The sequence below is a fragment of the Pleurodeles waltl genome, chromosome 8 (genome assembly GCF_031143425.1).
Source record: "Pleurodeles waltl isolate 20211129_DDA chromosome 8, aPleWal1.hap1.20221129, whole genome shotgun sequence".
NCBI classification, from domain to species: Eukaryota; Metazoa; Chordata; class Amphibia; order Caudata; family Salamandridae; genus Pleurodeles; species Pleurodeles waltl.
Window position 1 is genome coordinate 1,517,544,651 of NC_090447.1, and position 72,089 is coordinate 1,517,616,739.

Consider the following 72,089-nt stretch of genomic DNA (forward strand, 5'->3'; position numbering starts at 1 on the left):
CCATTTGAGAGGTCTGTGGTCAGTTTGAACTAGGAAGTGAGTCCCAAAGAGGTATGGTCTCAGCTTCTTCAGGGACCAAACCACAGCAAAGGCCTCCCTCTCAATGGCACTCCAACGCTGCTCCCTGGGGAGTAACCTCCTGCTAATGAAAGCAACAGGCTGGTCAAGGCCATCATCATTTGTTTGGGACAAAACTGCCCCTATCCCATGTTCAGAGGCATCAGTCTGCACAATGAACTGCTTAGAATAATCTGGAGCTTTGAGAACTGGTGCTGAGCACATTGCCTGTTTCAGGGTGTCAAAGGCCTGTTGGCATTCCACAGTCCAGGTTACTTTCTTGGGCATTTTCTTGGAGGTGAGTTCAGTGAGGGCTGTCACAATGGATCCATATCCCTTCACAAACCTCCTGTAATACCCAGTCAAGCCAAGGAATGCCCTGACTTGAGTCTGGGTTTTTGGAGCTACCCAGTCCAGAATAGTCTGGATCTTGGGTTGGAGTGGCTGAACTTGGCCTCCACCTACAAGGTGTCCCAAGTAAACCACAGTTCCCTGCCCTATCTGGCATTTGGATGCCTTGATAGAGAGGCCTGCAGATTGCAGAGCCTTCAAAACCTTCCTCAGGTGGACCAGGTGATCCTGCCAGGTGGAGCTAAAGACAGCAATATCATCAAGATAAGCTGTGCTAAAGGACTCCAAGCCAGCAAGGACTTGATTCACCAACCTTTGGAAGGTGGCAGGGGCATTCTTTAAACCAAAGGGCATAACAGTAAACTGATAATGCCCATCAGGTGTGGAGAATGCTGTCTTTTCTTTTGCTCCAGGTGCCATTTTTATTTGCCAGTACCCTGCTGTCAAGTCAAAGGTACTTAGGAATTTGGCAGCACCTAATTTGTCTATGAGCTCATCAGCTCTTGGAATTGGATGAGCATCTGTCTTGGTGACAGAATTGAGCCCTCTGTAGTCCACACAAAACCTCATCTCTTTCTTTCCATCTTTGGTGTGAGGTTTGGGGACTAAGACCACTGGGCTAGCCCAGGGGCTGTCAGAGCGCTCAATTACTCCCAATTCCAGCATCTTGTGGACTTCCACCTTGATGCTTTCCTTAACATGGTCAGACTGTCTAAAGATTTTGTTCTTGACAGGCATGCTGTCTCCTGTGTCCACATCATGGGTACACAGGTGTGTCTGACCAGGGGTTAAGGAGAAGAGTTCAGGAAACTGTTGTAGGACTCTCCTACAATCAGCTTGCTGTTGGCCAGAGAGGGTGTCTGAGTAGATCACTCCATCTACTGTGCCATCTTTTGGGTCTGATGACAGAAGATCAGGGAGAGGTTCACTCTCTGCCTCCTGATCCTCATCTGTTACCATCAACAGATTGACATCAGCCCTGTCATGGAAGAGCTTAAGGCGGTTCACATGGATCACCCTCTTGGGGCTCCTGCTTGTGCCCAGGTCCACCAGGTAGGTGACCTGACTCTTCCTTTCTAGTACTGGGTAAGGGCCACTCCATTTGTCCTGGAGTGCCCTGGGAGCCACAGGCTCCAGAACCCAGACTTTCTGCCCTGGTTGGAACTCAACCAGTGCAGCCTTTTGGTCATACCAAAACTTCTGGAGCTGTTGGCTGGCCTCAAGGTTTTTGGTTGCCTTTTCCATGTACTCTGCCATTCTAGAGCGAAGGCCAAGTACATAGTCCACTATGTCCTGTTTAGGCTCATGGAGAGGTCTCTCCCAGCCTTCTTTAACAAGGGCAAGTGGTCCCCTTACAGGATGACCAAACAGAAGTTCAAAGGGTGAGAATCCTACTCCCTTCTGTGGCACTTCTCTGTAAGCGAAAAGCAGACATGGCAAGAGGACATCCCATCTCCTTTTGAGTTTTTCTGGGAGCCCCATGATCATGCCCTTTAATGTCTTGTTGAATCTCTCAACTAAGCCATTAGTTTGTGGATGGTATGGTGTAGTGAATTTATAAGTCACCCCACACTCATTCCACATGTGCTTTAGGTATGCTGACATGAAGTTGGTACCTCTGTCAGACACCACCTCCTTAGGGAAACCCACTCTGGTAAAGATACCAATGAGGGCCTTGGCTACTGCAGGGGCAGTAGTCGACCTAAGGGGAATAGCTTCAGGATACCTGGTAGCATGATCCACTACTACCAGGATATACATATTTCCTGAGGCTGTGGGAGGTTCTAGTGGACCAACTATGTCCACACCCACTCTTTCAAAGGGAACCCCCACCACTGGAAGTGGAATGAGGGGGGCCTTTGGATGCCCACCTGTCTTACCACTGGCTTGACAGGTGGGGCAGGAGAGGCAAAACTCCTTAACCATGTTGGACATATTGGGCCAGTAGAAGTGGTTGACTAACCTCTCCCACGTCTTGGTTTGTCCCAAATGTCCAGCAAGGGGAATGTCATGGGCCAATGTTAGGATGAACTTCCTGAACAGCTGAGGCACTACCACTCTCCTAGTGGCACCAGGTTTGGGGTCTCTGGCCTCAGTGTACAGGAGTCCATCTTCCCAATAGACCCTATGCGTTCCATTTTTCTTGCCTTTGGACTCTTCAGCAGCTTGCTGCCTAAGGCCTTCAAGAGAGGGACAGGTTTCTTGTCCCTTACACAGCTCCTCCCTTGAGGGTCCCCCTGGGCCTAAGAGCTCAACCTGATAAGGTTCAAGCTCCAAAGGCTCAGTTCCCTCAGAGGGCAGAACTTCTTCCTGAGAAGAGAGGTTCCTTTTCTTTTGCTGTGTTGCAGTTGGTTTCCCAACTGACTTTCCTGTTCTCTTGGTAGGCTGGGCCATTCTTCCAGACTCCAGCTCTACTTGTTCACCCTGTGCCTTGTATTGTGCTCTTGTTTTCACACACACCAGTTCAGGGATACCCAGCATTGCTGCATGGGTTTTTAGTTCTACCTCAGCCCATGCTGAGGACTCCAGGTCATTTCCAAGCAGACAGTCCACTGGGATATTTGAGGAGACCACCACCTGTTTCAGGCCATTGACCCCTCCCCATTCTAAAGTAACCATTGCCATGGGATGTACTTTTCTCTGATTGTCAGCGTTGGTGACTGTGTAAGTTTTTCCAGTCAGGTATTGGCCAGGGGAAACCAGTCTCTCTGTCACCATGGTGACACTGGCACCTGTATCCCTCAGGCCCTCTATTCTAGTCCCATTAATTAAGAGTTGCTGTCTGTATTTTTGCATGTTAGGCGGCCAGACAGCTAGTGTGGCTAAATCCACCCCACCCTCAGAAACTAGAGTAGCTTCAGTGTGGACCCTGATTTGCTCTGGGCACACTGTTGATCCCACTTGGAGACTAGCCATACCAGTGTTACCTGGATGGGAGTTTGGAGTGGAACCTTTCTTGGGACAGGCCTTGTCTCCAGTTTGGTGTCCATGCTGTTTACAGCTATGACACCAGGCCTTTTTGGGATCAAAGTTTTTACCCTTGTACCCATTGTTTTGTGAAGAGGCTCTGGGCCCACCCTCCTGTGCAGGTTTTTGGGGGCCTGTAGAAGACTCTTTACTATTTTTAGTTTTGGTTGTCTCATCACCCTTCCCCTGGGGAGCCTTTGTGACCCCTTTCTTTTGGTCACCCCCTGTTGAAGTCTTGGACACCCTTGTCTTGACCCAATGGTCCGCCTTCTTTCCCAATTCTTGGGGAGAAATTGGTCCTAGGTCTACCAGATGCTGTTGCAGTTTATCATTGAAACAATTACTCAATAGGTGTTCTTTCACAAATAAATTGTACAGCCCATCATAATTACTTACACCACTGCCTTGAATCCAACCATCTAGTGTTTTCACTGAGTAGTCTACAAAGTCAACCCAGGTCTGGCTCGAGGATTTTTGAGCCCCCCTGAATCTAATCCTATACTCCTCAGTGGAGAATCCAAAGCCCTCAATCAGGGTACCCTTCATGAGGTCATAAGATTCTGCATCTTGTCCAGAGAGTGTGAGGAGTCTATCCCTACACTTTCCTGTGAACATTTCCCAAAGGAGAGCACCCCAGTGAGATCTGTTCACTTTTCTGGTTACACAAGCCCTCTCAAAAGCTGTGAACCATTTGGTGATGTCATCACCATCTTCATATTTAGTTACAATCCCTTTGGGGATTTTCAACATGTCAGGAGAATCTCTGACCCTATTTATGTTGCTGCCACCATTGATGGGTCCTAGGCCCATCTCTTGTCTTTCCCTCTCTATGGCTAGGATCTGTCTTTCCAAAGCCAATCTTTTGGCCATCCTGGCTAACTGGATGTCCTCTTCACTGGGGCTATCCTCAGTGATTTCAGAGGTGTTGGTCTCTCCTGTGAGGGAACCAGCATCTCTGACTATTATTTTTGGAGTCAGGGTTTGAGGGACCCTGTTCTCCCTAGATAGGATTGGTAGGGGGGAATTGTCCTCCAAGTCACTATCCTCTTCCTCTGAGTTGCCACCCTCAGAGGGGTTGGCCTTTTCAAACTCTGCCAAAAGCTCCTGGAGCTGTATTTTGGTAGGTTTGGGGCCCATTGTTATTTTCTTTATTTTACAGAGTGACCTTAGCTCCCTCATCTTAAGATGGAGGTAAGGTGTGGTGTCGAGTTCCACCACAGTCACATCTGTGCTAGACATTTTGCTTCTAAAAGTTGGAATACTTTTTAAGAATCTACAACTGGTTCTAGAATCTAATTCAAACTTTTACAAACTTTTAAACTCTAAAAAGAAATGCTAAACAGGATCTAACACAAGGCCCTAGCAGGTCTTTTAAGAATTTAGAAAACTTTTCAAATTGCAAAAATCAATTTCTAATGACAATTTTGGAATTTGTCGTGTGATCAGGTATTGGCTGAGTAGTCCAGCAAATGCAAAGTCTTGTACCCCACCGCTGATCCACCAATGTAGGAAGTTGGCTCTGTATGTGCTATTTCAAAGTAAGGAATAGCAGGCACAGAGTCCAAGGGTTCCCCTTAGAGGTAAAATAGTGGTAAAAAGAGATAATACTAATGCTCTATTTTGTGGTAGTGTGGTCGAGCAGTAGGCTTATCCAAGGAGTAGTGTTAAGCATTTGTTGTACATACACATAGACAATAAATGAGGTACACACACTCAGAGACAAATCCAGCCAATAGGTTTTTGTATAGAAAAATATCTTTTCTTAGTTTATTTTAAGAACCACAGGTTCAAATTTAACATGTAATATCTTGTTCGAAAGGTATTGCAGGTAAGTACTTTAGGAACTTCAAATCATAAAAATTGCATGTATACTTTTCAAGTTATTGACAAATAGCTGTTTTAAAAGTGGACACTTAGTGCAATTTTCACAGTTCCTGGGGGAGGTAAGTTTTTGTTAGTTTTACCGGGTAAGTAGGACACTTACAGGGTTCAGTTCTTGGTCCAAGGTAGCCCACCGTTGGGGGTTCAGAGCAACCCCAAAGTCACCACACCAGCAGCTCAGGGCCGGTCAGGTGCAGAGTTCAAAGTGGTGCCCAAAACACATAGGCTAGAATGGAGAGAAGGGGGTGCCCCGGTTCCGGTCTGCTTGCAGGTAAGTACCCGCGTCTTCGGAGGGCAGACCAGGGGGGTTTTGTAGGGCACCGGGGGGGACACAAGTCCACACAGAAATTTCACCCTCAGCGGCGCAGGGGCGGCCGGGTGCAGTGTAGAAACAAGCGTCGGGTTCGCAGTGTTAGTCTATGAGAGATCTCGGGATCTCTTCAGCGCTGCAGGCAGGCAAGGGGGGGGTTCCTCGGGGAAACCTCCACTTGATCAAGGGAGAGGGACTCCTGGGGGTCACTCCTCCAGTGAAAGTCCGGTCCTTCAGGTCCTGGGGGCTGCGGGTGCAGGGTCTCTCCCAGGTGTCGGGACTTTGGATTCAAAGAGTCGCGGTCAGGGGAAGCCTCGGGATTCCCTCTGCAGGCGGCGCTGTGGGGGCTCAGGGGGGACAGGTTTTTGTACTCACAGTCTTAGAGTAGTCCTGGGGTCCCTCCTGAGGTGTTGGATCGCCACCAGCCGAGTCGGGGTCGCCGGGTGCAGTGTTGCAAGTCTCACGCTTCTTGCGGGGAGCTTGCAGGGATCTTTAAAGCTGCTGGAAACAAAGTTGCAGCTTTTCTTGGAGCAGGTCCGCTGTCCTCGGGAGTTTCTTGTCTTTTCGAAGCAGGGGCAGTCCTCAGAGGATGTCGAGGTCGCTGGTCCCTTTGGAAGGCGTCGCTGGAGCAGGATCTTTGGAAGGCAGGAGACAGGCCGGTGAGTTTCTGGAGCCAAGGCAGTTGTCGTCTTCTGGTCTTCCGCTGCAGGGGTTTTCAGCTAGGCAGTCCTTCTTCTTGTAGTTGCAGGAATCTAATTTTCTAGGGTTCAGGGTAGCCCTTAAATACTAAATTTAAGGGCGTGTTTAGGTCTGGGGGGTTAGTAGCCAATGGCTACTAGCCCTGAGGGTGGGTACACCCTCTTTGTGCCTCCTCCCAAGGGGAGGGGGTCACAATCCTAACCCTATTGGGGGAATCCTCCATCTGCAAGATGGAGGATTTCTAAAAGTCAGAGTCACCTCAGCTCAGGACACCTTAGGGGCTGTCCTGACTGGCCAGTGACTCCTCCTTGTTTTTCTCATTATCTTCTCCGGCCTTGCCGCCAAAAGTGGGGCCTGGCCGGAGGGGGCGGGCAACTCCACTAGCTGGAGTGTCCTGCTGGGTTGGCACAAAGGAGGTGAGCCTTTGAGGCTCACCGCCAGGTGTGACAATTCCTGCCTGGGAGAGGTGTTAGCATCTCCACCCAGTGCAGGCTTTGTTACTGGCCTCAGAGTGACAAAGGCACTCTCCCCATGGGGCCAGCAACATGTCTCGGTTTGTGGCAGGCTGCTAAAACTAGTCAGCCTACACAGATAGTCGGTTAAGTTTCAGGGGGCACCTCTAAGGTGCCCTCTGTGGTGTATTTTACAATAAAATGTACACTGGCATCAGTGTGCATTTATTGTGCTGAGAAGTTTGATACCAAACTTCCCAGTTTTCAGTGTAGCCATTATGGTGCTGTGGAGTTCGTGTTTGACAGACTCCCAGACCATATACTCTTATGGCTACCCTGCACTTACAATGTCTAAGGTTTTGTTTAGACACTGTAGGGGTACCATGCTCATGCACTGGTACCCTCACCTATGGTATAGTGCACCCTCCCTTAGGGCTGTAAGGCCTGCTAGAGGGGTGTCTTACCTATACTGCATAGGCAGTGAGAGGCTGGCATGGCACCCTGAGGGGAGTGCCATGTCGACTTACTCGTTTTGTCCTCACTAGCACACACAAGCTGGCAAGCAGTGTGTCTGTGCTGAGTGAGAGGTCTCCAGGGTGGCATAAGACATGCTGCAGCCCTTAGAGACCTTCCTTGGCATCAGGGCCCTTGGTACTAGAAGTACCAGTTACAAGGGACTTATCTGGATGCCAGGGTCTGCCAATTGTGGATACAAAAGTACAGGTTAGGGAAAGAACACTGGTGCTGGGGCCTGGTTAGCAGGCCTCAGCACACTTTTAATTGTAAACATAGCATCAGCAAAGGCAAAAAGTCAGGGGGCAACCATGCCAAGGAGGCATTTCCTTACACACAGAAATGTGTGGCATGAGTAAACAAGCTATTTCATCCGACACTTTGGTTCATGGAAAGATGGAGACTGATGCAGACTGCGGTTTACCTAAAAATCAAGATAGAAACAGTAAATAATGGAAGTCAAAGCTGAAGGCAAGAGAGGTGGAATCCATTTTGAAAGGAAGATAGAAAACAAGTACTGTCTTGTACTGATTGTATGTCAATTAGGTTGATGAAAGGTTTTATCAATTAAATAAAACGTCACCAGAAGCTGAATCCAAGAAAGAAACACGCCTAACAATCTGTCTTCTGGGTCTTTGCCGAAACCTGGGATTGAACCAGGGACCTTTAGATCTTCAGTCTAACGCTCTCCCAACTGAGCTATTTCAGCCAGTTATTTCACAGGTCCCTCCGTTTTCTTCTTAATCATTGTAGACAAGACATACACCTCGAAATCATTCACTTTGAGGGTACAGCTATGTCTTAATCTTCCGGTATCCTTCTGCAGCTAACTGGGTGCATTTACTCATTTACTTTTTTGGTGCGCAACCTAGGTACTTCTTTTATTCCAATCTCTGAATAGGCACACAAATGTGTGGGATGAGTAAGCAAGCTATATCATCTGACAGCTTGGTTCATGGGAAAATAGAAGATGATGCAGCCTAAGCTTTACATTAAAATCAAGATAGAAACTGGAAATAATGGAAGTCAAAGCTGAAGGCAACAGAGGTGGAAGCCATTTTGAAAGGAAGATAGAACGCAAGTGCTGTGCTCTACTGATGGTATGTCGATCAGGTTATTGAAAGGTTTCATCTATGAACTAAAATGTCTACTGAAGCTGACTCCAAGAGAGAACTACACCTAATTAGCTAGGTGCTCAGTCCTTGCCGAAACCCGTGACTGAACCAGGGACCTTTAGATCTTCAGTCTAACGCTCTCCCAACTGAGGTATTTCGGCCAGTTGTCAGAGAATACCTTCCTGATGATTCTTAATCATTGTAGGCAACAAGTGGGCATCTGATCAATCACTAGGAGGGTACATCCATGTGTTAAAGTATGCTGTATCCTTCTGCAGCTAACTGGGCACAATTAGTCAATTTATTTTTTATTGCGCAAGCTAGGTATTTCTTTTTTTCTAAACGCTAAATAGGCTAGCAATCTAATACACAGAAATGTGTGGCATGAGGAAGCAAGCTATATCATCTGACACTTTGGTCCAAGGTTAGATGGAAAATGATGCAGGCTACAGTTTACCCTAAAATCGAGATAGAAACGACAAATAATGGAAGTCAAAGCTGAAGGCAAGAGAGGTGGAATCCATTTTCAAAGGAAGATAGAAAACACGTACTGTCTTGTACTGATGGTATGTCAATTAGGTTGATGAAAGGTTTTATTAATTAAATAAAACGTCACCGGAAGCTGACTCCAAAAAATAAACTTGCCTGACGAACTAGCTCCTCAGTCTTTGACCAAACCAAGGATTTAACCAGGGACCCTTAGATCTAAAGTTTGACGTCCTCGCAACTGAGCTCTTTCAGCCCGTTTTTTCACAGTGCCTTCCTTATTATTGTTAATCATTGTAGACAAGAAATATAAGTCGCAATCATTCACTGTGAGGGTACAGCTATGTGTTACACTTTGCTGTATCCTTCTGTAGCTAACTGGGGGCAATTACTCCTTTACTTTTTTGCTACGCGAGGTAGGTACTTCTTTTTTTCTAAACTCTGAATAGGCGACCACTCTCATAAACAGAAATGTGTGGCATGAGTAAGCAAGCTATTTCATCCGACACTTTGGTTCAAGGGAAGATGGAGACTGATGCAGACTGCGGGTTACCTAAAAATCAAGACAGAAACAGTAAATAATGGAAGTCAAAGCTGAAGGCAAGAGAGGTGGAATCCATTTTGAAAGGAAGATAGAAAACAAGTACTGTCTTGTACTGATGGTATGTCAATTAGGTTGATGAAAGGTTTTATCAATTTAATAAAACGTCACCAGAAGCTGAATCCAAGAAAAAAACACGCCTAACAAGCTGTCTTCTGAGTCTTTGCCTAAACCCGGGATTGAACCAGGGACCTTTAGATCTTCAGTCTAACACTCTCCCAACTGAGCTATTTCAGCCAGTCATTTGACAGGTCCCTCCGTTTTCTTCTTAATCATTGTAGACAAGATATACACCTCGAAATCATTCACTTTGAGGGTACAGCTATGTCTTAAACTTCCGGTATCCTTCTGCAGCTAACTGGGTGAAATTACTCATTTACTTTTTTGGTGCGCAACCTAGGTACTTCTTTTATTCCAAACTCTGAATAGGCACACAAATGTGTGGGATGAGTAAGCAAGCTATATCATCTGACAGCTTGGTTCATGGGAAAATGGAAGATGATGCAGCCTAAGCTTTACATTAAAATCAAGATAGAAACGGGAAATAATGGAAGTCAAAGCTGAAGGCAAGAGAGGTGGAAGCCATTTTGAAAGGAAGATAGAAAATAAGTGCTCTTTTGTACCGATGGCATGTCGATCAGGTTGATGCAAGTTTTTATCAATGAAATAAAATGTCACTTGAGAGTGACTCCAAGAAAGAAACATGCCTAACAAGCTGAGTGCTTGGTCTTTGGCACAACCCAGGATTGAACCAAGGACCTTTTTTATCTTTAGTCTAACATTCTCCCAACTGAGATATTTTACCCAGGTGTCATGAAAAGCTTTCCGTATCATTTTAAATCATTGTAGACAAGACACAGAAGTCTAAATCATTCACTGTGAGGGTACAGCTATGTCTTAAACTTTGCTGTATCCTTCTCCAGTTAACTGGGTGTAATTAGGGAATTCGTTTTTTATTGTGCAAGCTAGGTATTTCTTTTTTTCTAAGCTCTAAATAGGCTAGCAATCTAATGCACAGAAATGTGTGGCATGAGTAAGCAAGCTATTTCATCCGACACTTTGGTTCAAGGGAAGATGGAGACTGATGCAGACTGCGGGTTACCTAAAAATCAAGACAGAAACAGTAAATAATGGAAGTCAAAGCTGAAGGCAAGAGAGGTGGAATCCATTTTGAAAGGAAGATAGAAAACAAGTACTGTCTTGTACTGATGGTATGTCAATTAGGTTGATGAAAGGTTTTATCAATTAAATAAAACGTCACCAGAAGCTGAATCCAAGAAAGAAACACGCCTAACAAGCTGTCTTCTGAGTCTTTGCCAAAACCCGGGATTGAACCAGGGACCTTTAGATCTTCAGTCTAACGCTCTCCCAACTGAGCTATTTCGGCCAGGTATTTCACAGGTCCCTCCGTTTTCTTCTTAATCATTGTAGACAAGACATACACCTCGAAATCATTCACTTTGAGGGTACAGCTATGTCTTAAACTTCCGGTATCCTTCTGCAGCTAACTGGGTGCATTTACTCATTTACTTTTTTGGTGCGCAACCTAGGTACTTCTTTTATTCCAAACTCTGAATAGGCACACAAATGTGTGGGATGAGTAAGCAAGCTATATCATCTGACAGCTTGGTTCATGGGAAAATAGAAGATGATGCAGCCTAAGCTTTACATTAAAATCAAGATAGAAACTGGAAATAATGGAAGTCAAAGCTGAAGGCAAGAGAGGTGGAAGCCATTTTGAAAGGAAGATAGAACGCAAGTGCTGTGCTCTACTGATGGTATGTCGATCAGGTTATTGAAAGGTTTCATCTATGAACTAAAATGTCTACTGAAGCTGACTCCAAGAGAGAACTACACCTAACTAGCTAGGTGCTCAGTCCTTGCCGAAACCCGGGATTGAACCAGGGACCTTTAGATCTTCAGTCTAACGCTATCCCAACTGAGCTATTTCGGCCAGTTCTCAGAGAATACCTTCCTGATGATTCTTAATCATTGTAGGCAACAAGTGGGCACCTGATCAAGCACTAGGAGGGTACATCCATGTGTTAAAGTATGCTGTATCCTTCTGCAGCTAACTGGGCACAATTAGTCAATTTATTTTTTATTGCGCAAGCTAGGTATTTCTTTTTTTCTAAACGCTAAATAGGCTAGCAATCTAATACACAGAAATGTGTGGCATGAGGAAGCAAGCTATATCATTTGACACTTTGGTCCAAGGTTAGATGGAAAATGATGCAGGCTACAGTTTACCCTAAAATCGAGATAGAAACGGCAAATAATGGAAGTCAAAGCTGAAGGCAAGAGAGGTGGAATCCATTTTCAAAGGAAGATAGAAAACACGTACTGTCTTGTACTGATGGTATGTCAATTAGGTTGATGAAAGGTTTTATTAATTAAATAAAACGTCACCGGAAGCTGACTCCAAAAAATAAACTTGCCTGACGAACTAGCTCCTCAGTCTTTGACCAAACCAAGGATTTAACCAGGGACCCTTAGATCTAAAGTTTGACGTCCTCGCAACTGAGCTCTTTCAGCCCGTTTTTTCACAGTGCCTTCCTTATTATTGTTAATCATTGTAGACAAGAAATATAAGTCGCAATCATTCACTGTGAGGGTACAGCTATGTGTTACACTTTGCTGTATCCTTCTGTAGCTAACTGGGGGCAATTACTCCTTTACTTTTTTGCTACGCGAGGTAGGTACTTCTTTTTTTCTAAACTCTGAATAGGCTACCACTCTCATAAACAGAAATGTGTGGCATGAGTAAGCAAGCTATTTCATCCGACACTTTGGTTCAAGGGAAGATGGAGACTGATGCAGACTGCGGGTTACCTAAAAATCAAGACAGAAACAGTAAATAATGGAAGTCAAAGCTGAAGGCAAGAGAGGTGGAATCCATTTTGAAAGGAAGATAGAAAACATGTACTGTCTTGTACTGATGGTATGTCAATTAGGTTGATGAAAGGTTTTATCAATTAAATAAAACGTCACCAGAAGCTGAATCCAAGAAAAAAACACGACTAACAAGCTGTCTTCTGAGTCTTTGCCTAAACCCGGGATTGAACCAGGGACCTTTAGATCTTCAGTCTAACACTCTCCCAACTGAGCTATTTCGGCCAGTCATTTGACAGGTCCCTCCGTTTTCTTCTTAATCATTGTAGAAAAGACATACACCTCAAAATCATTCACTTTGAGGGTACAGCTATGTCTTAAACTTCCGGTAATCTTCTGCAGCTAACTGGGGGCAATTACTCCTTTACTTTTTTGCTACGCGAGGTAGGTACTTCTTTTTTTCTAAACTCTGAATAGGCTACCACTCTCATAAACAGAAATGTGTGGCATGACCAAGCAAGCTATATCATCTGACAGTTTGGCTCATGGGAAAATGGAAGATGACGCCGGCTACGGTTTACATTAAAATCAAGATAGAAACGGAAAATAATGGAAGTCAAAGCTGAAGGCAAGAGAGGTGGAAGCCATTTTGAAAGGAAGATAGAAAATAAGTTCTCTTTTGTACCGATGGCATGTCGATCAGGTTGATGCAAGTTTTTATCAATGAAATAAAATGTCACTTGAGAGTGACTCCAAGAAAGAAACATGCCTAACAAGCTGAGTGCTTGGTCTTTGGCACAACCCAGGATTGAACCAAGGACCTTTTTTATCTTTAGTCTAACATTATCCTAACTGAGATATTTTAGCCAGGGGTCATGAAAAGCTTTCCGTATCTTTTTTAATCATTGTAGACAAGACACAGAAGTCTAAATCATTCACTGTGAGGGTACAGCTATGTCTTAAACTTTGCTGTATCCTTCTCCAGTTAACTGGGTGTAATTAGGGAATTTGTTTTTTATTGTGCAAGCTAGGTATTTCTTTTTTTCTAAACTCTAAATAGGCTAGCAATCTAATGCACAGAAATGTGTGGCATGAGTAAGCAAGCTATTTCATCCGACACTTTGGTTCAAGGGAAGATGGAGACTGATGCAGACTGCGGGTTACCTAAAAATCAAGATAGAAACAGTAAATAATGGAAGTCAAAGCTGAAGGCAAGAGAGGTGGAATCCATTTTGAAAGGAAGATAGAAAACAAGTACTGTCTTGTACTGATGGTATGTCAATTAGGTTGATGAAAGGTTTTATCAATTAAATAAAACGTCACCAGAAGCTGAATCCAAGAAAGAAACACGCCTAAAAAGCTGTCTTCTGAGTCTTTGCCGAAACCCGGGATTGAACCAGGGACCTTTAGATCTTCAGTCTAACGCTCTCCCAACTGAGCTATTTCACAGGTCCCTCCGTTTTCTTCTTAATCATTGTAGACAAGACATACACCTCGAAATCATTCACTTTGATGGTACAGCTATGTCTTAAACTTCCGGTATCCTTCTGCAGCTAACTGGGTGCATTTACTCATTTACTTTTTTGGTGCGCAACCTAGGTACTTCTTTTATTCCAAACTCTGAATAGGCACACAAATGTGTGGGATGAGTAAGCAAGCTATATCATCTGACAGCTTGGTTCATGGGAAAATAGAAGATGATGCAGCCTAAGCTTTACATTAAAATCAAGATAGAAACTGGAAATAATGGAAGTCAAAGCTGAAGGCAAGAGAGGTGGAAGCCATTTTGAAAGGAAGATAGAACGCAAGTGCTGTGCTCTACTGATGGTATGTCGATCAGGTTATTGAAAGGTTTCATCTATGAACTAAAATGTCTACTGAAGCTGACTCCAAGAGAGAACTACACCTAATTAGCTAGGTGCTCAGTCCTTGCCGAAACCCGGGATTCAACCAGGGACCTTTAGATCTTCAGTCTAACGCTCTCCCAACTGAGCTATTTCGGCCAGCTGTCAGAGAATACCTTCCTGATGATTCTTAATCATTGTAGGCAACAAGTGGGCATCTGATCAATCACTAGGAGGGTACATCTATGTGTTAAAGTATGCTGTATCCTTCTGCAGCTAACTGGGCACAATTAGTCAATTTATTTTTTATTGCGCAAGCTAGGTATTTCTTTTTTTCTAAACGCTAAATAGGCTAGCAATCTAATACACAGAAATGTGTGGCATGAGGAAGCAAGCTATATCATCTGACACTTTGGTCCAAGGTTAGATGGAAAATGATGCAGGCTACAGTTTACCCTAAAATCGAGATAGAAACGGGAAATAATGGAAGTCAAAGCTGAAGGCAAGAGAGGTGGAATCCATTTTCAAAGGAAGATAGAAAACACGTACTGTCTTGTACTGATGGTATGTCAATTAGGTTGATGAAAGGTTTTATTAATTAAATAAAACGTCACCGGAAGCTGACTCCAAAAAAGAAACTTGCCTGACGAACTAGCTGCTCAGTCTTTGACCAAACCAAGGATTTAACCAGGGACCCTTAGATCTAAAGTTTGACGTCCTCGCAACTGAGCTCTTTCAGCCGTTTTTTTCACAGTGCCTTCCTTATTATTGTTAATCATTGTAGACAAGAAATATAAGTCGCAATCATTCACTGTGAGGGTACAGCTATGTGTTACACTTTTCTGTATCCTTCTGTAGCTAACTGGGGGCAATTACTCCTTTACTTTTTTGCTACGCGAGGTAGGTACTTCTTTTTTTCAAAACTCTGAATAGGCTACCACTCTCATAAACAGAAATGTGTGGCATGACTAAGCAAGCTATATCATCTGACAGTTTGGCTCATGGGAAAATGGAAGATGACGCCGGCTACGGTTTACATCAAAATCAAGATAGAAACGGGAAATAATGGAAGTCAAAGCTGAAGGCAAGAGAGGTGGAAGCCATTTTGAAAGGAAGATAGAAAATAAGTGCTCTTTTGTACCGATGGCATGTCGATCAGGTTGATGCAAGTTTTTATCAATGAAATAAAATGTCACTTGAGAGTGACTCCAAGAAAGAAACATGCCTAACAAGCTGAGTGCTTGGTCTTTGGCACAACCCAGGATTGAACCAAGGACCTTTTTTATCTTTAGTCTAACATTCTCCAAACTGAGATATTTTTGCCAGGTGTCATGAAAAGCTTTCCGTATCATTTTTAATCATTGTAGACAAGACACAGAAGTCTAAATCATTCACTGTGAGGGTACAGCTATGTCTTAAACTTTGCTGTATCCTTCTCCAGTTAACTGGGTGTAATTAGGGAATTCGTTTTTTATTGTGCAAGCTAGGTATTTCTTTTTTTCTAAACTCTAAATAGGCTAGCAATCTAATGCACAGAAATGTGTGGCATGAGTAAGCAAGCTATTTCATCCGACACTTTGGTTCAAGGGAAGATGGAGACTGATGCAGACTGCGGGTTACCTAAAAATCAAGATAGAAACTGTAAATAATGGAAGTCAAAGCTGAAGGCAAGAGAGGTGGAATCCATTTTGAAAGGAAGATAGAAAACAAGTACTGTCTTGTACTGATGGTATGTCAATTAGGTTGATGAAAGGTTTTATCAATTAAATAAAACATCACCAGAAGCTGAATCCAAGAAAGAAACACACCTAACAAGCTGTCTTCTGAGTTTTGCCGAAACCCGGGATTGAACCAGGGACCTTTAGATCTTCAGTCTAATGCTCTCCCAACTGAGCTATTTCGGCCAGTTATTTCACAGGTCCCTCCGTATTCTTCTTAATCATTGTAGACAAGACATACACCTCGAAATCATTCACTTTGAGGGTACAGCTATGTCTTAAACTTCCGGTATCCTTCTGCAGCTAACTGGGTGCATTTACTCATTTACTTTTTTGGTGCGCAACCTAGGTACTTCTTTTATTCCAAACTCTGAATAGGCACACAAATGTGTGGGATGAGTAAGCAAGCTATATCATCTGACAGCTTGGTTCATGGGAAAATAGAAGATGATGCAGCCTAAGCTTTACATTAAAATCAAGATACAAACTGGAAATAATGGAAGTCAAAGCTGAAGGCAACAGAGGTGGAAGCCATTTTGAAAGGAAGATAGAACGCAAGTGCTGTGCTCTACTGATGGTATGTCGATCAGGTTATTGAAAGGTTTCATCTATGAACTAAAATGTCTACTGAAGCTGACTCCAAGAGAGAACTACTCCAAATTAGCTAGGTGCTCAGTCCTTGCCGAAACCCGGGATTGAACCAGGGACCTTTAGATCTTCAGTCTAACGCTCTCCCAACTGAGCTATTTCGGCCAGTTGTCAGAGAATACCTTCCTGATGATTCTTAATCATTGTAGGCAACAAGTGGGCATCTGATCAATCACTAGGAGGGTACATCTATGTGTTAAAGTATGCTGTATCCTTCTGCAGCTAACTGGGCACAATTAGTCAATTTATTTTTTATTGCGCAAGCTAGGTACTTCTTTTTTTCTAAACGCTAAATAGGCTAGCAATCTAATACACAGAAATGTGTGGCATGAGGAAGCAAGCTATATCATCTGACACTTTGGTCCAAGGTTAGATGGAAAATGATGCAGGCTACAGTTTACCCTAAAATCGAGATAGAAACGGCAAATAATGGAAGTCAAAGCTGAAGGCAAGAGAGGTGGAATCCATTTTCAAAGGAAGATAGAAAACACGTACTGTCTTGTACTGATGGTATGTCAATTAGGTTGATGAAAGGTTTTATCAATTAAATAAAACGTCACCAGAAGCTGAATCCAAGAAAGAAACACGCCTAACAAGCTGCCTTCTGAGTCTTTGCCGAAACCCGGGATTGAACCAGGGACCTTTAGATCTTCAGTCTAACACTCTCCCAACTGAGCTATTTCAGCCAGTTATTTCACAGGTCCCTCCGTTTTCTTCTTAATCATTGTAGAAAAGACATACACCTCAAAATCATTCACTTTGAGGGTACAGCTATGTCTTAAACTTCCGGTATCCTTCTGCAGCTAACTGGGTGCATTTACTCATTTACTTTTTTGCTGCGCAACCTAGGTACTTCTTTTATTCCAAACTCTGAATAGGCACACAAATGTGTGGGATGAGTAAGCAAGCTATATCATCTGACAGCTTGGTTCATTGGAAAATAGAAGATGATGCAGCCTAAGCTTTACATTAAAATCAAGATAGAAACTGGAAATAATGGAAGTCAAAGCTGAAGGCAAGAGAGGTGGAAGCCATTTTGAAAGGAAGATAGAACGCAAGTGCTGTGCTCTACTGATGGTATGTCGATCAGGTTATTGAAAGGTTTCATCTATGAACTAAAATGTCTACTGAAGCTGACTCCAAGAGAGAACTACACCCAATTAGCTAGGTGCTCAGTCCTTGCCGAAACCCGGGATTGAACCAGGGACCTTTAGATCTTCAGTCTAACGCTCTCCCAACTGAGCTATTTCGGCCAGTTGTCAAAGAATACCTTCCGGATGATTCTTAATCATTGTAGGCAACAAGTGGGCATCTGATCAATCACTAGGAGGGTACATCTATGTGTTAAAGTATGCTGTATCCTTCTGCAGCTAACTGGGCACAATTAGTCAATTTATTTTTTATTGCGCAAGCTAGGTATTTCTTTTTTTCTAAACGCTAAATAGGCTAGCAATCTAATACACAGAAATGTGTGGCATGAGGAAGCAAGCTATATCATCTGACACTTTGGTCCAAGGTTAGATGGAAAATGATGCAGGCTACAGTTTACCCTAAAATCGAGATAGAAACGGGAAATAATGGAAGTCAAAGCTGAAGGCAAGAGAGGTGGAATCCATTTTCAAAGGAAGATAGAAAACACGTACTGTCTTGTACTGATGGTATGTCAATTAGGTTGATGAAAGGTTTTATTAATTAAATAAAACGTCACCGGAAGCTGACTCCAAAAAAGAAACTTGCCTGACGAACTAGCTGCTCAGTCTTTGACCAAACCAAGGATTTAACCAGGGACCCTTAGATCTAAAGTTTGACGTCCTCGCAACTGAGCTCTTTCAGCCCCTTTTTTCACAGTGCCTTCCTTATTATTATTAATCATTGTAGACAAGAAATATAAGTCGCAATCATTCACTGTGAGGGTACAGCTATGTGTTACACTTTGCTGTATCCTTCTGTAGCTAACTGGGGGCAATTACTCCTTTACTTTTTTGCTACGCGAGCTAGGTACTTCTTTTTTTCTAAACTCTGAATAGGCTACCATTCTAATAAACAGAAATGTGTGGCATGACTAAGCAAGCTATATCATCTGACAGTTTGGCTCATGGGAAAATGGAAGATGACGCCGCCTACGGTTTACATCAAAATCAAGATAGAAACGGGAAATAATGGAAGTCAAAGCTGAAGGCAAGAGAGGTGGAAGCCATTTTGAAAGGAAGATAGAAAATAAGTGCTCTTTTGAACCGATGGCATGTCGATCAGGTTGATGCAAGTTTTTATCAATGAAATAAAATGTCCCTTGAGAGTGACTCCAAGAAAGAAACATGCCTAACAAGCTGAGTGCTTGGTCTTTGGCACAACCCAGGATTGAACCAAGGACCTTTTTTATCTTTAGTCTAACATTCTCCCAACTGAGATATTTAAACCAGGTGTCATGAAAAGATTTCCGTATCATTTTTAATCATTGTAGACAAGACACAGAAGTCTAAATCATTCACTGTGAGGGTACAGCTATGTCTTAAACTTTGCTGTATCCTTCTCCAGTTAACTGGGTGTAATTAGGGAATTCGTTTTTTATTGTGCAAGCTAGGTATTTCTTTTTTTCTAAACTCTAAATAGGCTAGCAATCTAATGCACAGAAATGTGTGGCATGAGTAAGCAAGCTATTTCATCCGACACTTTGGTTCAAGGGAAGATGGAGACTGATGCAGACTGCGGGTTACCTAAAAATCAAGACAGAAACAGTAAATAATGGAAGTCAAAGCTGAAGGCAAGAGAGGTGGAATCCATTTTGAAAGGAAGATAGAAAACAAGTACTGTCTTGTACTGATGGTATGTCAATTAGGTTGATGAAAGGTTTTATCAATTAAATAAAACGTCACCAGAAGCTGAATCCAAGAAAGAAACACGCCTAACAAGCTGTCTTCTGAGTCTTTGCCAAAACCCAGGATTGAACCAGGGACCTTTAGATCTTCAGTCTAACGCTCTCCCAACTGAGCTATTTCGGCCAGTTATTTCACAGGTCCTCCGTTTTCTTCTTAATCATTGTAGACAAGACATACACCTCGAAATCACTCACTTTGAGGGTACAGCTATGTCCTAAACTTCCGGTATCCTTCTGCAGCTAACTGGGTGCATTTACTCATTTACTTTTTTGGTGCACAACCTAGGTACTTCTTTTATTCCAAACTCTGAATAGGCACACAAATGTGTGGGATGAGTAAGCAAGCTATATCATCTGACAGCTTGGTTCATGGGAAAATGGAAGATGATGCAGCCTAAGCTTTACATTAAAATCAAGATAGAATCTGGAAATAATGGAAGTCAAAGCTGATGGCAAGAGAGGTGGAAGCCATTTTGAAAGGAAGATAGAAGGCAAGTGCTGTGCTCTACTGATGGTATGTCGATCAGGTTATTGAAAGGTTTCATCTATGAACTAAAATGTCTACTGAAGCTGACTCCAAGAGAGAACTACACCTAATTAGCTAGGTGCTCAGTCCTTGCTGAAACGCGGGTTTGAACCCGGGATCTTTAGACCTTCAGTCTAACGCTCTCCCAACTGAGCTATTTCGGCCAATTGTCAGAGAATACCTTCCTGATGATTCTTAATCATTGTAGGCAAAAAGTGGGCATCTGATCAATCACTAGGAGGGAACATCTATGTGTTAAAGTATGCTGTATCCTTCTGCAGCTAACTGGGCACAATTAGTCAATTTATTTTTTATTGCGCAAGCTAGGTATTTCTTTTTTTCTAAACGCTAAATAGGCTAGCAATCTAATACACAGAAATGTGTGGCATGAGGAAGCAAGCTATATCATCTGACACTTTGGTCCAAGGTTAGATGGAAAATGATGCAGGCTACAGTTTACCCTAAAATCGAGATAGAAACGGCAAATAATGGAAGTCAAAGCTGAAGGCAAAAGAGGTGGAATCCATTTTCAAAGGAAGATAGAAAACACGTACTGTCTTGTACTGATGGTATGTCAATTAGGTTGATGAAAGGTTTTATTAATTAAATAAAACGTCACCGGAAGCTGACTCCAAAAAAGAAACTTGCCTGACGAACTAGCTCCTCAGTCTTTGACCAAACCAAGGATTTAACCAGGGACCCTTAGATCTAAAGTTTGACGTCCTCGCAACTGAGCTCTTTCAGCCCGTTTTTTCACAGTGCCTTCCTTATTATTGTTAATCATTGTAGACAAGAAATATAAGTCGCAATCATTCACTGTGAGGGTACAGCTATGTGTTACACTTTGCTGTATCCTTCTGTAGCTAACTGGGGGCAATTACTCCTTTACTTTTTTGCTACGCGAGGTAGGTACTTCTTTTTTTCTAAACTCTGAATAGGCTACCACTCTCATAAACAGAAATGTGTGGCATGAGTAAGCAAGCTATTTCATCCGACACTTTGGTTCAAGGGAAGATGGAGACTGATTCAGACTGCGGGTTACCTAAAAATCAAGACAGAAACAGTAAATAATGGAAGTCAAAGCTGAAGGCAAGAGAGGTGGAATCCATTTTGAAAGGAAGATAGAAAACAAGTACTGTCTTGTACTGATGGTATGTCAATTAGGCTGATGAAAGGTTTTATCAATTAAATAAAACGTCACCAGAAGCTGAATCCAAGAAAAAAACACACCTAACAAGCTGTCTTCTGAGTCTTTGCCGAAACCCGGGATTGAACCAGGGACCTTTAGATCTTCAGTCTAACACTCTCCCAACTGAGCTATTTCGGCAAGTCATTTCACAGCTCCCTCCGTTTTCTTCTTAATCATTGTAGACAAGACATACACCTCGAAATCATTCACTTTGAGGGTACAGCTATGTCTTAAACTTCCGGTATCCTTCTGCAGCTAACTGGGTGCATTTACTCATTTACTTTTTTGGTGCGCAACCTAGGTACTTCTTTTATTCCAAACTCTGAATAGGCACACAAATGTGTGGGATGAGTAAGCAAGCTATATCATCTGACAGCTTGGTTCATGGGAAAATGGAAGATGATGCAGCCTAAGCTTTACATTAAAATCAAGATAGAAACGGGAAATAATGGAAGTCAAAGCTGAAGGCAAGAGAGGTGGAAGCCATTTTGAAAGGAAGATAGAAAATAAGTGCTCGTTTGTACCGATGGCATGTCGATCAGGTTGATGCAAGTTTTTATCAATGAAATAAAATGTCACTTGAGAGTGACTCCAAGAAAGAAATATGCCTAACAAACTGAGTGCTTGGTCTTTGGCACAACCCAGGATTGAACCAAGGACCTTTTTTATCTTTAGTCTAACATTCTCTCAATTGAGATATTTTAGCCAGGTGTCACGAAAAGCTTTCCGTATCATTTTTAATCATTGTAGACAAGACACAGAAGTCTAAATCATTCACTGTGAGGGTACAGCTATGTCTTAAACTTTGCTGTATCCTTCTGCAGTTAAATGGGTGTAATTAGGGAATTTGTTTTTTATTGTGCAAGCTAGGTATTTCTTTTTTTCTAAACTCTAAATAGGCTAGCAATCTAATGCACAGAAATGTGTGGCATGAGTAAGCAAGCTATTTCATTCGACACTTTGGTTCAAGGGAAGATGGAGACTGATGCAGACTGCGGTTTACCTAAAAATCAAGATAGAAACAGTAAATAATGTAAGTCAAAGCTGAAGGCAAGAGAGGTGGAATCCATTTTGAAAGGAAGATAGAAAACAAGTACTGTCTTGTACTGATGGTATGTCAATTAGGTTGATGAAAGGTTTTATCAATTAAATAAAACGTCATCAGAAGCTGAATCCAAGAAAGAAACACACCTAACAAGCTGTCTTCTGAGTCTTTGCCAAAACCCGGGATTGAACCAGGGACCTTTAGATCTTCAGTCTAACGCTCTCCAAACTGAGCTATTTCGGCCACTTTTTTCACAGGTCCCTCCGTATTCTTCTTAATCATTGTAGACAAGACATACACCCCGGAATCATTCACTTTGAGGGTACAGCTATGTCTTAAACTTCCGGTATCCTTCTGCAGCTGACTGGGTGCAATTACTCATTTACTTTTTTGGTGCGCAACCTAGGTACTTCTTTTATTCCAAACTCTGAATAGGCACACACATGTGTGGGATGAGTAAGCAAGCTATATCATCTGACAGCTTGGTTCATGGGAAAATGGAAGATGATGCAGCCTAAGCTTTACATTAAAATCAAGATAGAAACTGGAAATAATGGAAGTCAAAGCTGAAGGCAAGAGAGGTGGAAGCCATTTTGAAAGGAAGATAGAACGCAAGTGCTGTGCTCTACTGATGGTATGTCGATCAGGTTATTAAAAGGTTTCATCTATGAACTAAAATGTCTACTGAAGCTGACTCCAACAGAGAACTACACCTAATTAGCTAGGTGCTCAGTCCTTGCCAAAAACCAGCATTGAACCAGGGACCTTTAGATCTTCAGTCGAATGCTCTCCTAACTGAGCTATTTGGGCCACTTATTTCACAGGTCCCTCCGTATTCTTCTTAATCATTGTAGACAAGACATACACCTCGAAATCATTCACTTTGAGGGTACAGCTATGTCTTAAACTTCCGGTATCCTTCTGCAGCTAACTGGGTGCAATTACTCATTTACTTGTTTGGTGCGCAACGTAGGTACTTCTTTTATTCCAAACTCTGAATAGGCACACAAATGTGTGGGATGAGTAAGCAAGCTATATCATCTGACAGCTTGGTTCATGGGAAAATAGAAGATGATGCAGCCTAAGCTTTACATGAAAATCAAGATAGAAACTGGAAATAATGGAAGTCAAAGCTGAAGGCAAGAGAGGTGGAAGCCATTTTGAAAGGAAGATAGAACGCAAGTGCTGTGCTCTACTGATGGTATGTCGATCAGGTTATTAAAAGGTTTCATCTATGAACTAAAATGTCTACTGAAGCTGACTCCAAGAGAGAACTACACCTAATTAGCTAGGTGCTCAGTCCTTGCCGAAACCCAGGATTGAACCAAGGACCTTTAGATCTTCAGTCTAACACTCTCCCAACTGAGCTATTTCGGCCAGTTGTCAGAGAATACCTTCCTGATGATTCTTAATCATTGTAGGTGATAGAGCGTTCCGTACTAATAATTTACCTGTACTTGGACGCTCTTTCGGCCGATGAATCTTTTGGCTAAGTGGGACTCTCTTCACCCGAGATCAGTCAATTTAATCAAATCAATAATCAATAACGAACATAAGCAATGCCCTGATCAACATAACACTTAACAATTAATCCAGAATACATTTCGGCGAACCATGACCTTTCGGTCATGAATAACCACACCAGTTTATTCAAAGTTAATGAATTTATTTTCCTATATTAACAAAGCTAGCACAATATAGATGTGTCTCAACACCAAATGATAAACGTAAATGAACATTAATAGCTGTCCATAACGACGAAACAGGTGCAATCTATGCAGCATTTGAATAACAAGGCATTCAATGATAGCAATGCAAATCACTAAAACTATAATCTGTAATGAGCTAATTGCATACATTTAGTCAGCATAACAAGGTCTCAAATTGCATCGTGCAACAAAAGGAATCCTCATCTAACCTCAAATTAGCATCGGCATGTGGGACTTCATGCAAAAACAATTTAGCAACATTAATTTAGAAAAACTCCTAACTAGGGCTCTTATCAAAAATCAGCAGTTGGTTACCTAAAAGAAACACAATGCAATTGTACAATTTCCTTTCATATTTACCAATTACAATCAGCATTCAAGGAAGTCTTCGTCTCACAGGTACCGTTTCTCGATCAGCATGGAACGGGGCAAAGGGGCAGGGGTGGACGGGGCAATTGCCTCACGGCGGCAAGATAAACTACTACTTCATGTGAAGGGATCAAAGTTAAAGTCTCTAGGGCAAGAATCATTTAAAGTCTCTTTCTCTCGATTAGAGAAAGCATCAAAGTCTCTTTCAAAATGGCGTCGCAGCAAGGTGGGCCATAATAGCTGCAATGTCCTGCAAAATGGCGGGATGTCCAATAATGGCCACTTTCCTCTCGTGCACCTGGTTTAAATAGACAACAGTTCAAATCCAGTAGGGTCTTCCATTGGACTGTTCATAGGTTGGCTTCAAATTGTCCAATCAAAAACAACAGTTCTCAAGCTTTTACTTAAGCATACATTAACCTTGGAGACGGGTACGCAAGTTGCAACATTTTATACCAATTAACTCACTTTCAGAGCTTCCATTGTCCGCACCTGCAGATTGACCTTGGAGCAAAGAGAAAAATGCCAGGCTGGCACGAAACCTTAAGATAAGCATGTGAACGATCTCAGTGGAAAAGTACAGCTTCAAGCAAAAATACACGTTTATTAGCACATTGGAAAAATACGAGCATCTAAATCGTGAGACAAGGCAACTAGGCCGAAGCCTGCACTAAAGTTATGCTAAGCTAAAACATTTCAAACAAGCAAATCATAGCACACGTTTACGATTATGTCGGATTAGTGCACTTCTAATACATCACGTTATATAAAGCACGCTTATAAATGTTGGCAAACTACTCTGAGGGCACATTTTGTCCCCGTACAATCTTTATTAGTTCGATTAAAGTCACACTCGATTATTGCAGCACTACGTTTATGCGCTAATAAATGTAAAACCTTCATTTCTGCGTCATCAATCCCTCCTCTGATGACTACTTGTCATCACACAAACTACTGCCACAAATTTTATTCCATTAAAATTCTGTCAGTTCTCTTTTCCTTTTAGTTCCCCTAGTTTTCGCTTTGTATTCTTCTGCCATCCTTTTCATCATTTTCTCTTCCTTCCTTCTTTTAATTCTTGCCATAATCATTATTATTCCCCTTTTTATTCCCCAAATTCCAAATATACAAATCAGTACTATTAATATTCCCTGTATTATTTTTAGTAATATTCCATTCCAAATGCCACCAAGCCAATTTCCCACTGAAGCAAGTCCTTTTCCAACCTTCTCCCACACTCCTGGTTCTTTCAATTCCTTCAAGTCTGCACTCTCCTTTGTTAGATTAGCAAGCATAGTTTTAATTTTCACACTGTTGTCTGGAATATACGTGCAACAGTGGCGCGCACCAAGCATTTTGCAAACGCCGCCATCCTTTGCTAAAAGAATGTCTAAGGCAAGCCTATTTTGAAGAGTCATAGATCTTTCCGCTGCAAGTTCAGCATCTATCAGGATTATAGCACCTGAAAACTTTGTCAACATGTTATCCACTATAGTAGACAACTTTCTTATTTTGATGGAATTCAACACAACTCCCAATGAAGGAATCATGGCTCCAAATATATCTCCTATCACAGCAGCTGCGGTCTCTCTTTTCTGGATACAATGGGATCCAGATGTCTTTTGAATCATCGATAGGTCATCCAGCTGATAAACCTTTGGGAACACTATACCCAAATAACATCTCCCCCACCATCCCTTTGGAAGACGATAATAGGCATTATACCCACAAATGTAATATACACCTGGAATGACAGGGTCAAGTCCGTTCATCATGAATGTCCATTTGGCCTTAAAGATAAACGTATGTTTACACTCACTCGCTCCTACGAAAATGTTATCATAATAAGATTATGATCTGTATAGAATCAGAGAGCTAGAAGCACCTATAAAGAAACTATTTAGCAATTCAGTTACAAAGCTGAACGAGCGCAATGTTCACACAGTTTTCTTCAAGAGGCCAGTCACTTATCGGTTAGCAGCATTTGTCTCAATTCGGCAATAACTCAGTCTTTTATCAGTTCAGCAAGTGTCTTATCCGGTTTAGCAATGTCTCAGCTGGTTGTATCACGTTAGATTGTAGCAAGCAATATCATTTATTACCCTTTCAATCGACAGAGTCCATAAAACTTTTCTTTTCTATTGGTATCTCTTCTTCTTCGTTCTCGAGGCTAAGAGATACAAATTCGTCAGTCCAATCGTCATTGACTACATATGCCCATTCTGGACCGGAATATCTCCTGTTTGGTATCCTTTTCCTTTTCAATTTTGCTTCTCTTTTCGATTCTGCCTCACTGGTACTTTCCTCTTTGGCCAAGTCTTTTCCTTCACTTGAAGATGGTACCACGACAGACACTTCCTTTCTTTTCTCTTTCACTTTTGGCCTTTCTCTGTCGTTCAAATTTTCTCTATCTCTTAGTTTTATTGGTGATATACTTAGTCTCCTCTTTGCACCGTGTCCATTTGATGGACCTGCGATCTTTTCTGTGGAAGCTTGAACTGTTTCGTTCTGTTCTGCCTTGTCCCCTCCTTCTGGGGAATCAATCACGTTCTCTTTTTCTTTTTCTGTATCGTCTGCTTCTGGGAAAGCCCTCCTCTGATCAGGCTCTCCTGCTTTTTCACCTCTTTCGAGCCCTTCGTCACCGTTACTTTCGTCAGGCTCTTTATCACTTTCAGATGCTTCAGGTTCTTTGTCACCTTCAGCTGCTTCAGGTTCTTTGTCACCTTCCGCTGCTTCGTCGCTGTCTGAGGTTTCTCCTTGGTCTTCCCCAAGTGAGTCGGTTGCTTCGTCCTCAGAGAATATTTCTCTTTCTCCTGTTTCTGCCTGTTCGCTTTCAGTTCGGTTTTGCTCTGTCTCAGCGCTTAGCACTGTTTTATCAGGCACTGGCAGTTTCAGCGCTTCAACTTCCTCATCTGTGGGACACAACACTTTTTTTGTGTGACTGGGGTGAAACCAGTTGGGAACTCCCGCACACTTCACAGCGGTAGTTGTCGTCAGGATCACTTGGAAAGGGCCTTTCCAACGGGGTTCCAGACACGACTTCCTCACATGCTTCTTTATCACGACCCAGTCACCTGCTTTCAGTGTGTGTCCTGGACCTTGGATCGGTGGCAAGGTGGTCGCTTCCACCTGGTGAGAGAAAGAGCGAACCACGTCAGCCAGACCTTTGCAGTAGTCTAACATCATATCATCTGTAATATTCAAAAGCGCGTTTGCGGGAACTGCAGGAAGTCTCATGGCCCTGCCCATGAGAATTTTGTGCGGGGACAATCCAGTCTTTCTGTCAGGGGTGTTTCTCATTGACATTAACACCAAAGGCAATGCGTCAGGCCATTTCAAATTTGTCGATGCACATATTTTCGCCATTCTTGATTTCAGTGTACCATTCATCTGCTCCACCAGTCCTGAAGCTTCTGGGCGATAGCTACAATGCAGTTTTTGCTCAATGTTCAGCGCTGCGCAAAGTAACTTTATCACCTCGTTATTGAAGTGACTTCCTCTATCTGATTCTAAAGAGATCGGGAATCCGAAACGTGGTATTAGCTCCCTCAACAATAGTTTTGCAACTGTAAGGCTGTCATTTCTACGTGTGGGGTATGCTTCAATCCAGTGACTAAAAATGCACACAGTCACCAACACATACTTCAGACCTCCATGCACAGGCATCTCAATGAAGTCCATCTGCATTCTGCTGAACGGGCCACTCGCCCTACCAATGTGGCTCGCGTTCACAACCGTTCCCTTCCCTGGGTTCATCTGCTGACAAATGACACATCGATGGCAAACTGCTTCTGCAGCTTGACGAAATCTGGGGTTAAGCCAATCAGTTTTGAACAATCTTATCATGGCATCTCTCCCGAGGTGAGCCTGCCCATGATAGAACCGCACAAGCTGTGATAAGAGACTATTTGGCAAAACAAATTTTCCCTCATTTGAAACCCATAACTCATCTGGTCTTTTTATACATTGTGATTTAATCCAGGAATCTCTTTCATCCTCCCTGACGTTATTCTGTAATGCTTTTAGTTCATCTATTGTATCTACGACCTTCAAGGCAAATGCTTCAGCTGGTTCGAGTTCTGGTTCACTTATCGAATTCCATTCATCCCTGAGTAATATACAGTTCAAGGCACAAAATCTTGCGACTTGATCCGCATATGCATTTCCCAGAGAAACATAGTCCTGTCCTTTTGTATGAGCACTACACTTTACCACTGCAACTTCGGCTGGCATTTGAATGGCGTGTAACAATTCCCTTATTCTCTCCCCGTTTTTCACTGGGGATCCTGAAGAAGTCAGGAAACCTCTCTGTGACCATAGTTGTCCAAAGTCGTGCACAATTCCAAACCCGTACTGACTATCAGTGTAAATGGTGACTTTCATCAATGCAGACAGTTGACATGCTCTTGTAAGGGCTACAAGTTCTGCTACTTGTGCGGAATAGACTCCTTGGAGCCAGGATGCTTCCAAGACACCTGTTACAGTACATACAGCATATCCTGCTTTCAAAATTCCCATCCCATCTCTTAGACATGAACCATCAACGAAAACAATTTGGTCATTTTCATCAAGCTTAGTATCCTTAATGTCAGGTCGAGGTTTTGTGCAAAATTCAGTCACCTGAAGGCAGTCATGCTCGACGTCTTCAGCGTTCTCAATTTCAGCATTTTCACCAGGAAGCAAGGTTGCTGGATTCAACGTAGTGCACCTTTTCAGCTGCACGTTCGGTGAGCCCAGAATTACCGTTTCATACCTTGTGAGTCTTGCTCCAGTCATGTGTTGCGTTCGGGAGCGGGTCAAAAGTATCTCAACTGAGTGAGGGACCATGACTGTTACTGGGTGTCCCATCACTATTCCTTCACTCTGAGTGAGGCTGATACCAACTGCTGCTACGGCGCGCAAACACCCTGGAAGTGCTGCTGCGACCGGATCCAAAGTAGCTGAAAAATACGCTACTGGTCTGTTTATGCCACCATGGGCTTGAGTCAAGACAGACAAAGAACATGCATCACGTTCATGACAAAACAGTGTGAAAGGTTTTGTGTAATCAGGCATACCTAAAGCTGGAGCCCTGCACATGCATTCCTTTAATTCAATAAAAGCATCCATCTCATCTCCTTTCAGCTCAATCTGATCCAAGGCATCCTTCTGGGTCAGTTTCAGTAAAGGCTTTGCTAGAGTTGAAAAGTTGGGAATCCACTGACAACAGTAGCTTACCATTCCCAAAAACTTCCTCACCTCCCTCCTCGTCTTTGGTGGACTCATTTGAAGTACACTTGTTATTCTTTCCTTCATTATTCTCCGTGACCCTTTCTCTATCTGGTGACCCAAGTATTTCACTTTCTTCTGACAGAACTGCAACTTGGAAGGAGGCACCTTGTGTCCATTCCTTCCCAAATGGTTCAACAGAGCAATGGTGTCGGCTGTGCAGCCACTTTCTGTCTTTGATGCAATCAGTAAGTCATCGATGTACTGTACTAGGGTTGACTCGAATGGCAATTCTAATGCTTCCAAGTCTTTCTTTAGAATCTGATTGAAAATTGACGGTGATTCAGAAAACCCTTGAGGAATTCGACACCAACTGTAAACTCTGTCTAAGAATTTGAAACAAAAGAGAAATTGGCTGTCCTCATGAAGAGGCACCGAGAAGAATGCTTGGGACAGGTCGATGACTGAGAACCACTCGGCATCGCAAGGGACTTGAAACATTATCACAGCTGGATTCGGTACGACAGGGCAACATTTAATTATAATGTCATTTATTTTCCTCAAGTCCTGTACGATTCGGACCTTTCCACTCGGCTTTATTAGTCCCATGATTGGTGAATTACATGGACTGCTTAACACTTCTTTCAGTACTCCCTGCTTTACAAATTCGTCAATGAGTTGGGCAACTTTCATGAGGGTGTCTTGTGCCATGTGGTATTGTGGGGTCTGGGGAAAGGTTGCATTGGGCTTTACAGTCACTTTCACTGGTTCCACTCCTTTCATCAATCCCACCTCTTTCCCTGTCATATCCCACACTTCCTTTCCGACTGTTTCCCGTAATTCAGCTGGAATATCTTCTTCAGTTATCATCGGGAAAAGACAAATCAGAGGATACTCTTCATCGACAGTTTCCATCTCATCCCCCTCTACACTGTCCTCTTCTTCCCCATCACTGCTCGTCTGAATTTTGATTCCATCGTTCGAACACATAATCGAACATTCCAATTTGCACAATAGGTCTCTCCCTAACAGTGCTATCGGGCTTGAGTCACATACCACAAATTTGTGTAACCCTTGATAGTTACCAATGCTGACTGGTACCGGATCTGTAATTGGGTTTGTCAGGTGCCTGTTTGCTACTCCCACCACTTGAACTGTTCTCCCTGAGAGTGGCAAATTTGGTACTTCAATGCTCTTAACAGTTGAACGTGTGGCTCCTGTGTCAACCAAGAATGAGACACGATGACCCATTACTCTTCCCTCCACGTACGGACCCTTTTGATCAACTTCCAAGGATGCTGCAAGCACATAATCTCCTTCCTCTCCTGAACTTTCACTCTCCCATACATTCTTTATTCCACTCTCACTGTGTAATGGGAACTGTTGTACGGTGCCATTTGTATTCATTACCTGACCCGAGACCTGTGGAGGAACCATCACTTGCTGCTGACTCATTGGTGCCAAAGGTATTTGCATTTGCTGATTAGGTACCATGGGAAACTGCTGTTGCATTGGCTGCATTTGCGTCATCTGCATACGGGGCATCTGCATCTGCTGCGGCTGCATAGGTTGTAATCCCTGCAGCTGATTTATGGTCTGAAAATTTGGGTTTGGACCTCTCATTTTCGGTCCCCTCATTGTCTGAAATGCATTGACATCATTGTTTTGCTGACCAACACCTGCACCTTCCTGCACCACCATCGGGCACTCGCGTTTCCAATGACCGACAATTCCGCACACGTGACATGGCATCACTTTTTTCAATGCCTGCACACCATTCGGAGTCACAACAGTGTTCAAATCCGGACCATTATTTCCAAAACCTCCTCTGCCTCTGCCTCTCGCCTGTGGCTGAAACATCATATTTCCCTGCAACTGCGGCTGCGGTTGAGGTACCTGCTGTTGGAACCCTTGCAACCCTTGCAAACCTTGCAGACCTGTCTGAGCTGCTTTAAGTTGCATCATCATCACTTTCTCCTTCAACTTTTTCTGTTTCACTTCAATTTCGTCGCTACAATATTTCGCATAATTCAACACCTCATCAATCGGTTTCGATTGCCAGCAAATCAAATGCGACTTTATCATCTGACTTATCTCTGGTCTCAGCCCTTCCACAAATCTAAACACAAAATGAAGCATGTCCTTCGCCTCTATTGTTTCCGTGCCACTGTAGTTCTTGAACGCCTTCAACAACCTCTCATAGTAGCTATGAATCGACTCTTTAGCCTCTTGGGCAGTTCGATCGATCTTCTGCCAATCCACATTTTTCGCGGCAACCTTCGTCTTCAAATGCTCAATCACCTTATAGTACAAGCTTATCACCATAGGTGATGGTGCACCCTAATCCCTGTCTCTCTCCGGTTCACTTGTCGGCCAACCTACAGCTCTTTTGCAATCCTCCCACAAATCTGCCGGAACCACAATCTCAAAGAGAGTGTTCAGGTCTTCCCAAAGACATTTTGCAAGTTTCACAAACCTATCAGTCTGTTGATACCATTCAATCGGTTTCTCTCTCAGTTTGGGAAAATCATCCGTAAAAGACTGAATGTCGCTTCTGTGCCATGGTACATGTATTAATTTTCCCCCTGCTGTCTCCCTCATTGGTAACATGGTTACTGCATCACTACTCTGTGGTCTTTTCTCGTTGAGCTCTGGGGCACTGTCCCTCCTCTTTTCCTTTCTCTTTACCCATCTGCTTTCCCATTTGTCTAAGCACCTCCACACTTGTGCACTCTGCAGCAATTCTCTAAGGTGCGCCTTCATGCCTGCTGACCTCATGTGTTCAAAGTCTGTGGTCCCGAAATCCAATCTGTAGCTCCTGCTCAAGTGTTTTGTCTTGTCTATCTCAACCCCATTTTTGTCTGCTATTTCTTGCAACCTTCTATGTACCTTGTTCACTTCTCTCGTAATCCTGGGACATAGATACCTCAGCTCTTCTTCCGAGTAGGACTCTAACCTATTCACACCCATAGTCCCTTCCACCAATTCTTGTGCTTCCATGTTCAACCTGACCCTATTCAGATAGTCTTCTCCCTTCCCACTGGCTGAGCTTTGTGTGGAATTCAGACTGTTGAACCACTGTGTCAGCTGTTGCGCATTCAACCCCATCAGTGTAGCACTCACATCGACTGCCATTGATGGTTGCGGCAACTTTTCAGTGTTCGATGATAGCGGTATCATCAGTGGGGGACTCGACCTCACCACTGTTGACTGAGCACATATGGGACTAAACTCCATCAAGGACCCAGATCCAGTTGGCAGAGCCGCTATCGGAGTTGTCTCTGGAGTGTTTTGTATGCACCTCCTTTCCATCCCGCTCTGCACCATTGATCCTTGACTGCTCATACCTGAATTAGGCTGAATGTCAAAGGTACCGGTGGACCTACAGTAATGGGTAGGGATATCGCATCTGCGTTCTGTCCATTCCCCATGTTCTGAGACATGTTCATTCCCATATTATGGGTCATCATTGCCGGCATGCCCGTCTGACTCCCCGTCATCTGAGCATGTGCGTTTCCCCCCTGCATCTGCTTTTGAGGCATCAGAAACTGGGTTGATTCAGCTTGTGCCAATGTTGAGTTGCGACCATTCTGTCCTCCCATTATGGTTGGATCTAGAATCATTCCCGTACTGTTGTCACTGCTGTAGTACCTTGGGACCTGCGGCTGATAATTTTCTGCTGGTTTCAACATGGGCACATCTGGATATATTCTCCTAACCTGCGGTATCTGCGGGGTGAACAGTAAACTCGGGTCCTTAGATCCCGATGGCGTTTCTGAACTCTGAGTTTCATTATTCTGTACCGGTGCCGGAGGGGCAGAACTGGTACTTGGACCTTGTCCACTCTCTGCATAAGGTGGTGGACGGTCGTTCAGCAATTGCATGATTAACTCCTCATCCTCTAACTCCTCTTCTCTTCTCAACTTTTCCTCGTCCTCTCTATCCTTGGAACACCTCCTGTTTGTCTTACAGGTAGCTTTCTTACCTGTCTCCTCTTCTTCCTTAGTAATTGCGGGAAACAATTTTATCCCCTGCAATACATCTGACCTCCACACCTTCTGTGCATTATCCCACCTAGCGTCCGCTAGTGTCTTTTCTACCTTTCTTATCCTGGTCTCGAACTTATTTTGCTGTTGCTGTCTAGCCATCAGTTCCCAAATTGCTAGAGCCTCAAACTGTGCTGGCCTTGGAGGTACCTTCATGTCGTACATCGCGAATCTCAAATTCTCTAGGATCCTTATATTGAATGTCCCATGGACTGGGAACGTTAACGCTCCCATGTTTCTCTGTCAGCTTGTGCCATTGCTTTAGCCAAAGGCACGGAGCTACCCCTTTTTCCTCCATTACAATGTAAGCTGGTGTACCTTCGGGCGGCGTCTCCTCTCCTACGCTCGCTTTAATGTAAGACTCCCCCTTCATCGCACTCCTTAATGCTTTAAAAAATTTCATTTTCTCGTCTTTTATTTCACAAAGTTTGTAATCAATAGGTGACTTTAATTCCCGGAATACTCTTCGCTTGCCTTTCCCCTTCCAATCGAGCCCCACGGACTGCGTCCAATCCGTGCACGACCCTTCTCTGCTACCAACCTATCCCAGCGCGGCTCCTAGTGACGTCACACTCACACACACTGCGGCTGACAAAGCCTCGCGGCTAGTCCTCCTTCACCCAGCTCCTCTCGTAACAACTTCTGGCATGTATCGCGAGCTACCAAAAAAATAATAATAAAACAGATCTGTCGGTTTACTACAGGAAGGGTAACACAATCGCTTCAGGACCTTAGGGATTTTTCACTAGCCTCTGCAGTTATTCCATCTTTCTCGGTCCCCACGTTCGCAAGCAAATCTGACCCGCAGACTGCTCTCAACTTGTCAGTGATCTATTCTAGTGCACTTTAGAATTTTGTCAAAGCCCGAAGTCGAAGTTTTCTTTCACTCCCTTAACACACGCACCGACTCGTTGACCACGCCCGATCAACCTATTAAACCGACCAGACCACAACATAAAACAAGTGTCTCATACACTTTTCAACATACTCCGGAGTTTCTTGACCTCGCAGGGCCCGTCTCAACAACAACAACCACGTGGACCTTTTTCTGCACAAAGCGCTACATGCACATGAAGTTCGACGACTTCCCTACTCTCACACTCGGAGTCGCACCTCCGCTATTTTCTATGAAGTTCGACGACTTCCCTACTCCTACACTCGGAGTCGCACCTCCGCTATTCTCTAAAATCCTCGCAACCTTTTCACACAATCTGCGGCAATAAGCTGTGCAAGCGCAAAATCCTAACTTCACTCATACCATCACTAGTACCGCCAACGCTGATCTCACACCTCCATTCTCTTCATTCGCAAGCTCCGAGATCCCGGGAAAGTCGCGGTGGACTTAGCCCATCATCATTTTCTCAATCTGTTTTACCAAAGAAAATCTAATTCAACTTCTCGAGTGGGATCTCAAAAGTCGAAACCGTTAATTCAACACCATGTATGTCTCGAGTGGGGTCCCAAAAGTCTAAACCGTCCTCTGCTACCATCTACTGATAGAGCGTTCCGTACTAATAATTTACCTGTACTTGGACGCTCTTTCGGCCGATGAATCTTTTGGCTAAGTGGGACTCTCTTCACCCGAGATCAGTCAATTTAATCAAATCAATAATCAATAACGAACATAAGAAATGCCCTGATCAACATAACACTTAACAATTAATCCAGAATACATTTCGGCGAACCATGACCTTTCGGTCATGAATAACCACACCAGTTTATTCAAAGTTAATGAATTTATTTCCCTATATTAACAAAGCTAGCACAATATAGATGTGTCTCAACACCAAATGATAAACGTAAATGAACATTAATAGCTGTCCATAACGACGAAACAGGTGCAATCTATGCAGCATTTGAATAACAAGGCATTCGATGATAGCAATGCAAATCACTAAAACTATAATCTGTAATGAGCTAATTGCATACATTTAGTCAGCATAACAAGGTCTCAAATTGCATCGTGCAACAAAAGGAATCCTCATCTAACCTCAAATTAGCATCGGCATGTGGGACTTCATGCAAAAACAATTTAGCAACATTAATTTAGAAAAACTCCTAACTAGGGCTCTTATAAAAAATCAGCAGTTGGTTACCTAAAAGAAACACAATGCAATTGTACAATTAGCATTCAAGGAAGTCTTCGTCTCACAGGTACCGTTTCTCGATCAGCATGGGACGGGGCAAAGGGGCAGGGGTGGACGGGGCAATTGCCTCACGGCGGCAAGATAAACTACTACTTCATGCGAAGGGATCAAAGTTAAAGTCACTAGGGCAAGAATCATTTAAAGTCTCTTTCTCTCGATTAGAGAAAGCATCAAAGTCTCTTTCAAAATGGCGTCGCAGCAAGGTGGGCCATAATAGCTGCAATGTCCTGCAAGTGAAGTTTTGCGCTTGCACAGCTTATTGCCGCAGGGTGTGTGAAAAGGTTGCGAGGATTTTTTTTCTTTTAGAGGATAGCGGAGGTGCGACTCCGAGTGTAGAAGTAGAGAAGTCGTCGAACTTCATAGAAATAGCGGAGGTGCGACTCCGAGGGTGAGAGTAGGGAAGTCGTCGAACTTCATGTGCGTGTGGCGCTTTGTGCATAAAAAGGTCCACGTGGTTGTTGTTGTTGAGACGGGCCCTGCGAGGTCAAGAGACTCCGGAGTATGTTGTTTTATGTTGTGGTCTGGGCGGTTTAGTAGGTTGATCGGGCGTGGTCAACGAGTCGGTACGTGTGTAAGGGAGTGAAAGAAACTTCGACTTCGGGCTTTGACAAGATTCTAAGTGCACTAGAACAGATCATTGACAAGTTGAGAGTAGGTCTGCGGGTCAGATTTGCTTGCGAACGTGGGGACCGAGAAAGATGGAATAACTGCAGAGGCTAGTGAAAAATCCCTAAGGTCCTGAAGCGATTGTGTTACCCTTCCTGTAGTAAACCGACAGATCTGTTTTAGTTTTTGGTAGCTCGCGATACATGCAAGAAGTTGTTACGAGAGGAGCTGAGTGAAGGAAGACTAGCCGCGAGGCTTTGTCAGCCGCAGTGTGAGTGAGTGTGACGTCACTAGGAGCCGCGCTGGGATAGGTTGGTTGCAGAGAAGGGTCGCGCACGGATATGACGCAGTCCGTGGGACTCGATTGGAAGGGGAAAGGCAAGCGAAGAGTATTCCGGGAATTAAAGTCACCTATTGATTACAAACTTTGTGAAATAAAAAACGAGAAAATGAAATTCTTTAAAGCATTTAGGAGTGCGATGAAGGGGGAGTCTTACATTAAAGCGAGCGTAGGAGAGGAGACGCCGCCCGAGGGCACACCAGCTTACATTGTAATGGAAGAGAAGGGGGTAGCTCCGTGTCTTTGGCTAAAGCAATGGCACAAACTGACAGAGAAACATGGGAGCGTAGCGTTCCCGATACATGGGACATTCAATATAAGGATCCTAGAGAATTTGAGATTCACGATGTACGACATGAAGGTGCCTCCAAGGCCAGCCCAGTTTGAGGCTCTAGCGATTTGGGAACTAATGGCCAGGCAGCAACAGCAGAAGAAGTTTGAGACCAGGATGAGAAAGGTAGAAAAGACACTAGCGGATGCTAGGTGGGATAATGCACAGAAGGTGTGGAGGTCAGATGTATTGCAGGGGATAAAATTGTTTCCCGCAATTACTAAGGAAGAAGGGGAGGCAGGTAAGAAAGCTACCTGTAAGACAGACAGGAAGTGTTCCAAGAATAGAGAGGACGAGGAAAAGTTGAGAAGAGAAGAGGAGTTAGAGGATGAGGAGTTAATAATGCAATTGCTGAACGACCGTCCACCACCTTATGCGGAGAATGGACAAGGTCCAAGTACCAGTTCTGCCCCTCCGGCACCGGTACGGAACAGTGAAACCCAGAGTTCAGGAGCGTCATCGGGATCTAAGGACCCGAGTTTATTGTTCACCCCGCAGATACCGCAGGTTAGGAGAATATGTCCAGATGTGCCCATGTTGAAACCAGCAGAAAATTATCAGCCGCAGATGCCAGGGTACTACAGCAGTGACAACAGTGGAGGAATGATTCTAGAACAAACCGTAAGGGGAGTACAGAATGGTCACAACCAGACATTGGCACAAGCTGAATCAACTCAGTTTTTGATGCCCCAAAAGCAGATGCAGGGGGGAAACGCACATGCTCAAATGACGGGGAGTCAGATGGGCATGCCGGCAATGATGACCAATGGTGTGGGAATGAACATGCCTCAGAACATGGGAAATGGACAAAACCCAGATGCGATATCACTACCCATTACTGTAGGTCCACCGGTACCTTTGTATAGTCAGCCTAACTTAGGTCTGAGCGGTCAGGGATCAATGCTGCAGAATGGGACCGAAAGGAGGTGCATAGAAAACACTCCAGGGATAACTCCGATTGCGGCTCAGCCAAATGGATCTGGGTCCTTGATGGAGTTTAGTCCCATGTGTGCTCAGTCAACACTGGTGAGGTCGAGCCCCCCCCTGATAATACCTCTAACATCGAACACTGAAAAGTTGCCGCAACCATCAATGGCAGTCGATGTGAACGCTACACTGATGGGGGTGAATGCACAACAGCTGACACAGTGGTTCAACAGTTTGAATTCCACCCAGGGCTCAGCCAGTGGGAAAGGAGAAGATTATCTGAATAGGATGAGGTTAAACATGGAAGCACAAGAATTGGTGGAAGGGACTATGGGTGTGAATAGGTTAGAGTCCTACTCGGAAGAGGAGCTGAGGTATCTATGTCCAAAGATTACGAAGGAAGTGAACAAGGTACATAAAAGCTTGCAGGAAATAGCTGACAAAAACGGGGTTGACATAGACAAGACAAAACACTTGAGCAGGAGCTACTGGTTGGATATTGGGACCACAGATTTTGAACACATGAGGTCAGCAGGCATGAAGGCACACCTTAGAGAATTGTTGCAGAGTGCACAAGTGTGGAGGTGTTTAGACAAGTGGGAAAGCAGGTGGGTAAAGAGAAAGGAAAAGAGGAGGGACAGCGCTACAGAGCACAATGAGAAAAGACCACAGAGCAGTGATACAGTAACTATGTTTCCAATGAGGGAGACAGCAGGGGGAAAATTAATACATGTACCATGGCACAGAAGTGACATTCAGTCTTTTACGGATGATTTTCCCAAACTGAGAGAGAAACAGATTGAATGGTATCAACAGACTGACAGGTTTGTGAAGCTTGCAAAATGTCTCTGGGAAGACCTGAACACTCTCTTTGAGATTGTGGTTCCGGCAGATTTGTGGGAAGATTGCAAAAGAGCTGTAGGTTGGCCGACAAGTGAACCAGAGAGAGACAGGGATACGGGTGCACCATCACCTATGGTGATGAGCTTGTACTATAAGGTGATTGAGCATTTGAAGACGAAGGTTGCCGCGAAAAATGTGGATTGGCAGAAGATCGATCGAACTGCCCAAGAGGCTAAAGAGTCGATTCATAGTTACTATGAGAGGTTGTTGAAGGCATTTAAGAACTACAGTGGCACGGAAACAATAGAGGCGAAGGACATGCTCCATTTTGTGTTTAGATTTGTGGAAGGGCTGAGGCCAGAGATAAGTCAGATGATAAAGTCGCATTTGATTTGCTGGCAGTCTAAACCGATTGACGAAGTCTTGAATTATGCGAAATACTGTAGCGACGAAATTGAAGTGAAACAGAAAAAGTTGAAAGAGAAGGTGATGATGATGCAGCTTAAGGCAGCTCAGACAGGTTTGCAAGGTCTGCAAGGGTTGCAAGGGTTCCAACAGCAGATACCGCAACCGCAGCCGCAGTTACAGGGAAACACAGCGTTTCAGCCACAGGCCAGAGGCAGAGGCAGAGGAGGTTTTGTGAATAATGGTCCGGATTTGAACACTGTTGTGAATGGTGTGCAGGCAATGAAGAAGGTGATACCGTGTCACGCGTGCGGAATAGAAGGTCATTGGAAACGCGAGTGCCCGATGGTGGTGCAGGAAGGTGCAGGTGCAGGTGTAGGTGTTGGTCAGCAAAACAATGATGTCAATGCATTTCAGACAATGAGGGGACCGAAAATGAGAGGTCCAAACCCAAATTTTCAGACCTTAAATCAATTGCAGGGATTGCAACCTATGCAGCCGCAGCAGATGCAGATGCCTCGTATGCAGATGACGCAAATGCAGCCAATGCAACAGCAGTTACCCATGGTACCTAATCAGCAAATGCAAATACCCTTGGCACCAATGAGTCAGCAGCAAGTGACGGTTCCTCCACAGGTCTCGGGTCAGGTAATGAGTACAAATGGCACCGTGCAACAGTTCCCACTACACAGTGAAAGTGGAATAAACAATGTATGGGAGAGTGAAAGTTCAGAAGAAGAAGGAGATTGTGTGCTTGCAGCATCCTTGGAAGTTGATCAAAAGGGTCCGTACGTGGAGGGAAGAGTAATGGGTCATCGTGTCTCATTCTTGGTTGACACGGGAGCCACACGTTCAACTGTTAAGAGCAGTGAAGTACCAAATTTGCCACTCTCAGGGAGGACAGTTCAAGTGGTGGGAGTAGCAAACAGACATCTGACGAACCCAATAACAGATCCGGTACCAGTCAGCATCGGTAACTATCAAGGGGTACATCAGTTTGTGGTATGTGACTCAAGCCCGATAGCACTATTAGGGAGAGACCTATTGTGCAAATTGGGTTGTTCGATCATGTGTTCGAACGAAGGAATAACAATACAGACGAGCAGTGATGGGGAAGAAGAGGACAGTGTAGAGGGGGATGAGATGGAAACTGTAGATGAAGAGTATCCTCTGATTTGTCTCTTCCCGATGATAACTGAAGAAGATATTCCAGCTGAATTACGGGAAACAGTCGGAAAGGAAGTGTGGGATATGACAGGGAAAGAGGTGGGATTGATGAAAGGAGTGGAACCAGTGAAAGTGACTGTAAAGCCCAATGCAATCTTTCCCCAGACCCCACAATACCACATGGCACAAGACACCCTCATGAAAGTTGCTCAACTTATTGACGAATTTGTAAAACAGGGAGTACTGAAAGAAGTGTTAAGCAGTCCATGTAATTCACCAATAATGGGACTAATAAAGCTGAGTGGAAAGGTCCGACTCGTGCAGGATTTGAGGAAAATAAATGACATCATAGTCAAATGCTGCCCAGTAGTACCGAATCCAGCTGTGATAATGTTCCAGGTCCCTTGCGATGCTGAGTGGTTCTCAGTCATCGATTTGTCACAAGCATTCTTCTCGGTGCCTCTTCATGAGGACAGCCAATTTCTCTTTTGTTTCAAATTCCTAGATAGAGTGTACAGTTGGTGTCGAATTCCTCAAGGGTTTTCTGAGTCACAGTCAATCTTCAATCAGATTCTAAAGAAAGATTTGGAAGCATTAGAATTGCCATTCGAGTCAACCCTAGTACAGTACATTGATGACTTACTGGTTGCATCAAAGACAGAAAGTGGCTGCACAGCCGATACCATTGCTCTGTTGAATCATTTGGGAAGGAATGGACATAAAGTGTCTCCTTCCAAATTGCAGTTCTGTCAGAAGAAAGTGAAATACTTGGGTCACCAGATAGAGAAGGGGTCACGGAGAATAATGAAGGAAAGAATAACGAGTGTACTTCAAATGAGTCCACCAAAGACAAGGAGGGAGGTGAGGAAGTTTTTGGGAATGGTGGGTTATTGTCGCCAGTGGATTCCCAACTTCTCGACTCTAGCAAAGCCTTTACTGAAATTGACCCAGAAGGATGCCTTGGATCAAATTGAGCTGAAGGGAGATGAGATGGATGCTTTTGTTGAACTCAAAGAATGCATGTGCAGGGCTCCAGCTTTAGGTATGCCTGACTACACAAAGCCTTTCACATTGTTTTGCCATGAACGTGATGCATGTTCTCTGTCTGTCTTGACTCAAGCCCATGGTGGCGTAAACAGACCAGTAGCGTATTTTTCAGCTACTTTGGATCCGGTCGCAGCAGCACTCCCAGGGTGTTTGCGCGCCGTAGCAGCAGTTGGTATCAGCCTCACTCAGAGTGAAGGAATAGTGATGGGACACCCAGTAACAGTCATGGTCCCTCACTCAGTTGAGATACTTTTGACCCGCTCCCGAACGCAGCACATGACTGGAGCTAGACTCACAAGGTATGAAACGATAATTCTGGGCTCACCGAATGTGCAGCTGAAAAGGTGCACTACGTTGAATCCAGCAACCTTGCTCCCTGGAGAAAATGCCGAAATTGAGAACGCTGAAGACGTCGAGCATGACTGCCTTCAGGTGACTGAATTTTGCACAAAACCTCGACCGGACATTAAGGATACTAAGCTTGATGAAAATGACCAAATTCTTTTTGTTGATGGTTCATGTCTAAGAGACGGGATGGGGATTTTGAAAGCAGGATATGCTGTATGTACTGTAACAGGGGTCTTGGAAGCCGGATGGCTTCAAGGAGTCTATTCTGCACAAGTAGCAGAACTTGTAGCCCTTACCAGAGCATGTCAACTGTCTGCATTGATGAAAGTCACCATTTACACTGATAGTCAATACGGGTTTGGGATTGTGCATGACTTTGGACAACTATGGTCACAGAGAGGTTTCCTGACTTCTTCAGGATCCCCAGTGAAAAATGGGGAGAGAATAAGGGAACTGTTACACGCCATTCAAGTGCCAGCCGAAGTTGCAGTGGTAAAGTGCAGTGCTCACACGAAAGGACAGGACTATGTTTCTCTGGGAAATGCGTATGCGGATCAAGTCGCGAGATTTTGTGCCTTGAACTGTATATTACTCAGGGACGAATGGAATTCAATAAGTGAGCCAGAACTAGAACCAGCTGAAGCATTTGACTTGAAGGTCGTAGATACAATAGATAAATTAAAAGCATTACAAAATAATGTCAGGGAGGATGAAAGAGATTCCTGGATTAAATCACAATGTATAAAGAGACCAGACGAGTTATGGGTTTCAAATGAGGGAAAATTTGTTTTGCCAAACAGTCTCTTATCACAGCTTGCGCGGTTCTATCATGGGCAGGCTCACCTAGGGAGAGATGCCATGATAAGATTGTTCAAAACTGATTGGTTTAACCCCAGATTTCGTCAAGCTGCAGAAGCAGTTTGCCATCGATGTGTCACTTGCCAGCAGATGAACCCAGGAAAGGGAACAGTTGTGAACGCGAGCCACATTGGTAGGGCAAGCGGGCCTTTTAGTCGTACGCAGATGGACTTCATTGAGATGCCTGTGCATGGAGGGCTGAAGTATGTGTTGGTGATTGTGTGCATTTTTAGTCATTGGATTGAGGCATACCCCACACGTAGAAATGACAGCCTTACAGTTGCAAAGCTATTGTTGAGAGAGTTAATACCACGTTTCGGATTCCCGATCTCTTTAGAATCAGATAGGGGAAGTCACTTCAATAACGAGGTGATAAAGTTACTTTGCGAAGCGCTGAACATTGAGCAAAAACTACATTGTAGCTATCGCCCTGAAGCCTCAGGACTGGTGGAGCAAATGAATGGTACACTGAAATCAAGAATGGCGAAAATATGTGCATCGACAAATTTGAAATGGCCTGACGCATTGCCCTTAGTGCTAATGTCAATGAGAAACACCCCTGATAGAAAGACTGGATTGTCTCCGCACGAAATTCTCATGGGCAGGGCTATGAGACTTCCTGCAGTTCCCGCAAACGCGCTTTTGAATATTACAGATGATATGGTGTTAGACTACTGCAAGGGTCTGGCTGACGTGGTTCGCTCTTTCTCTCACCAGGTGGAAGCGACCACCTTGCCACCGATCCAAGGTCCAGGACACGCACTGAAAGCAGGTGACTGGGTCGTGGTAAAGAAGCACGTGAGAAAGTCGTGTCTGGAACCCCGTTGGAAAGGCCCTTTCCAAGTGATCCTGACGACAACTACCGCTGTGAAGTGTGCGGGGGTTCCCAACTGGATTCACGCCAGTCACACAAAGAAGGTGTTGTGTCCCACAGATGAGGAAGTTGAAGCGCTAAAACTGCCAGTGCCTGACAAAACAGTGCTGAGTGCTGAGACAGAGCAAAACCGAACTGAAAGCGAACAGGCAGAAACGGGAGAGAGGGAGATATTCTCTGAGGACGAAGAGACCAATTCGCTTGGGGGAGACCAAGGAGAAAGTTCAGACAGCGACGAAGCAGCTGAAGGTGACAAAGAACCTGAAGCAGCTGAGGGTAGCAAAGAGCCTGAAGCAGCTGAAGGTGACAAAGAACCTGAAGCAGCTGAAAGTGATAAAGAGCCTGACGAAAGTAACGGTGACGAAGGGCTCGAAAAAGGTGAAAAAGCAGGAGAGCCTGATCAGAGGAGGGCTTTCCCAGAAGCAGACGATACAGAAAAAGAAAAGGAGAACGTGATTGATTCCCCAGAAGGAGGGGACAAGGCAGAACAGGACGAAAAAGTTCAAGCCTCCACAGAAAAGATCGCAGGTCCATCAAATGGACACGGTGCAAAGAGGAGACTAAGTATATCACCAATAAAAGAAAGGACTAAAGAAAGTTTGAACGACGGAGAAAGGCCAAAAGTGAAAGAGAAAAGAAAGGAAGTGACTGTTGTGGAACAATCCTCAAGTGAAGAAAAAGACTTGACAAAAGAGGAAAGTACCAGCGAAGCAGAATCAAAAAGAGAAGCAAAATTGAAAAGGAAAAGGATACCAAACAGGAGATATTCCGGTCCTGAATGGGCATATGTAGTCAATGACGATTGGACTGACGAGTTTGTATCTCTAAGCATCGAGAACGAAGAAGAGATACCAATAGAAAAGAAAAGTTTTATGGACTCTGTCGATTGAAAGGGTAATAAATGATATTGCTTGCTACAATATAACGTGAAACAAACAACCAGCTGAGACATTGCTAAACCGGATGAGACTTGCTGAACTGATAAAGACTGAGTTATTGCCGAATTGAGACAAATGCTGCTAACCGATAAGTGACTGGCCTCCTGAAGAAGACGGTGTGAACATTGTGCTCGTTCAGCTTTGTAACTGAATTGCTAGATAGTTTCATTTACAAGTGCTTCTAGCTCTCTGATTCTATACAGATCATGACGCAAAACAATAGAAAGAAATATTGTAAATATGTGTGTATAGGCTTGATAATTGCATGTGTACTAATAATAATGGCAATTGTGCTTGGAATACATGGTAAGACTGAGAATGAGAGAATTGATGCTTCTACTCTTGCTCCTGTTACTGTCACCGAACTAACCGCATTGAAAAGACTAGCATTGGATGAGAGGCTCTTGCACGATAAGAAAGAGCTTTCGTATATCGTTTTCTATCGCTTGCTAACAGAATATATTGTAACAGACTATGGATGCAAAGGATTGTTATGTGTGTACACAGATACCGACATCAGTGAAGGAAGGGGTGACATATCACCACATGCCTCTTACATACGGGATTACATGTAGTATAGTAATGTCTAGATTTTATGGTCAAACTAACATACAGTATTTTTACTCAAATTATGATGTTACCTTTGCATATGTTCCTATAATAGCGCAGCTAAGCCAGATTGCTAAAGATTGGGACGCTAAAATAATGAGGGAATTTTTCGAGCCAATGCAACCTTTTGAAACGGCTCACGCTCATAGGGAAAACCTTACCTGCTCGCTCTCTGCAATAGAAATAAGCTTTTTAGATCGCACAGATGATAGAAGGGCACAAATGAATGCGAAATTAGAAAAGGAGTTACATAAGAGGACTTCAGTAGATAATTATGATTTTGCTGCAATAAAGACACAAGGGAAAATAGCTTTAGATGCTTGGCATGTAGGGAAATTTTGTATATATCGAGGTGAATCTTATTATGACAACATTTTTGTAGGAGCGAGTGAGTGTAAACATACGTTTATCTTTAAGGCCAAATGGACATTCATGATGGACGGACTTGACCCTGTCATTCCAGGTGTATATTACATTTGTGGGTATAATGCCTATTATCGTCTTCCAAAGGGATGGTGGGGGAGATGTTATTTGGGTATAGTGTTCCCAAAGGTTTATCAACTGGATGACCTATCGATGATTCAAAAGACATCTGGATCCCATCGTATCCAGAAAAGAGAGACCGCAGCTGCTGTGGTAGGAGATATATTTGGAGCCATGATTCCTTCGTTGGGAGTCGTGTTGAATTCCATCAAAATAAGAAAGTTGTCTACTATAGTGGATAACATGTTGACGAAGTTTTCAGGTGCTATAATCCTGATAGATGCTGAACTTGCAGCGGAAAGAGCTATGACTCTTCAAAATAGGCTTGCTTTAGACATTCTTTTAGCAAAGGATGGTGGCGTTTGCAAAATGCTTGGTACACGACACTGTTGTACATATATTCCTGACAATAGTGTGAAAATTAAAACTATGCTTGCTAATCTAACAAAAGAGAGTGCAGATTTGAAGGAATTGAAAGAACCAGGAGTGTGGGAGAAGGTTGGAAAAGGTATTGTTTCAGTGGGACATTGGATTGGGGGAATTTGGAATGGAATATTGTTAAAAATAATAGAGGGAATTTTAATAGTGATAATTTGCATATTTGGAATTTGGGGAATAAAAAGGGGAATAATAATGATTATGGAAAGAATTAAGAGAAGAAAAGAAGAGAAAATTATGAAAAGAATGGCAGAAGAATACAAAGCGCAAACTAGGGGAACTAAAAGGAAAAGAGAGCTGACAGAATTTTAATGGAATAAAATTTGTGGGCATGGTTTGGTGTGATGACAAGTAGTCATCAGAGGAGGGATTGATGAAGCAGAAAATGAAGGTTTTACATTTATTAACACGTAAACGTAGTGTGAAATAATCATGTGTGACTTTAACCGAACTAATAAAGATTGTACGGGGACAAAATGTGCCCTCAGAGTAGTTTGCCAACATTTATAAGCGTGCTTTATATAACGTGGTGTATTAGAATTGCACTAATCCGACATAATCGTAAACGTGTGCTATGATTTGCTTGTTTGAAATGTTTTAGCTTAGCATTACTTTAGTGCAGGCTTCGGCCTAGTGGCCTGGTCTCACGGTTTAGATGCTCGTATTTTTCCAATGTGCTATTAACGTGTACTTTTGCTTGAAGCTGTACTTTTCCACTGAGACCGTTCACATGCTTATCTTAAGGTTTCGTGCCAGCCTGGCATATTTTCTCTTTACTCCAAGGTCGATCTGCAGGTGCGGACAATGGAAGCTCTGAAAGTGAGTTAATTGGTATAAAATGTTGCAACTTGCGCACCCATCTCCAAGGATAATGTATGCTTAAGTAAAAGCTTGAGAACTGTCGTTTTTGATTGGACAATTTGAAGCTAACCTATGAACCCTCCAATGGAAGACCCTACTGGATTTGAACTGTTGTCTATAAAACCCAGGTGCACGAGAGGAAAGCAGCCATTATTGGACATCCCGCCATTTTGTAGACTTTGCAGCTATTATGGCCCACTTTGCTGCGACGCCATTTTGAAAGAGACTTTGATTCTTTCTCTAATCGAGAGAAAGAGACTTTAGATGATTCTTGCCCTAGAGACTTTAACTTTGATTTAATCCCTTGCATGAAGTAGTAGTTTTACCTTGCCGCCGTGAGGCAATTGCCCCGTCCACCCCTGCCCCTTTTGCCCCGTCCCATGCTGATCGAGAAACGGTACCTGTGAGACGAAGACTTCCTTGATTGCTGATCGTAATTGGTAAATATGAAAGGAAAATTGTAAAATTGCATTGTGTTTCTTTTAGGTAACCAACTGCTGATTTTGATAAGAGCCCTAGTTAGGAGTTTTTCTAAATTAATGTTGCTAAATTGTTTTTGCATGAAGTCCCACATGCCGATGCTAATTTGAGGTTAGACGAGGATTCCATATGTCGCACGATGCAATTTGAGATCTTGTTATGCTGACTAAATGTATGCAATTAGTTTGCTACAGATTATCGTATTAGTGATTTGCATTGCTATTATCGAATGCCTTGTGATTCAAATGCTACATAGATTGCACCTGTTTCGCCGTTATGGACAGCTATTAATGTCCATATATGTTTATCATTTGGTGTTGAGACACATCTATATTGTGCTAGCTTTGTTAATATAGGGAAATAAAATTCACTAACTTTGAATAAACTGGTGTGGTTATTCCTGACTGAAAGGTCAGGGTTCGCCGAAATGTATTCTGGATTAATTGTCAAGTGTTATGTTGATCAAGGTATTGCTTATGTTCGTTATTAATTATTGATTTAAGGAAGTTGACCGATATAGAGTACAGAGAGTCCCACTTAGTCAAAAGATTCATCGGCCTAAAGAGCGTCCGAACACAGGTAAAATTATTAGTACAGACCGCACTATCACTTCTGAGTCTTTGGCGAAACCCGGGATTGAACCAGGGACCTTTAGATCTTCAGTCTAACGCTCTCCCAACTGAGCTATTTCGGCCAGTTGTCAGAGAATACCTTCCTGATGATTCTTAATCATTGTAGGCAACAAGTGGGCACCCGATCAATCACTAGGAGGGTACATCTATGTGTTAAAGTATGCGGTATCCTTCTGCAGCTAACTGGGCACAATTAGTCAATTTCTTTTTTATTGTGCAAGCTAGGTATTTCTTTAGTTCTAAACGCTAAATAGGCTAGCAATCTAATACACAGAAATGTGTGGCATGAGGAAGCAAGCTATATCATCTGACACTTTGGTCCAAGGTTAGATGGAAAATGATGCAGGCTACAGTTTACCCTAAAATCGAGATAGAAACGGCAAATAATGGAAGTCAAAGCTGAAGGCAAGAGAGGTGGAATCCATTTTCAAAGGAAGATAGAAAACACGTACTGTCTTGTACTGATGGTATGTCAATTAGGTTGATGAAAGGTTTTATTAATTAAATAAAACGTCACCGGAAGCTGCCTCCAAAAAAGAAACATGCCTGACGAACTAGCTGCTCAGTCTTTGACCAAACCAAGGATTTAACCAGGGACCCTTAGATCTAAAGTTTGACGCTCTCGCAACTGAGCTCTTTCAGCCCGTTTTTTCACAGTGCCTTCCTTATTATTGTTAATCATTGTAGACAAGAAATAGAAGTCGCAATCATTCACTGTGAGGGTACAGCTATGTGTTACACTTTGCTGTATCCTTCTGTAGCTAACTGGGGGCAATTACTCCTTTACTTTTTTGCTACGCGAGGTAGGTACTTCTATTTTTCTAAACTCTGAATAGGCTACTACTCTCATAAACAGAAATGTGTGGCATGACTAAGCAAGCTATATCATCTGACAGTTTGGCTCATGGGAAAATGGAAGATGATGCAGGCTACGATTTACATTAAAATCAAGATAGAAACGGGAAATAATGGAAGTCAAAGCTGAAGGCAAGAGAGGTGGAAGCCATTTTGAAAGGAAGATAGAAAATAAGTGCTCGTTTCTACCGATGGCATATCGATCAGGTTGATGCAAGTTTTTATCAATGAAATAAAATGTCACTTGAGAATGACTCCAAGAAAGAAATATGCCTAACAAGCTGAGTGCTTGGTCTTTGGCACAACCCAGGATTGAACCAAGGACCTTTTTTATCTTTAGTCTAACACTCTCCCAACTGAGATATTTTAGCCAGGTGTCATGAAAAGCTTTCCGTATCATTTTTAATCATTGTAGACAAGACACGGAAGTCTAAATCATTCACTGTGAGGGTACAGCTATGTCTTAAACTTTGCTGTATCCTTCTGCAGTTAACTGGGTGTAATTAGGAAATTCGTTTTTTATTGTGCAAGCTAGGTATTTCTTTTTTTCTAAACTCTAAATAGGCTAGCAATCTAATGCACAGAAATGTGTGGCATGAGTAAGCAAGCTATTTCATCTGACACTTTGGTTCATGGAAAGATGGAGACTGATGCAGACTGCGGTTTACCTAAAATTCAAGATAGAAACAGTAAATAATGGAAGTCAAAGCTGAAGGCAAGAGAGGTGGAATCCATTTTGAAAGGAAGATAGAAAAGAAGTACTGTCTTGTACTGATGGTATGTCAATTAGGTTGATGAAAGGTTTTATCAATTAAATAAAACGTCACCAGAAGCTGAATCCAAGAAAGAAACACGCCTAACAAGCTGTCTTCTGAGTCTCTGCCGAAACCCGCAATTGAACCAGGGACCTTTAGATCTTCAGTCTAACGCTCTCCCAACTGAGCTATTTCGGCCACTTATTTCACAGGTCCCTCCGTATTCTTCTTAATCATTGTAGAAAAGGCATACACCTCGAAATCATTCACTTTGAGGGTACAGCTATAACTTAAACTTCCGGTATCCTTCTGCAGCTAACTGGGTGCAATTACTCATTTACTTTTTTGGTGCGCAACCTAGGTACTTCTTTTATTCCAAACTCTGAATAGGCACACAAATGTGTGGGATGAGTAAGCAAGCTATATCATCTGACAGCTTGGTTCATGGGAAAATGGAAGATGATGCAGCCTAAGCTTTACATTAAAATCAAGATAGAAACTGGAAATAATGGAAGTCAAAGCTGAAGGCAAGAGAGGTGGAAGCCATTTTGAAAGGAAGACAGAACGCAAGTGCTGTGCTCTACTGATGGTATGTCGATCAGGTTATTAAAAGGTTTCATCTATGAACTAAAATGTCTACTGAAGCTGACTCCAAAAGATACCTACACCTAATTAGGTAGGTGCTCAGTCCTTGCCGAAAGGAGGGATTGAACCAGGGACCTTTAGATCTTCAGTTTAACACTCTCCCAACTGAGCTATTTCCGCCAGTTTTCAGAGAATATCTTCCTGATGATTCTTAATCATTGTAGGCAACAAGAGGGCATCTGATCAATCACTAGGAGGGTACATCTATGTGTTAAAGTATGCTGTATCCTTCTGCAGCTAACTGGGCACAATTAGTCAATTTCTTTTTTATTGCGCAAGCTAGGTATTTCTTTTTTTCTAAACGCTAAATAGGCTAGCAATCTAATACACAGAAATGTGTGGCATGAGGAAGCAAGCTATATCATCTGACACTTTGGTCCAAGGTTAGATGGAAAATGATGCAGGCTACAGTTTACCATAAAATCGATATAGAAACGGCAAATAATGGAAGTCAAAGCTGAAGGCAAGAGAGGTGGAATCCATTTTGAAAGGAAGATAGAAAACAAGTACTGTCTTGTACTGATGGTATGTCAATTAGGTTGATGAAAGGTTTTATCAATTAAATAAAACGTCACTAGAAGCTGAATCCAAGAAAGAAACACGCCTAACAAGTTGTCTTCTGAGTCTTTGCCGAAACCCGGGATTGAACCAGGGACTTTTAGATCTTCATTCTAACGCTCTCCCAACTGAGCTATTTCTTCCACTTATTTCACTGGTCCCTCCGTATTCTTCTTAATCATTGTAGACAAGACATACACCTCGAAATCATTCACTTTGAGGGTACAGCTATGTCTTAAACTTCCGGTATCCTTCTGCAGCTAACTGGGTGCAATCACTCATTTACTTTTTTGGTGCGCAACCTAGGTACTTCTTTTATTCCAAACTCTGAATAGGCACACAAATGTGTGGGATGAGTAAGCAAGCTATATCATCTGACAGCTTGGTTCATGGGAAAATGGAAGATGATGCAGCCTAAGCTTTACATTAAAATCAAGATAGAAACTGGAAATAATGGAAGTCAAAGCTGAAGGCAAGAGAGGTGGAAGCCATTTTGAAAGGAAGATAGAAAATAAGTGCTCGTTTGTACCGATGGCATGTCGATCAGGATGATGCAAGTTTTTATCAATGAAATAAAATGTCACTTGAGAGTGACTCCAAGAAAGAAATATGCCTAACAAGCTGAGTGCTTGGTCTTTGGCACAACCCAGGATTGAACCAAGGACCTTTTTTATCTTTAGTTTAACACTCTCCCAACTGAGATATTTTAGCCAGGTGTCACGAAAAGCTTTCCGTATCTTTTTTAATCATTGTAGACAAGACACAGAAGTCTAAATCATTCACTGTGAGGGTACAGCTATGTCTTAAACTTTGCTGTATCCTTCTGCAGTTAACTGGGTGTAATTAGGGAATTCGTTTTTTATTGTGCAAGCTAGGTATTTCTTTTTTTCTAAACTCTAAGTAGGCTAGCAATCTAATGCACAGAAATGTGTGGCATGAGTAAGCAAGCTATTTCATCCGACACTTTGGTTCAAGGGAAGATGGAGACTGATGCAGACTGCGGTTTACCTAAAAATCAAGATAGAAACAGTAAATAATGGAAGTCAAAGCTGAAGGCAAGACAGGTGGAATCCATTTTGAAAGGAAGATAGAAAACAAGTACTGTCTTGTACTGATGGTATGTCAATTAGGTTGATGAAAGGTTTTATCAATTAAATAAAACGTCACAAGAAGCTGAATCCAAGAAAGAAACACGCCTAACAAGCTGTCTTCTGAGTCTTTGCCGAAACCCGGGATTGAACCAGGGACCTTTAGATCTTCAGTCTAACGCTCTCCCAACTGAGCTATTTCGGCCAGTTACTTCACAGGTCCCTCCGTTTTCTTCTTAATCATTGTAGACAAGACATACACCTCAAAATCATTCACTTTGAGGATACAGCTATGTCTTAAACTTCCGGTATCCTTCTGCAGCTAACTGGGTGCATTTACTCATTTACTTTTTTGGTGCACAACCTAGGTACTTCTTTTATTCCAAACTCTGAATAGGCACACAAATGTGTGGGATGAGTAAGCAAGCTATATCATCTGACAGCTTGGTTCATGGGAAAATGGAAGATGATGCAGCCTAAGCTTTACATTAAAATCAAGATAGAATCTGGAAATAATGGAAGTCAAAGCTGATGGCAAGAGAGGTGGAAGCCATTTTGAAAGGAAGATAGAACGCAAGTGCTGTGCTCTACTGATGGTATGTCGATCAGGTTATTGAAAGGTTTCATCTATGAACTAAAATGTCTACTGAAGCTGACTCCAAGAGAGAACTACACCTAATTAGCTAGGTGCTCAGTCCTTGCCGAAACCCGGGTTTAAACCAGGGATCTTTAGACCTTCAGTCTAACGCTCTCCCAACTGAGCTATTTCGGCCAGTTGTCAGAGAATACCTTCCTGATGATTCTTAATCATTGTAGGCAACAAGTGGGCATCTGATCAATCACTAGGAGGGTACATCTATGTGTTAAAGTATGCTGTATCCTTCTGCAGCTAACTGGGCACAATTAGTCAATTTATTTTTTATTGCGCAAGCTAGGTATTTCTTTTTTTCTAAACGCTAAATAGGCTAGCAATCTAATACACAGAAATGTGTGGCATGAGGAAGCAAGCTATATCATCTGACACTTTGGTCCAAGGTTAGATGGAAAATTATGCAGGCTACAGTTTACCCTAAAATCGAGATAGAAACGGCAAATAATGGAAGTCAAAGCTGAAGGCAAGAGAGGTGGAATCCATTTTCAAAGGAAGATAGAAAACACGTACTGTCTTGTACTGATGGTATGTCAATTAGGTTGATGAAAGGTTTTATTAATTAAATAAAACGTCACCGGAAGCTGACTCCAAAAAAGAAACTTGCCTGACGAACTAGCTGCTCAGTCTTTGACCAAACCAAGGATTTAACCAGGGACCCTTAGATCTAAAGTTTGACGTCCTCGCAACTGAGCTCTTTCAGCCCGTTTTTTCACAGTGCCTTCCTTATTATTGTTAATCATTGTAGACAAGAAATATAAGTCGCAATCATTCACTGTGAGGGTACAGCTATGTGTTACACTTTGCTGTATCCTTCTGTAGCTAACTGGGGGCAATTACTCCTTTACTTTTTTGCTATGCGAGCTAGGTACTTCTTTTTTTCTAAACTCTGAATAGGCTACCACTCTCATAAACAGAAATGTGTGGCATGACCAAGCAAGCTATATCATCTGACAGTTTGGCTCATGGGAAAATGGAAGATGACGCCGGCTACGGTTTACATTAAAATCAAGATAGAAACGGGAAATAATGGAAGTCAAAGCTGAAGGCAAGAGAGGTGGAAGCCATTTTGAAAGGAAGATAGAAAATAATTGCTCTTTTGTACCGATGGCATGTCGATCAGGTTGATGCAAGTTTTTATCAATGAAATAAAATGTCACTTGAGAGTGACTCCAAGAAAGAAACATGCCTAACAAGCTGAGTGCTTGGTCTTTGGCACAACCCAGGATTGAACCAAGGACCTTTGTTATCTTTAGTCTAACATTCTCCCAACTGAGATATTTTAGCCAGGTGTCATGAAAAGCTTTCCGTATCTTTTTTAATCATTGTAGACAAGACACAGAAGTCTAAATCATTCACTGTGAGGGTACAGCTGTGTCTTAAACTTTGCTGTATCCTTCTGCAGTTAACTGGGTGTAATTAGGGAATTTGTTTTTTATTGTGCAAGCTAGGTATTTCTTTTTTTCTAAACTCTAAATAGGCTAGCAATCTAATGCACAGAAATGTGTGGCATGAGTAAGCAAGCTATTTCATCCGACACTTTGGTTCAAGGGAAGATGGAGACTGATGCAGACTGCGGTTTACCTAAAAATCAAGATAGAAACAGTAAATAATGGAAGTCAAAGCTGAAGGCAAGAGAGGTGGAAGCCATTTTGAAAGGAAGATAGAATGCAAGTGCTGTGCTCTACTGATGGTATGTCGATCAGGTTATTAAAAGGTTTCATCTATGAACTAAAATGTCTAGTGAAGCTGACTCCAAGAGAGAACTACACCTAATTAGCTAGGTGCTCAGTCCTTGCCAAAACCCAGGATCGAACCACGGACCTTTAGATCTTCAGTCTAATGCTCTCCCAACTGAGCTATTTCAGCCATTTGTCAGAGAATACCTTCCTGATGATTCTTAATCATTGTAGGCAACAAGAGGGCATCTGATCAATCATTAGGAGGGTACATCTATGTGTTAAAGTATGCTGTATCCTTCTGCAGCTAACTGGGCACAATTAGTCAATTTATTTTTTAGTGCGCAAGCTAGGTATTTCTTTTTTTCTAAACGCTAAATAGGCTAGCAATCTAATACACAGAAATGTGTGGCATGAGGAAGCAAGCTATTTCATCCGACACTTTGGTTCATGGAAAGATGGAGACTGATGCAGACTGCGGTTTACCTAAAAATCAAGATAGAAACAGTAAAAAATGGAAGTCAAAGCTGAAGGCAAGAGAGGTGGAATCCATTTTGATAGGAAGATAGAAAACAAGTACTGTCTTGTACTGATGGTATGTCAATTAGGTTGATGAAAGGTTTTATCAATTAAATAAAACGTCACCAGAAGCTGAATCCAAGAAAGAAACACGCCTAACAAGCTGTCTTCTGAGTCTTTGCCGAAACCCGGGATTGAACCATGGACCTTTAGATCTTCAGTCTAACGCTCTCCCGACTGAGCTATTTCGGCCAGTCCATTCACAGATCTCTCCGTTTTCTTCTTAATCATTGTAGACAAGACATACACCTCGAAATTATTCACTTTGAGGGTACAGCTATGTCTTAAACTTCCGGTATCCTTCTGCAGCTAACTGGGTGCTTTTACTCATTTACTTTTTTGGTGCGCAACCTAGGTACTTCTTTTATTCCAAACTCTGAATGGGCACACAAATGTGTGGGATGAGTAAGCAAGCTATATCATCTGACAGCTTGGTTCATGGGAAAATAGAAGATGATGCAGCCTAAGCTTTACATTAAAATCAAGATAGAAACGGGAAATAATGGAAGTCAAAGCTGAAGGCAAGAGAGGTGGAAGCCATTTTGAAAGGAAGATAGAAAATAAGTGCTCTTTTGTACCGATGGCATGTCGATCAGGTTGATGCAAGTTTTTATCAATGAAATAAAATGTCACTTGAGAGTGACTCCCAGAAAGAAACATGCCTAACAAGCTGAGTGCTTGGTCTTTGGCACAACCCAGAATTGAACCAAGGACCTTTTTTATCTTTAGTCTAACATTCTCCCAACTGAGATATTTTAGCCAGGTGTCACGAAAAGCTTTCCGTATCATTTTTAATCATTGTAGACAAGACACAGAAGTCTAAATCATTCACTGTGAGGGTACAGCTATGTCTTAAACTTTGCTGTATCCTTCTCCAGTTAACTGGGTGTAATTAGGGAATTCGTTTTTTATTGTGCAAGCTAGGTATTTCTTTTTTTCTAAACGCTAAATAGGCTAGCAATCTAATACACAGAAATGTGTGGCATGAGGAAGCAAGCTATATCATATGACACTTTGGTCCAAGGTTAGATGGAAAATGATGCAGGCTACAGTTTACCCTAAAATCGAGATAGAAACGGCAAATAATGGAAGTCAAAGCTGAAGGCAAGAGAGGTGGAATCCATTTTGAAAGGAAGATAGAAAAGAAGTACTGTCTTGTACTGATGGTATGTCAATTAGGTTGATGAAAGGTTTTATCAATTAAATAAAACGTCACCAGAAGCTGAATCCAAGAAAGAAACACGCCTAACAAGCTGCCTTCTGAGTCTTTGCCGAAACCCGGGATTGAACCAGGGACCTTTAGATCTTCTGTCTAACACTCTCCCAACTGAGCTATTTCGGCCAGTTATTTCACTGGTCCCTCCGTTTTCTTCTTAATCATTGTAGACAAGACATACACCTCGAAATCATTCACTTTGAGGGTACAGCTATGTCTTAAACTTCCGGTATCCTTCTGCAGCTAACTGGGTGCATTTACTCATTTACTTTTTTGGTGCGCAACCTAGGTACTTCTTTTATTCCAAACTCTGAATAGGCACACAAATGTGTGGGATGAGTAAGCAAGCTATATCATCTGACAGCTTGGTTCATGGGAAAATAGAAGATGATGCAGCCTAAGCTTTACATTAAAATCAAGATAGAAACTGGAAATAATGGAAGTCAAAGCTGAAGGCAAGAGAGGTGGAAGCCATTTTGAAAGGAAGATAGAACGCAAGTGATGTGCTCTACTGATGGTATGTCGATCAGGTTATTGAAAGGTTTCATCTATGAACTAAAATGTCTACTGAAGCTGACTCCAAGAGAGAACTACACCTAATTAGCTAGGTGCTCAGTCCTTGCCGAAACCCAGGATTGAACCAGGGATCTTTAAATCTTCAGTCTAACGCTCTCCCAACTGAGCTATTTCAGCCAGTTGTCAGAGATTACCTTCCTGATGATTCTTAATCATTGTAGGCAACAAGTGGGCATCTGATCAATCACTAGGAGGGTACATCTATGTGTTAAAGTATGCTGTATCCTTCTGCAGCTAACTGGGCACAATTAGTCAATTTATTTTTTATTGCGCAAGCTAGGTATTTCTTTTTTTCTAAACGCTAAATAGGCTAGCAATCTCATACAAAGAAATGTGTGGCATGAGGAAGCAAGCTATATCATCTGACACTTTGGTCCAAGGTTAGATGGAAAATGATGCAGGCTACAGTTTACCCTAAAATCGAGATAGAAACGGCAAATAATGGAAGTCAAACCTGAAGGCAAGAGAGGTGGAATCCATTTTCAAAGGAAGATAGAAAACACATACTGTCTTCTACTGATGGTATGTCAATTAGGTTGATGAAAGGTTTTATTAATTAAATAAAACGTCACCGGAAGCTGACTCCAAAAAAGAAACTTGCCTGACGAACTAGCTGCTCAGTCTTTGACCAAACCAAGGATTTAACCAGGGACCCTTAGATCTAAAATTTGACGTCCTCGCAACTGAGCTCTTTCAGCCCGTTTTTTCACAGTGCCTTCCTTATTATTGTTAATCATTGTAGACAAGAAATATAAGTCGCAATCATTCACTGTGAGGGTACAGCTATGTGTTACACTTTGCTGTATCCTTCTGTAGCTAACTGGGGGCAATTACTCCTTTACTTTTTTGCTACGCGAGGTAGGTACTTCTTTTTTTCTAAACTCTGAATAGGCTACCACTCTCATAAACAGAAATGTGTGGCATGACTAAGCAAGCTATATCATCTGACAGTTTGGCTCATGGGAAAATGGAAGATGACGCCGGCTACGGTTTACATCAAAATCAAGATAGAAACGGGAAATAATGGAAGTCAAAGCTGAAGGCAAGAGAGGTGGAAGCCATTTTGAAAGGAAGATAGAAAATAAGTGCTCGTTTGTACCGATGGCATGTCGATCAGGTTGATGCAAGTTTTTATCAATGAATTAAAATGTCACTTGAGAGTGACTCCAAGAAAGAAACATGCCTAACAAGCTGAGTGCTTGGTCTTTGGCACAACCCAGGATTGAACCAAGGACCTTTTTTATCTTTAGTCTAACATTCTCCCAACTGAGATATTTTAGCCAGGTGTCATGAAAAGCTTTCCGTATCATTTTTAATCATTGTAGACAAGACGCAGAAGTCTAAATCATTCACTGTGAGGGTACAGCTATGTCTTAAACTTTGCTGTATCCTTCTCCAGTTAACTGGGTGTAATTAGGGAATTCATTTTTTATTGTGCAAGCTAGGTATTTCTTTTTTTCTAAACTCTAAATAGGCTAGCAATCTAATGCACAGAAATGTGTGGCATGAGTAAGCAAGCTATTTCATCCGACACTTTGGTTCAAGGGAAGATGGAGACTGATGCAGACTGCGGGTTACCTAAAAATCAAGATACAAACAGTAAATAATGGAAGTCAAAGCTGAAGGCAAGAGAGGTGGAATCCATTTTGAAAGGAAGATAGAAAACAAGTACTGTCTTGTACTGATGGTATGTCAATTAGGTTGATGAAAGGTTTTATCAATTAAATAAAACATCACCAGAAGCTGAATCCAAGAACGAAACACACCTAACAAGCTGTCTTCTGAGTCTTTTCCGAAACCCGGGATTGAACCAGGGACCTTTAGATCTTCAGTCTAACGCTCTCCCAACTGAGCTATTTCGGCCACTTATTTCACAGGTCCCTCCGTATTCTTCTTAATCATTGTAGACAAGACATACACCTCGAAATCATTCACTTTGAGGGTACAGCTATGTCTTAAACTTCCGGTATCCTTCTGCAGCTAACTGGGTGCAATTACTCATTTACTTTTTTGGTGCGCAACCTAGGTACTTTTTTTTTATTCCAAACTCTGAATAGGCACACAAATGTGTGGGATGAGTAAGCAAGCTATATCATCTGACAGCTTGCTTCATGGGAAAATGGAAGATGATGCAGCCTAAGGTTTACATTAAAATCAAGATAGAAACTGGAAATAATGGAAGTCAAAGCTGAAGGCAAGAGAGGTGGAAGCCATTTTGAAAGGAAGATAGAACGCAAGTGCTGTGCTCTACTGATGGTATGTCGATCAGGTTATTCAAAGGTTTCATCTATGAACTAAAATGTCTACTGAAGCTGACTCCAAGAGAGAACTACACCTAATTAGCTAGGTGTTCAGTCCTTGCCGAAACCCGGGATTGAACCAGGGACTTTTAGATCTTCAGTCTAACGCTCTCCCAACTGAGCTATTTCGGCCAGTTGTCAGAGAATACCTTCCTGATGATTCTTAATCATGGTAGGCAACAAGTGGGCATCTGATCAATCACTAGGAGGGTACATCTATGTGTTAAAGTATGCTGTATCCTTCTGCAGCTAACTGGGCACAATTAGTCAATTTATTTTTTATTGCGCAAGCTAGGTATTTCTTTTTTTCTAAACGCTAAATAGGCTACCAATGTAATACACAGAAATGTGTGGCATGAGGAAGCAAGCTATATCATCTGACACTTTGGTCCAAGGTTAGATGGAAAATGATGCAGGCTACAGTTTACCCTAAAATCGAGATAGAAACGGCAAATAATGGAAGTCAAACCTGAAGGCAAGAGAGGTGGAATCCATTTTCAAAGGAAGATAGAAAACACGTACTGTCTTGTACTGATGGTATGTCAATTAGGTTGATGAAAGGTTCTATTAATTAAATAAAACGTCACCGGAAGCTGACTCCAAAAAAGAAACTTGCCTGACGAACTAGCTGCTCAGTCTTTGACCAAACCAAGGATTTAACCAGGGACCCTTAGATCTAAAGTTTGACGTCCTCGCAACTGAGCTCTTTCAGCCCGTTTTTTCACAGTGCCTTCCTTATTATTGTTAATCATTGTAGACAAGAAATATAAGTCGCAATCATTCACTGTGAGGGTACAGCTATGTGTTACACATTGCTGTATCCTTCTGTAGCTAACTGGGGGCAATTACTCCTTTACTTTTTTGCTACGCGAGGTAGGTACTTCTTTTTTTCAAAACTCTGAATAGGCTACCACTCTCATAAACAGAAATGTGTGGCATGACTAAGCAAGCTATATCATCTGACAGTTTGGCTCATGGGAAAATGGAAGATGACGCCGGCTACGGTTTACATCAAAATCAAGATAGAAACGGGAAATAATGGAAGTCAAAGCTGAAGGCAAGAGAGGTGGAAGCCATTTTGAAAGGAAGATAGAAAATAAGTGCTCTTTTGTACCGATGGCATGTCGATCAGGTTGATGCAAGTTTTTATCAATGAAATAAAATGTCACTTGAGAGTGACTCCAAGAAAGAAACATGCCTAACAAGCTGAGTGCTTGGTCTTTGGCACAACCCAGGATTGAACCAAGGACCTTTTTTATCTTTAGTCTAACATTCTCCAAACTGAGATATTTTAGCCAGGTGTCATGAAAAGCTTTCCGTATCATTTTTAATCATTGTAGACAAGACACAGAAGTCTAAATCATTCACTGTGAGGGTACAGCTATGTCTTAAACTTTGCTGTATCCTTCTCCAGTTAACTGGGTGTAATTAGGGAATTCGTTTTTTATTGTGCAAGCTAGGTATTTCTTTTTTTCTAAACTCTAAATAGGCTAGCAATCTAATGCACAGAAATGTGTGGCATGAGTAAGCAAGCTATTTCATCCGACACTTTGGTTCAAGGGAAGATGGAGACTGATGCAGACTGCGGTTTACCTAAAAATCCAGATAGAAACAGTAAATAATGTAAGTCAAAGCTGAAGGCAAGAGAGGTGGAATCCATTTTGAAAGGAAGATAGAAAACAAGTACTGTCTTGTACTGATGGTATGTCAATTAGGTTGATGAAAGGTTTTATCAATAAAATAAAACGTCACCAGAAGCTGAATCCAAGAAAGATACACGCCTAACAAGCTGTCTTCTGAGTCTTTACCGAAACCCGGGATTGAACCAGGGACCTTTAGATCTTCACTCTAACGCTCTCCCAACTGAGCTATTTCGGCAGTTACTTCACATGTCCCTCCGTATTCTTCTTAATCATTGTAGAGAAGACATACACCTCGAAATCATTCACTTTGAGGGTACAGCTATGTCTTAAACTTCCGGTATCCTTCTGCAGCTAACTGCGTGCAATTACTCATTTACTTTTTTGGTGCGCAACCTAGGTACTTCTTTTATTCCAAACTCTGAATAGGCACACAAATGTGTGGGATGAGTAAGCAAGCTATATCATCTGACAGCTTGGTTCATGGGAAAATGGAAGATGATGCAGCCTAAGCTTTACATTAAAATCAAGATAGAAACTGGAAATAATAGAAGTCAAAGCTGAAGGCAAGAGAGGTCGAAGCCATTTTGAAAGGAAGATAGAACGCAAGTGCTGTGCTCTACTGATGGTATGTCAATTAGGTTGATGAAAGGTTTTATCAATTAAATAAAACGTCATCAGAAGCTGAATCCAAGAAAGAAACACACCTAACAAGCTGTCTTCTGAGTCTTTGGCGAAACCCGGGATTGAACCAGGGACCTTTAGATCTTCAGTCTAACGCTCTCCAAACTGAGCTATTTCGGCCAGTTGTCAGAGAATACCTTCCTGATGATTCTTAATCATTGTAGGTGATAGAGCGTTCCGTACTAATAATTTACCTGTACTTGGACGCTCTTTCGGCCGATGAATCTTTTGGCTAAGTGGGACTCTCTTCACCCGAGATCAGTCAATTTAATCAAATCAATAATCAATAACGAACATAAGCAATGCCCTGATCAACATAACACTTAACAATTAATCCAGAATACATTTCGGCGAACCATGACCTTTCGGTCATGAATAACCACACCAGTTTATTCAAAGTTAATGAATTTATTTTCCTATATTAACAAAGCTAGCACAATATAGATGTGTCTCAACACCAAATGATAAACGTAAATGAACATTAATAGCTGTCCATAACGACGAAACAGGTGCAATCTATGCAGCATTTGAATAACAAGGCATTCGATGATAGCAATGCAAATCACTAAAACTATAATCTGTAATGAGCTAATTGCATACATTTAGTCAGCATAACAAGGTCTCAAATTGCATCGTGCAACAAAAGGAATCCTCATCTAACCTCAAATTAGCATCGGCATGTGGGACTTCATGCAAAAACAATTTAGCAACATTAATTTAGAAAAACTCCTAACTAGGGCTCTTATCAAAAATCAGCAGTTGGTTACCTAAAAGAAACACAATGCAATTGTACAATTTCCTTTCATATTTACCAATTACAATCAGCATTCAAGGAAGTCTTCGTCTCACAGGTACCGTTTCTCGATCAGCATGGAACGGGGCAAAGGGGCAGGGGTGGACGGGGCAATTGCCTCACGGCGGCAAGATAAACTACTACTTCATGCGAAGGGATCAAAGTTAAAGTCTCTAGGGCAAGAATCATTTAAAGTCTCTTTCTCTCGATTAGAGAAAGCATCAAAGTCTCTTTCAAAATGGCGTCGCAGCAAGGTGGGCCATAATAGCTGCAATGTCCTGCAAAATGGCGGGATGTCCAATAATGGCCACTTTCCTCTCGTGCACCTGGTTTAAATAGACAACAGTTCAAATCCAGTAGGGTCTTCCATTGGAGGGTTCATAGGTTGGCTTCAAATTGTCCAATCAAAAACAACAGTTCTCAAGCTTTTACTTAAGCATACATTAACCTTGGAGACGGGTACGCAAGTTGCAACATTTTATATCAATTAACTCACTTTCAGAGCTTCCATTGTCCGCACCTGCAGATTGACCTTGGAGCAAAGAGAAAAATGCCAGGCTGGCACGAAACCTTAAGATAAGCATGTGAACGATCTCAGTGGAAAAGTACAGCTTCAAGCAAAAATACACGTTTATTAGCACATTGGAAAAATACGAGCATCTAAATCGTGAGACAAGGCAACTAGGCCGAAGCCTGCACTAAAGTTATGCTAAGCTAAAACATTTCAAACAAGCAAATCATAGCACACGTTTACGATTATGTCGGATTAGTGCACTTCTAATACATCACGTTATATAAAGCACGCTTATAAATGTTGGCAAACTACTCTGAGGGCACATTTTGTCCCCGTACAATCTTTATTAGTTCGATTAAAGTCACACTCGATTATTGCAGCACTACGTTTATGCGCTAATAAATGTAAAACCTTCATTTCTGCGTCATCAATCCCTCCTCTGATGACTACTTGTCATCACACAAACTACTGCCACAAATTTTATTCCATTAAAATTCTGTCAGTTCTCTTTTCCTTTTAGTTCCCCTAGTTTTCGCTTTGTATTCTTCTGCCATCCTTTTCATCATTTTCTCTTCCTTCCTTCTTTTAATTCTTGCCATAATCATTATTATTCCCCTTTTTATTCCCCAAATTCCAAATATACAAATCAGTACTATTAATATTCCCTGTATTATTTTTAGTAATATTCCATTCCAAATGCCACCAAGCCAATTTCCCACTGAAGCAAGTCCTTTTCCAACCTTCTCCCACACTCCTGGTTCTTTCAATTCCTTCAAGTCTGCACTCTCCTTTGTTAGATTAGCAAGCATAGTTTTAATTTTCACACTGTTGTCTGGAATATACGTGCAACAGTGGCGCGCACCAAGCATTTTGCAAACGCCGCCATCCTTTGCTAAAAGAATGTCTAAGGCAAGCCTATTTTGAAGAGTCATAGATCTTTCCGCTGCAAGTTCAGCATCTATCAGGATTATAGCACCTGAAAACTTTGTCAACATGTTATCCACTATAGTAGACAACTTTCTTATTTTGATGGAATTCAACACAACTCCCAATGAAGGAATCATGGCTCCAAATATATCTCCTATCACAGCAGCTGCGGTCTCTCTTTTCTGGATACAATGGGATCCAGATGTCTTTTGAATCATCGATAGGTCATCCAGCTGATAAACCTTTGGGAACACTATACCCAAATAACATCTCCCCCACCATCCCTTTGGAAGACGATAATAGGCATTATACCCACAAATGTAATATACACCTGGAATGACAGGGTCAAGTCCGTTCATCATGAATGTCCATTTGGCCTTAAAGATAAACGTATGTTTACACTCACTCGCTCCTACGAAAATGTTATCATAATAAGATTATGATCTGTATAGAATCAGAGAGCTAGAAGCACCTATAAAGAAACTATTTAGCAATTCAGTTACAAAGCTGAACGAGCGCAATGTTCACAGAGTTTTCTTCAAGAGGCCAGTCACTTATCGGTTAGCAGCATTTGTCTCAATTCGGCAATAACTCAGTCTTTTATCAGTTCAGCAAGTGTCTTATCCGGTTTAGCAATGTCTCAGCTGGTTGTATCACGTTAGATTGTAGCAAGCAATATCATTTATTACCCTTTCAATCGACAGAGTCCATAAAACTTTTCTTTTCTATTGGTATCTCTTCTTCTTCGTTCTCGAGGCTAAGAGATACAAATTCGTCAGTCCAATCGTCATTGACTACATATGCCCATTCTGGACCGGAATATCTCCTGTTTGGTATCCTTTTCCTTTTCAATTTTGCTTCTCTTTTCGATTCTGCCTCACTGGTACTTTCCTCTTTGGCCAAGTCTTTTCCTTCACTTGAAGATGGTACCACGACAGACACTTCCTTTCTTTTCTCTTTCACTTTTGGCCTTTCTCTGTCGTTCAAATTTTCTCTATCTCTTAGTTTTATTGGTGATATACTTAGTCTCCTCTTTGCACCGTGTCCATTTGATGGACCTGCGATCTTTTCTGTGGAAGCTTGAACTGTTTCGTTCTGTTCTGCCTTGTCCCCTCCTTCTGGGGAATCAATCACGTTCTCTTTTTCTTTTTCTGTATCGTCTGCTTCTGGGAAAGCCCTCCTCTGATCAGGCTCTCCTGCTTTTTCACCTCTTTCGAGCCCTTCGTCACCGTTACTTTCGTCAGGCTCTTTATCACTTTCAGATGCTTCAGGTTCTTTGTCACCTTCAGCTGCTTCAGGCTCTTTGCTACCCTCAGCTGCTTCAGGTTCTTTGTCACCTTCCGCTGCTTCGTCGCTGTCTGAGGTTTCTCCTTGGTCTTCCCCAAGTGAGTCGGTTGCTTCGTCCTCAGAGAATATTTCTCTCTCTCCTGTTTCTGCCTGTTCGCTTTCAGTTCGGTTTTGCTCTGTCTCAGCGCTTAGCACTGTTTTATCAGGCACTGGCAGTTTCAGCGCTTCAACTTCCTCATCTGTGGGACACAACACTTTTTTTGTGTGACTGGGGTGAAACCAGTTGGGAACTCCCGCACACTTCACAGCGGTAGTTGTCGTCAGGATCACTTGGAAAGGGCCTTTCCAACGGGGTTCCAGACACGACTTCCTCACATGCTTCTTTATCACGACCCAGTCACCTGCTTTCAGTGTGTGTCCTGGACCTTGGATCGGTGGCAAGGTGGTCGATTCCACCTGGTGAGAGAAAGAGCGAACCACGTCAGCCAGACCTTTGCAGTAGTCTAACACCATATCATCTGTAATATTCAAAAGCGCGTTTGCGGGAACTGCAGGAAGTCTCATGGCCCTGCCCATGAGAATTTCGTGCGGGGACAATCCAGTCTTTCTGTCAGGGGTGTTTCTCATTGACATTAACACCAAAGGCAATGCGTCAGGCCATTTCAAATTTGTCGATGCACATATTTTCACCATTCTTGATTTCAGTGTACCATTTATCTGCTCCACCAGTCCTGAAGCTTCTGGGCGATAGCTACAATGCAGTTTTTGCTCAATGTTCAGCGCTGCGCAAAGTAACTTTATCACCTCGTTATTGAAGTGACTTCCTCTATCTGATTCAAAAGAGATCGGGAATCCGAAACGTGGTATTAGCTCCCTCAACAATAGTTTTGCAACTGTAAGGCTGTCATTTCTACGTGTGGGGTATGCTTCAATCCAGTGACTAAAAATGCACACAGTCACCAACACATACTTCAGACCTCCATGCACAGGCATCTCAATGAAGTCCATCTGCATTCTGCTGAACGGGCCACTCGCCCTACCAATGTGGCTCGCGTTCACAACCGTTCCCTTCCCTGGGTTCATCTGCTGACAAATGACACATCGATGGCAAACTGCTTCTGCAGCTTGACGAAATCTGGGGTTAAACCAATCAGTTTTGAACAATCTTATCATGGCATCTCTCCCGAGGTGAGCCTGCCCATGATAGAACCGCACAAGCTGTGATAAGAGACTATTTGGCAAAACAAATTTTCCCTCATTTGAAACCCATAACTCATCTGGTCTTTTTATACATTGTGATTTAATCCAGGAATCTCTTTCATCCTCCCTGACGTTATTCTGTAATGCTTTTAGTTCATCTATTGTATCTACGACCTTCAAGGCAAATGCTTCAGCTGGTTCGAGTTCTGGTTCACTTATCGAATTCCATTCATCCCTGAGTAATATACAGTTCAAGGCACAAAATCTTGCGACTTGATCCGCATATGCATTTCCCAGAGAAACATAGTCCTGTCCTTTTGTATGAGCACTACACTTTACCACTGCAACTTCGGCTGGCATTTGAATGGCGTGTAACAATTCCCTTATTCTCTCCCCGTTTTTCACTGGGGATCCTGAAGAAGTCAGGAAACCTCTCTGTGACCATAGTTGTCCAAAGTCGTGCACAATTCCAAACCCGTACTGACTATCAGTGTAAATGGTGACTTTCATCAATGCAGACAGTTGACATGCTCTTGTAAGGGCTACAAGTTCTGCTACTTGTGCGGAATAGACTCCTTGGAGCCAGGATGCTTCCAAGACACCTGTTACAGTACATACAGCATATCCTGCTTTCAAAATTCCCATCCCATCTCTTAGACATGAACCATCAACGAAAACAATTTGGTCATTTTCATCAAGCTTAGTATCCTTAATGTCAGGTCGAGGTTTTGTGCAAAATTCAGTCACCTGAAGGCAGTCATGCTCGACGTCTTCAGCGTTCTCAATTTCAGCATTTTCACCAGGAAGCAAGGTTGCTGGATTCAACGTAGTGCACCTTTTCAGCTGCACGTTCGGTGAGCCCAGAATTACCGTTTCATACCTTGTGAGTCTTGCTCCAGTCATGTGTTGCGTTCGGGAGCGGGTCAAAAGTATCTCAACTGAGTGAGGGACCATGACTGTTACTGGGTGTCCCATCACTATTCCTTCACTCTGAGTGAGGCTGATACCAACTGCTGCTACGGCGCGCAAACACCCTGGAAGTGCTGCTGCGACCGGATCCAAAGTAGCTGAAAAATACGCTACTGGTCTGTTTATGCCACCATGGGCTTGAGTCAAGACAGACAAAGAACATGCATCACGTTCATGACAAAACAGTGTGAAAGGTTTTGTGTAATCAGGCATACCTAAAGCTGGAGCCCTGCACATGCATTCCTTTAATTCAATAAAAGCATCCATCTCATCTCCTTTCAGCTCAATCTGATCCAAGGCATCCTTCTGGGTCAGTTTCAGTAAAGGCTTTGCTAGAGTTGAAAAGTTGGGAATCCACTGACAACAGTAGCTTACCATTCCCAAAAACTTCCTCACCTCCCTCCTCGTCTTTGGTGGACTCATTTGAAGTACACTTGTTATTCTTTCCTTCATTATTCTCCGTGACCCTTTCTCTATCTGGTGACCCAAGTATTTCACTTTCTTCTGACAGAACTGCAACTTGGAAGGAGGCACCTTGTGTCCATTCCTTCCCAAATGGTTCAACAGAGCAATGGTGTCGGCTGTGCAGCCACTTTCTGTCTTTGATGCAATCAGTAAGTCATCGATGTACTGTACTAGGGTTGACTCGAATGGCAATTCTAATGCTTCCAAGTCTTTCTTTAGAATCTGATTGAAAATTGACGGTGACTCAGAAAACCCTTGAGGAATTCGACACCAACTGTAAACTCTGTCTAAGAATTTGAAACAAAAGAGAAATTGGCTGTCCTCATGAAGAGGCACCGAGAAGAATGCGTGGGACAGGTCGATGACTGAGAACCACTCGGCATCGCAAGGGACTTGAAACATTATCACAGCTGGATTCGGTACGACAGGGCAACATTTAATTATAATGTCATTTATTTTCCTCAAGTCCTGTACGATTCGGACCTTTCCACTCGGCTTTATTAGTCCCATGATTGGTGAATTACATGGACTGCTTAACACTTCTTTCAGTACTCCCTGCTTTACAAATTCGTCAATGAGTTGGGCAACTTTCATGAGGGTGTCTTGTGCCATGTGGTATTGTGGGGTCTGGGGAAAGGTTGCATTGGGCTTTACAGTCACTTTCACTGGTTCCACTCCTTTCATCAATCCCACCTCTTTCCCTGTCATATCCCACACTTCCTTTCCGACTGTTTCCCGTAATTCAGCTGGAATATCTTCTTCAGTTATCATCGGGAAAAGACAAATCAGAGGATACTCTTCATCGACAGTTTCCATCTCATCCCCCTCTACACTGTCCTCTTCTTCCCCATCACTGCTCGTCTGAATTTTGATTCCATCGTTCGAACACATAATCGAACATTCCAATTTGCACAATAGGTCTCTCCCTAACAGTGCTATCGGGCTTGAGTCACATACCACAAATTTGTGTAACCCTTGATAGTTACCAATGCTGACTGGTACCGGATCTGTAATTGGGTTTGTCAGGTGCCTGTTTGCTACTCCCACCACTTGAACTGTTCTCCCTGAGAGTGGCAAATTTGGTACTTCAATGCTCTTAACAGTTGAACGTGTGGCTCCTGTGTCAACCAAGAATGAGACACGATGACCCATTACTCTTCCCTCCACGTACGGACCCTTTTGATCAACTTCCAAGGATGCTGCAAGCACATAATCTCCTTCCTCTCCTGAACTTTCACTCTCCCATACATTCTTTATTCCACTCTCACTGTGTAATGGGAACTGTTGTACGGTGCCATTTGTATTCATTACCTGACCCGAGACCTGTGGAGGAACCATCACTTGCTGCTGACTCATTGGTGCCAAAGGTATTTGCATTTGCTGATTAGGTACCATGGGAAACTGCTGTTGCATTGGCTGCATTTGCGTCATCTGCATACGGGGCATCTGCATCTGCTGCGGCTGCATAGGTTGTAATCCCTGCAGCTGATTTATGGTCTGAAAATTTGGGTTTGGACCTCTCATTTTCGGTCCCCTCATTGTCTGAAATGCATTGACATCATTGTTTTGCTGACCAACACCTGCACCTTCCTGCACCACCATCGGGCACTCGCGTTTCCAATGACCGACAATTCCGCACACGTGACATGGCATCACTTTTTTCAATGCCTGCACACCATTCGGAGTCACAACAGTGTTCAAATCCGGACCATTATTTCCAAAACCTCCTCTGCCTCTGCCTCTCGCCTGTGGCTGAAACATCATATTTCCCTGCAACTGCGGCTGCGGTTGAGGTACCTGCTGTTGGAACCCTTGCAACCCTTGCAAACCTTGCAGACCTGTCTGAGCTGCTTTAAGTTGCATCATCATCACTTTCTCCTTCAACTTTTTCTGTTTCACTTCAATTTCGTCGCTACAATATTTCGCATAATTCAACACCTCATCAATCCGTTTCGATTGCCAGCAAATCAAATGCGACTTTATCATCTGACTTATCTCTGGTCTCAGCCCTTCCACAAATCTAAACACAAAATGAAGCATGTCCTTCGCCTCTATTGTTTCCGTGCCACTGTAGTTCTTGAACGCCTTCAACAACCTCTCATAGTAGCTATGAATCGACTCTTTAGCCTCTTGGGCAGTTCGATCGATCTTCTGCCAATCCACATTTTTCGCGGCAACCTTCGTCTTCAAATGCTCAATCACCTTATAGTACAAGCTTATCACCATAGGTGATGGTGCACCCTAATCCCTGTCTCTCTCCGGTTCACTTGTCGGCCAACTTACAGCTCTTTTGCAATCCTCCCACAAATCTGCCGGAACCACAATCTCAAAGAGAGTGTTCAGGTCTTCCCAAAGACATTTTGCAAGTTTCACAAACCTATCAGTCTGTTGATACCATTCAATCGGTTTCTCTCTCAGTTTGGGAAAATCATCCGTAAAAGACTGAATGTCGCTTCTGTGCCATGGTACATGTATTAATTTTCCCCCTGCTGTCTCCCTCATTGGTAACATGGTTACTGCATCACTACTCTGTGGTCTTTTCTCGTTGAGCTCTGGGGCACTGTCCCTCCTCTTTTCCTTTCTCTTTACCCATCTGCTTTCCCATTTGTCTAAGCACCTCCACACTTGTGCACTCTGCAGCAATTCTCTAAGGTGCGCCTTCATGCCTGCTGACCTCATGTGTTCAAAGTCTGTGGTCCCGAAATCCAATCTGTAGCTCCTGCTCAAGTGTTTTGTCTTGTCTATCTCAACCCCATTTTTGTCTGCTATTTCTTGCAACCTTCTATGTACCTTGTTCACTTCTCTCGTAATCCTGGGACATAGATACCTCAGCTCTTCTTCCGAGTAGGACTCTAACCTATTCACACCCATAGTCCCTTCCACCAATTCTTGTGCTTCCATGTTCAACCTGACCCTATTCAGATAGTCTTCTCCCTTCCCACTGGCTGAGCTTTGTGTGGAATTCAGACTGTTGAACCACTGTGTCAGCTGTTGCGCATTCAACCCCATCAGTGTAGCACTCACATCGACTGCCATTGATGGTTGCGGCAACTTTTCAGTGTTCGATGATAGCGGTATCATCAGTGGGGGACTCGACCTCACCACTGTTGACTGAGCACATATGGGACTAAACTCCATCAAGGACCCAGATCCAGTTGGCAGAGCCGCTATCGGAGTTGTCTCTGGAGTGTTTTGTATGCACCTCCTTTCCATCCCGCTCTGCACCATTGATCCTTGACTGCTCATACCTGAATTAGGCTGAATGTCAAAGGTACCGGTGGACCTACAGTAATGGGTAGGGATATCGCATCTGCGTTCTGTCCATTCCCCATGTTCTGAGACATGTTCATTCCCATATTATGGGTCATCATTGCCGGCATGCCCGTCTGACTCCCCGTCATCTGAGCATGTGCGTTTCCCCCCTGCATCTGCTTTTGAGGCATCAGAAACTGGGTTGATTCAGCTTGTGCCAATGTTGAGTTGCGACCATTCTGTCCTCCCATTATGGTTGGATCTAGAATCATTCCCGTACTGTTGTCACTGCTGTAGTACCTTGGGACCTGCGGCTGATAATTTTCTGCTGGTTTCAACATGGGCACATCTGGATATATTCTCCTAACCTGCGGTATCTGCGGGGTGAACAGTAAACTCGGGTCCTTAGATCCCGATGGCGTTTCTGAACTCTGAGTTTCATTATTCTGTACCGGTGCCGGAGGGGCAGAACTGGTACTTGGACCTTGTCCACTCTCTGCATAAGGTGGTGGACGGTCGTTCAGCAATTGCATGATTAACTCCTCATCCTCTAACTCCTCTTCTCTTCTCAACTTTTCCTCGTCCTCTCTATCCTTGGAACACCTCCTGTTTGTCTTACAGGTAGCTTTCTTACCTGTCTCCTCTTCTTCCTTAGTAATTGCGGGAAACAATTTTATCCCCTGCAATACATCTGACCTCCACACCTTCTGTGCATTATCCCACCTAGCGTCCGCTAGTGTCTTTTCTACCTTTCTTATCCTGGTCTCGAACTTATTTTGCTGTTGCTGTCTAGCCATCAGTTCCCAAATTGCTAGAGCCTCAAACTGTGCTGGCCTTGGAGGTACCTTCATGTCGTACATCGCGAATCTCAAATTCTCTAGGATCCTTATATTGAATGTCCCATGGACTGGGAACGTTAACGCTCCCATGTTTCTCTGTCAGCTTGTGCCATTGCTTTAGCCAAAGGCACGGAGCTACCCCTTTTTCCTCCATTACAATGTAAGCTGGTGTACCTTCGGGCGGCGTCTCCTCTCCTACGCTCGCTTTAATGTAAGACTCCCCCTTCATCGCACTCCTTAATGCTTTAAAAAATTTCATTTTCTCGTCTTTTATTTCACAAAGTTTGTAATCAATAGGTGACTTTAATTCCCGGAATACTCTTCGCTTGCCTTTCCCCTTCCAATCGAGCCCCACGGACTGCTTCCAATCCGTGCACGACCCTTCTCTGCTACCAACCTATCCCAGCGCGGCTCCTAGTGACGTCACACTCACACACACTGCGGCTGACAAAGCCTCGCGGCTAGTCCTCCTTCACCCAGCTCCTCTCGTAACAACTTCTGGCATGTATCGCGAGCTACCAAAAAAATAATAATAAAACAGATCTGTCGGTTTACTACAGGAAGGGTAACACAATCGCTTCAGGACCTTAGGGATTTTTCACTAGCCTCTGCAGTTATTCCATCTTTCTCGGTCCCCACGTTCGCAAGCAAATCTGACCCGCAGACTGCTCTCAACTTGTCAGTGATCTATTCTAGTGCACTTTAGAATTTTGTCAAAGCCCGAAGTCGAAGTTTTCTTTCACTCCCTTAACACACGCACCGACTCGTTGACCACGCCCGATCAACCTATTAAACCGACCAGACCACAACATAAAACAAGTGTCTCATACACTTTTCAACATAC

The 72,089-nt window shown here is 42.9% G+C and overlaps 6 non-coding genes across 6 annotated transcripts; all 6 read right to left on the reverse strand.

Moving 5' to 3' along the window:
* Nucleotides 1–10,746: 10,746 nt before the first annotated feature.
* On the reverse strand, nt 10,747–10,819 carry TRNAF-GAA (transfer RNA phenylalanine (anticodon GAA)). The gene has a single exon. It is a non-coding gene; the product is annotated as a tRNA-Phe (tRNA).
* A 5,120-nt stretch (nt 10,820–15,939) lies between these two features.
* Nucleotides 15,940–16,012, reverse strand: TRNAF-GAA (transfer RNA phenylalanine (anticodon GAA)). The gene has a single exon. It is a non-coding gene; the product is annotated as a tRNA-Phe (tRNA).
* Nucleotides 16,013–16,506: 494 nt separating this feature from the next.
* Nucleotides 16,507–16,579, reverse strand: TRNAF-GAA (transfer RNA phenylalanine (anticodon GAA)). Its single transcript has one exon. It is a non-coding gene; the product is annotated as a tRNA-Phe (tRNA).
* Nucleotides 16,580–17,654: 1,075 nt separating this feature from the next.
* TRNAF-GAA (transfer RNA phenylalanine (anticodon GAA)) lies at nt 17,655–17,727 on the reverse strand. Its single transcript has one exon. It is a non-coding gene; the product is annotated as a tRNA-Phe (tRNA).
* Nucleotides 17,728–21,129: 3,402 nt separating this feature from the next.
* On the reverse strand, nt 21,130–21,202 carry TRNAF-GAA (transfer RNA phenylalanine (anticodon GAA)). The gene has a single exon. It is a non-coding gene; the product is annotated as a tRNA-Phe (tRNA).
* A 30,606-nt stretch (nt 21,203–51,808) lies between these two features.
* Nucleotides 51,809–51,881, reverse strand: TRNAF-GAA (transfer RNA phenylalanine (anticodon GAA)). Its single transcript has one exon. It is a non-coding gene; the product is annotated as a tRNA-Phe (tRNA).
* Between the last annotated feature and the right edge of the window lie 20,208 nt (nt 51,882–72,089).